General features: G+C 49.9%; 2 protein-coding genes and 1 pseudogene across 4 annotated transcripts; 1 reads left to right on the top strand and 2 right to left on the bottom strand.

Annotated features, from left to right (window-relative positions):
* Nucleotides 1-20,424: 20,424 nt before the first annotated feature.
* On the bottom strand, nt 20,425-26,701 carry LOC100586622 (cytochrome P450 1A2). Its single transcript, XM_003267219.2, has 7 exons — nt 26,673-26,701; nt 25,002-25,841; nt 24,262-24,382; nt 23,728-23,817; nt 23,336-23,459; nt 22,324-22,410; nt 20,425-20,754 (listed from the first exon to the last, which is right to left on the bottom strand). The coding sequence occupies exons 2-7, from the start codon at nt 25,830-25,832 to the stop codon at nt 20,457-20,459; spliced, it is 1,551 nt and encodes a 516-aa protein (XP_003267267.1). The 5' UTR covers nt 25,833-25,841; nt 26,673-26,701; the 3' UTR covers nt 20,425-20,456.
* A 12,315-nt stretch (nt 26,702-39,016) lies between these two features.
* On the bottom strand, nt 39,017-39,749 carry LOC100586274 (annotated as a pseudogene). Its single transcript, XR_004030562.1, has one exon. The product of XR_004030562.1 is annotated as a midkine pseudogene (transcript).
* Nucleotides 39,750-48,933: 9,184 nt separating this feature from the next.
* Nucleotides 48,934-55,955, top strand: LOC100585507 (cytochrome P450 1A1). 2 transcript variants are annotated; one of them, XM_030814766.1, is made up of 7 exons: nt 48,934-50,045; nt 52,376-53,229; nt 53,784-53,910; nt 53,996-54,085; nt 54,175-54,298; nt 54,444-54,530; nt 54,723-55,955. In XM_030814766.1, the coding sequence occupies exons 2-7, from the start codon at nt 52,405-52,407 to the stop codon at nt 55,006-55,008; spliced, it is 1,539 nt and encodes a 512-aa protein (XP_030670626.1). In that variant the 5' UTR covers nt 48,934-50,045; nt 52,376-52,404; the 3' UTR covers nt 55,009-55,955. The 2 variants fall into 2 exon arrangements, with proteins under 2 accessions (XP_030670626.1, XP_030670627.1); XM_030814767.1 differs by lacking the exon at nt 54,444-54,530.
* Nucleotides 55,956-56,209: the final 254 nt, after the last annotated feature.

The following is a 56,209-nucleotide window of genomic DNA, read 5'->3' as shown; positions in this document are numbered from 1 at the left end:
GATTTCCTTTCAACAGTGAATCCTGCCACTGGGAAATTTTAGTAGAATTTGAAAACCACAGTTGTAGCAAGTGTCCAGGAAGCATTTCAGCTTGACATTTCGGGACAGATTCCTGTACCCCCGGGGCAAGGAACACGTGAGAGCATGGCTGCTGGGAGGAAGGGAGCCTCGTGCACAGGAAAAGAAAGCCCCAGGAGGGCGGCTCTGAGCTCACATAGGACAGTTAAGCAGGGGACTTGAGGCAGGGTGGTGAGCTGGAGCTCCTCTGTCATCCCCTGGGTGGGAGGACCCTGGTGCTGGCTTGTGTGTGGTGCGTATCTACCCACTTCAGCCTCCCAAAGTGCTGAGATTACAGGCTCATTGCAGAGCTCCTGCCCTTTTCCCCGGGCAGCCACTTGCAGCAGGCCCAGTGACATCCTGGGTGGATGAGGGCAAGGAATTGAGAGCGGCTGAGGGGAATGAGATAGGATAGGACCATTTCTGGAAAGCATGGGTGGATTGGTCACTCAGAGAACGGCAGAACTCAGCCCTTCCAGGAACCATCTCCAGAAGCCCCTTCTGGCTCTGGACGGGCTTCTCTAGATGGGATGCTGCAGGGGTGAGCCCGATCCGTATGTGGCTGCCAGGACTCCCCACAGTCCCCTGAGTCTGAGCCCCTGTGCATCCGCAGCTTATGCTTGTAGCATTCTCAGCACAGGATGCTCACACTGGCTTAGCACAGTGCACCTGTAGGCACCAGGAAGTTCTGACTCTCCCTTGGAGTGGGGCCTGGAGCCCCTCTCTGGGTAAGGAGATGGCCTCACCTCTCTCTGGGTGAGAAGGCAGCCCTTTCTCAAACTCATCAGGTGCATCCCTGGGGACACAGGGCAGAGAGAACCATGACCCCCTTTGGGCTCCAAGTTGGGGGTGAAGGGCAGAGGCCAGGGAGCTCAGCCAGAGCCTAGCAGACCCCAGACGGGCAAGGAGGAAATCGTGCCCAGTCCCACCCACTGCCTGTTTGCCCAGCTGCAGGGGAGCCTGGCAGGCGCCAGGATAGGATTCTGCAGCCCTGGGGCAGCAGGGACTAGGAGGGGACTGACCTGACAAGATGAAGCCTGGGTTTTCAGCCTTGCCCATACACCACCTTCCTGGGTGCCTATCTAGACCTCAGTTTCCCCATCTGTGCTACGAGGTTCACTCACTCATTTATTCGTTGCACATTTCCCTAGTGTTCAGCTAAGGGTAGGGGCCTTGCCATTTCACACCCCTGGCTTTGATCCCTCTTCTGCCACTTACTTTCTGGGCAGTCTTTGGCACTTTCTTGTAACGTCTCTGAGCCTCAGTTTCCTTACCTGTAAAAAGGTGTGTGCCTCATAAGATTGCTGTGAAGATTAAATTGTTATTATGGAATAAGGAAAATGAGACCTGGTTACTGTCCTCAGGGAACACTCAGTGCACACACACTGAGAACACCAGGCACATAAGCTTGCAGATGCACAAGGACACACGTGTTCAGGTTTTACACCAAGGAAGCAGCATTTTAAGAGAGGTACATTTCTTTTTCTTTTCCTTTTTTTTTTTTGAGACAGTCTTGCTGTGTTGTCCAGGCTGAAGTGCGGTGGCATGATCTGGGCTCACTGCAACCTCTGCCTCCCAGGTTCAAGCAATTCTCCTGCCTCAGCCTCCAGAGTAGTTGGGATTACAGGCACCCACCACCTTACCCAGCTAATTTTTGTATATTTTTTAGTAGAGACGGGGTTTCACCATGTTGGCCAGGCTGGTCTCGAACTCCTGACATCAGGTGATCCACCCACTTCAGCCTCCCAAAGTGCTGGGATTACAGGTGTGAGCCACCATGCCCAGCCAAGAGAGGCACATTTCAATGGCTAGGGTGCAGGTGGGGCAAAGAAGAAGAGGGCCTGGCCGGGAGCAGTGGCTCACACCTGTAATCCCAATGCTTTGGAAGGCTGAGGTGGGTGGATCACTTCAGCTCAGGAGTTCAAGACCAGCCTGGGCAACATGGTGAAACCCTGTCTCTACAAAAAATACAAAAAAGTTAGCTGGGCATTGGTAGCATGCACCTGTAATCCCAGCTACTTGGGAGGCTGAGGCTGGAGAATTGCTTGAGCTGGGAAAGGGAGGTTGTGGTGAGCCAAGATTGTGCCATTGCACTCCAGCCTGGGCAACAGAGTGAGACCCTGTCTCAAAAAAAAAAAAAAAAAAAAAAGAGGAGGGTTCGACTCCAGGTGCAAGGTAACCCAAGGTAAGTTAGGGGCTCAGTTGTCTGTGGCCATGGTTGGTGCTAATGGCATGTGTGTACACATTCAGATATGCATGCAGCTTCTGATGTTTTGCTCTCCCTCAGTCCCTGAGATGGGGGAAACAGAGCCAGGAGTCAACTTTTTCCCCTCTTTTCTTCCCGTCCTGGTCTTTACAATCTTGCAAAAGGTCCCCAAATGCATACCTGGAATACCTCTGAGTTCATAGAGCCAAAAAGGTCTAGGTTTCAGTTCTGGCTCTTCTGCTTTCCTGAAGAAGCCATCTTCCCTCTCTGAGCCTCTGTCTCTCCATCTCCAAATTTGGGTTATTTCACAGGTGAGGCTATGCCTTTCCTGAGGGGTGATAATTTGCCTACAAGCACACAGTAACCCCTTTCCTGCCTCAGGACCTTTGCACAGGTTAGTCCCTCTGCCTAGAACTCTTTTTCCTCTTTTCTTTTCTTCTTTCAGATGGAGTCTCGCTCCGTCAGCTGGGCTGGAGTGCAATGGAGTGATCTTGGCTCACTGCAACCTCCGCCTCCTAGTTTCAAGCAACTCTCCTGTCTCAGCCTCCCGAGTAGCTGGGATTACAGGTGCATGCCATGATGCCCAGCTAATTTTTGTATTTTTAGTAGAGATGGGGTTTTGCCATATTGGTCAGGCTGGTCTTGAACTCCTGACCTCAGGTGATCTGCCTGCCTTGGCCTCCCAAAGTGCTGGGATTACAGGCATGAGCCACACGCCCAGCAATGTGCTCTTCTTTAATTCTAACTCTGAGAAGCCCGTCCTGATTAACCCATCTAAAGTCCTCATCTCGGCCAGGCACTGTGGCTCACACCTATAATCCCAGCACTTTGGGAGGCTGAGGCGGGCAGATCACCTGAGGTCAGGACTTACAGACCAGTCTGGCCAACATGGTGAAACCCCGTTTTTGCTGAAAATACAAAAATTAGCTGGGTGGGGTGGCAGGTGCCTGTAATACTCAGGAGGCTGAGGCAGGAGAATTGCTTGAACCAGGGAGGTGGAGGTTGCAGTGAGCTGAGATTGCACCACTGCATTCCAGCCTGGTTGACAGAGTGAGACTCTGTCTCAAAAAATAAAATAAAATAAATAAAAAATAAAGTCCTCATCTTGTTTATCCCTTCCTGGTAGTCTTGCCACTTTTTCATAGCACTCTTTATAATTTGTAATTGGGTGTGTCTTTGCATGCTTACTGTTTTAGTGTCTGTCTCTTCACTAGACCAGAAGCTTGTGAGAGCAGAAGGTATCCATGCTAATCTTGTTCATTGTCACATCTCCATCAGCTGGCACAGCACAGTGTCTGGTACATAATAGATGTTTAATCAATATAATGTAAATTGCTTTTTTTTTGAAATAGAAAAATCTATGTACATGTTACAAAGCACAGAAGTTACGAAAGGATAAAATCTCCCTCAAACCCACGTCCCCCCTCCCCTACACATCTATTAGCTTCCCTAGAGATGAAACTTACTCTTTATAATACAGCTTTCAGGATAGTCCCTGCATATATATATTTTATATATATAATATATATTTATGCATATATATTAGCACATACTTGTGTTTAAAAACAGAAATGGTAACAAAACTATATAGCTTGTTCTCATTCCTTTAAGGTGCTTTATTTTTAAAAATTTATTATTATTTTCGAGATGGGTCTCACTCTGTTGCCCAGGCTGGAGTGCAGTGGCACGATCTTGGCTCACTGAAACCTCAGTCTCCTGGGCTTCAGTGATCCTCCCACTTCAACCCTTAAGTAGCTGGGATTACAGGTGCATACCAGCACGCCTGGTTAATTTTTGTATTTTTTTTTTGCAGAGATGGGGTTTCACCATGTTGTCCAGGCTGGTCTCCAATTCCTGGACTCAAGCGATCCTCCAGCCTCAGTCTCCCAAAGCATTGGGATTACAGGCATGAGCCACCACACCCAGTTTTTTCTTTTCTTTTTTTTTTTTTTTTTGAGACTAAGTCTTGCTGTATTGCCTAGGCTAGTCTCGAACTCCTGGGCTCAAAGGATCCTCCAGCCTTGGCTTCCCAAAGTGCTGGGATTAGGGGTGTAAGCCACTGCACCTGGACTCTAAGCTGCTTTAAAAAACAACAACTGGCCAGGTGCGGTGGCTCACGCCTGTTAATCCCAGCACTTTGGGAGGCCGAGATGGGCGGATCACGAGGTCAGGAGATCAAGACTATCCCGGCTCACACAGTGAAACCCTGTCTCTACTAAAAATACAAAAAAATTAGCCAGGCATGGTGGCGGGCACCTGTAGTCTCAGCTACTCGGGAGGCTGAGGCAGGAGAATGGCGTGAACTCGGGAGGTGAAGCTTGCAGTGAGCTGAGATTGCGCCACTGCACTCCAGCCTGGGCGACACAGCGAGACTCTGTCTCAAAACAAACAAACAAACAAACAAACAAAACCCAACTATCTCCTTGTTCTGGAGAATCTTCCATATCATGTGTATTATTTTGCACAGATCTAACATAATTTATTTAGTCATTTTTCCTATTATTGAAATTAATGGAATACTGCAGCAAAAATCCTTGAGCATATTTTTATCATTTGTGTAAGCTTAACTGAAGGATAAATTTCTAAAAGTGGAATTCCTGGGTCAAAGGGTATGTACTTTCAATATTTTGACAAATATTATCAAGTTTATTTTTTAGAGCTTTCTATTTTTTTTATTTTGGCAAAATACATAGAAAATTTGCCATCTTAACTTTTTTTTGAGACACAGCCTTGCTACATTGCTCAGGCTGGAGTACAATGGTGCAATCAGGACTCACCGCAGCCTCCACCTCCTGGGCTTAAGCAGCCCTCCCACCTCAGCCTCCTAAGTAGCTGGACTGAATGTATGAGCCACCACGCCTGACTACTTAAAAATTTTTTTTTGGTAGAGACAAAAATAAGGTCTTAAGGTCTTAAGGTCTTAGTATGTTGCCTAGGCTGGTCTCAAACTCCTGAGCTCAGTCAATGCTCCCACCTTGGGCTCCCAAAGTTTTGGGATTACAGGCGTGAGCCACCATGCCTGGTTGGCATCTTAACTTTTTTTTTTTTTTTTTTAGATGGAGCCTTGCTATGATGCCCAGGCTGGAGTGCAGTGGCACCATCTCGGCTCACTGCAATCTCCACCTCCCGGGTTCAAGCAATTCTCCCTGCCTCAGCCTCCTGAGTAGGTGGGATTACAGGTGCCCACCACCATGCCTGGCTATTTTTTTTTTTTTTTTGAGATGGAGTCTCACTCTGTTGCCCAGGCTGGAGTGCACTGGCATGATCTGGGCTCACTGCAACCTCTGCCTCCTGATGCCCAGCTAATTTTTGTAGTTTTAATAGAGACAGAGTTTTACCATGTTGGCCAGGCTGGTCTCGAACTGTTGACCTCAGATGATCCTCCTGCCTCAGCCTCCCAAAGTGCTGAGTTTATAGGTGTGAGCCACTGCGCCCGGCCAACCTTTTTTTTTTTTTTTTAAATGGGCTCTCATTCTGTTGCCCAGGCTGGAGTGCAGGGCAGCCATCTCAACTCACTGCAACCTCTACCTCCCAGGCTCAAGCAATCCTCCCACCTCAGCCTCCTGAGTAGCTGGGGTTACAGGCACCCGCCATCATGCCCGGCTAATTTTTGTATTTTTAGTAGAGATGGGGGTTTCACCATGTTGGCCAGGCTGGTCCTGAACTCCTGACCTCAAGCGATCCACCCACGTCAACCTCCCAAAGTGCTGAAATTACAGAAGTCAGCCAACATGCCCGGCCTCCATCTTAACCATTTTTAAGTACACAGTTTAGTGGTATTAAATGCACTCATAATGTTGTGCAGCCATCACCACTGTCCATCTCCAGAGCCCTTTCCGTCTTGTAAACCTGAACCCTACCCATTAAACAATAACTCCCCATTCCCCCTTCTCCCCAGCCCCAGGCAACCACTGTTCTGTCTATCTGTAGGATTTTGACTATTCTAGGTATTTCACAAAAGTGGAACCATATGGTATTTGTGTTTTTGTAACTGGCTTATTTCACTTGGCATAATGTTTAAAGCTTTACTTTTTAACTAAAATTCACTTTCACCAATGATGAATATGAATGCCTACTTTTCAGCACTCTTGCTAACACCATACATCTTTCCCAATGTAATTGGTAAAAAATTATGTTTGTAGTTTTAAGTTATAGTTCACTGATGCCAGGCATGGTGGCTCACGCCTGTAATCCCAGCACTTTGGGAGGCCAAGGTGGGTGGATCACTTGAGGTCAGGAGTTGGAGACCAGCCTGGCCAACATGATGAAACCCTGTCTCTACTAAAAATACAAATATTAGCCAGGCATGGTGATGCATGCTTGTAATCCCAGCTACTTGGGAGGCTGAGGTGGGAAGATCGCTTGAACCTGGGAGGTGGAGGCTACAGTGGGCTGAGATTGTGCCACTGCTCTCCAGCCTGGGCGACAGAATGAGACTTCGTCTCAAAAAAAAGTTGTAGTTCGCTGATTGTAGGTGCAGCCAAGCATCTCTTTATATTTTAAAATGTATTTGTGTCTGTTAACAGTTCATGTTTTTCATCTATTTTTTATCGGATTTTTTTTTTTTTTTTTTTTGCTTTTTGTTTTTTGAGATGGAGTCTCGCTCTGTCACCCAGCCTGGAGTGCAGTGGCATGATCTCAGCTCACTGCAACCTCCGCCTCCCTGGTTCAAGCAATTCTTCTGCCTCAACCCCCTGAGTAGTTGGGATTACAGGCACATGCCACCCCGCCCAGCTAATTTTTTTTTTCTTTTTTTTTTTTGAGACAGAGTCTCGCTGTCGCCCAGGCTGGAGTGCAGTGGTGCGATCTCAGCTCACTGCAGGCTCTGCCCCCCGGGGTTCACGCCATTCTCCTGCCTCAGCCTCCCGAGTAGCTGGGACTACAGGCGCCCGCCATTTCGCCCGGCTAATTTTTTGTATTTTTAGTAGAGACGGGGTTTCACTGTGTTAGCCAGGATGGTCTCGATCTCCCGACCTCGTGATCCGCCCGCCTCGGCCTCCCAAAGTGCTGGGATTACAGGCGTGAGCCACCGCGCCCGGCCACGCCCAGCCAATTTTTGTACGTTTATTAGAGACGGGGGTTTCACCATATTGGCCAGGCTGGTCTCGAACCCCTGACCTAGTGATCCGCCCGCCTTGGCCTCCCAAAGTGCTGGGATTACAGGCATGAGCCACTGCGCCCGGCCTGGATTTTTTTTTTTTAATAGGAACTCTATATATTAAAGAAATTAACCTTTAATCTGTGCATCATGCAGGGTCCCCAGCAGGAAACAGTTTAATTTGAGGAAGGTTTAATACAGAGATTATTACAAGTGGGTAGGCAGGGAACGGTGGGGGCCCTGACAGGGTAGTGCCTGAAGAATGCTACTGTGGGAAAGAGCTGCCTGGAGAGGATTGCCTCAGAGGACACATCCCCATCTCCTGTGAGAGCCTCCGTTCTATTAACCCATCTAGGAGCCAGAGGGCCAGGGAGCCTATGGATAGAAGCCCCACAGGTCAGCTTCCCCACACGGAGCACGGGATGGAAAGAGACTGAAGGGGAGAACTGGAAGCCAACCGGCTTATGTTCCTTGTGTGTCTTCCAACTTGGTTATGATTCTTTGGAATGCAGAAATGATTGACTTTTATGTAGTGGAATCAGTCTTTTCTTTTACTGCTTCTGGACTTGTGTCAAACTTAGAAAGGCTTTCTCCACTCTCATACTACTTTAAAAAAAATCAATTCCTTGCCGAGCGTAGTGGCTCACGCCTGTAATCCCAGCACTTTGGGAGGCCAAGGCGGGTGGATCACGAGGTCAGGAGATCGAGACCATCCTGGCTAACACAGTGAAACCCCATCTCTACTAAAAATACAAAAAAATTAGCCAGGCGTGGTGGCGGGTGCCTGTAATCCCAGCTACTCAGGAGGCTGAGGCAGGAGAATGGCGTGAACCCGGGGGGCAGAGCTTGCAGTGAGCCGAGTTTGTGGTGGAGGCATTGACCCAGAGCGCAGCCTGTGTGGTGTGCGATGGTTGCTGAAATCTGCCCAGTTGTGCTCAGCTACTTGTTTTATCACTGTGGACCCCCAAAACTCTGGGCAGGGCCTCAGCTTCCCGCCCCCCACTACTGCTGTCCAAGGAGGTAGTGTTACCAGTCCAGGTCTCCCAGCCCTCAGATGTAACCGTGGCCCGCCGGCAGGAGCAGACGCATGCTTCTCAAACCTGCCTGATTACCCAGCCAGCCACCTCCCCACTCCAGCCCCCACCTTGGAGGAAGCACTAATCTGGGGACTTTGAGATTCCATGATTCTCACGGCAAGAAAGACTCTCAGACACGCGAGCCAGCAGCTCCCTTGGCCCTGAGGGCACAGGAGATAGAGGCACACCTGTAAACACACGCCTGGCTACAAACATGCACATACCTGGCTGGCGTGCTGAGCCACCTGAACTGACACCTGGAGAACTCACGCACAGGCATCCACCTGACCACTCCAGGCCACATCTGCCCATGCGCATGCACTGGCTGATAGCTGGCACTCATGTCTGTTGTCGCCTAATCGACACACCCGAGACTAGTGTTCAAAATGCATGCCCACGCCTGCTCCCAGCCCCCGCTGGCCCACTGGCACTTTCAGTTGGGCCACCCCAGGTCAGCAGGGCCCAGGGCAGGGTCAGTTTCAGCCAGGCCCCCCAACTCTTCATATTTTGTAGCTGGGGAAATTGATGTCCAGAGTCTCTGGTCGGCAGCCAGCCTGGTGGGGACCCTCTGAGCTCTCCTGCTAAGTGTGGATAGGCATGGTGGGAGAACAGCTCCTCATCTCCTGGCCTCCTCCCTGACCCCTACCTCTAAGAGCCCCCATCTGATGGTGGAGCTGCTGAGACCCCTGGAATGAGTGTGATTGTGTGTGTGAGAGAGAGAGAGGAATGAGGGGTTGTAAGGGAAGTGTCACTACACAAATGAAACTGAGCTGAGTGTTCCAAAAATTTGGGGGGAGAGCATCCCCCAGCCCTCAACAGCATGCCCTGTGCTCTCCAGAGGCATTTCTGGGACCACACCCCTATCTGAAGCACAGGCATTTTGGCCACTCTGAGCTGGGCCCTTGTCTCTCTCATGTTTTCTGGCTCAGCTGCTGGGTCCCTGATCACCCCTGGTCTGGCTCCTTTCCCTCAGCCTCTCATGCAGTTGGCCAGCATTCCTCAAGACGACTCCAGAACAGGCTACACGCGGGGGACACAGAGATGAATGAGAACAGGGCCCTAGACTCTTGGGGGGAACCCAGCCCAGCCCCAGAGAGAGGGTCAGGGACCATCTTCTCTGAAAGAGGGGGCAGGGGAGGCCAGTCCAGGTGGTGAAAACAGGATGTCCCAAGGGTGACAGGCCTGGAGTGCACACAGGCCCACCCCTTGAGCAGCATGGGGGTCTCCAGGCTTCCCTGGAGCAGACATCAGGGGGGCGGTGGCTTGTCCCACTGGGAGGTGAGTTTCCTTCTGGCAGCTCCTTCTCACGCAATGGGCGGGAAGGGGTTGGGGGCCCATTGTTCCCTGGCACGCTACCACCCGCAGCCCTCCCCAGCTTCTGGGTGGGGGGAGCAGTGGAAGGAAGTAGGCTGAGCCCAGGCCCTGGCAAGACCCCAGTGAGAGAGCGCAGGGTTTGGGGAAATGCTGGCTCATATGTGGGCCTGGTGTGTGCACAGCTGCACATGCCACAGATGTGTTGGGGTCCATCTTGCCCTGAGACCACCTTCTCAGGATTTCTGGTGTGCGTGTGTGTGTGTGTGTGTGTGTATGTTGTACCCTGACCTGTAATTTGGCACTTTACACACATTATCTCATTAAACCTCCCACCCAACCTGTAAGGTAAGATTATCATCCCCAGTTGCGAGATGAGAAAGTCTAGATTCAAAGTTTATGTCACAGGCCCAAGGTTAGTGGGTGAGCTGGGATTTTCTTCTGGATCTGTGAGCCAGCCTCTGGTCTCATTCCCTTTCCCTTTCCCAAGCCCTGTAATTATCTTAATACTGGCCTGGGGTGGAGGGGTAAGTACAGAGGTGAAGGCCTGGGGGAACCTATTGAGTATCACCTACACCACCATGTTATCTTAAACCCAGAAAAACCCGTTGGGCTGCAGGGCCCACAGGGAGAGTGCAGGTCCCTCAATGCAGAGCAGAGTCTGCTTCCCTTATTAGTGCAGGGTGACGGGCATCGGGCAGGCTCCTTGCCCAGAAGTGCCCCCCTCTGCCCCATTGCACTGCCTGAGAGGCTCCATCACAGCTGTACTCCAGAGGACTCTAGTGAACCTGGTGTTATGTCATGGCAGAGGGGTGGACAGAATGCAGGGTCTCAGAACTAATTTTGAGGGGGATCACTAAGGAATGGGGAGCTTGGCTCAGGGTATGGCTACCTCTGGTGGCAGTCCCCTCTCAGGGACAGGAGCCAGTGATAGGGATAAGGTAGAGGGCAAGCTCATGGACTGACGCTGAACTGCATAAACCCTGGTCTAGTCAGCCTCTGCTTGGTTCCCCTACCCAGATGGTGTACTCGCTACCATTCTTTCAGACAGTCTGCACCCTCCTCAGATTCTTTTGTCAACGGGAAAATCCTTCCTTGGGGGGCAAGTTACTTTAAGACTGAGATTTGGCTGGGCGTGGTGGCTCATGCCTATAATCGCAGCACTTGGGGAGACCGAGGTGGGTGGATCACCTGAGGTCAGGAGTTCGAGACCAGCCTGGACAACGTGGTAAAATCCCATACTCTAATAAAAATACAAAAATTGGCTGGACACGGTGGCTCACGCCTGTAATCTCAGCACTTTGGGAGGCCAAGGCAGGCGGATCACGAGGTCAGGAGATCGAGACCATCCTGGCTAACACGGTGAAATGCTGTCTCTACTAAAAATACAAATAATTAGCCAGGTGTGGTGGCGGACGCCTGTAGTCCCAGCTACTCGGGAGGCTGAGGCAGGAGAATGGCATGAACCCAGGAGGCAGAGCTTGCAGTGAGCCGAGATCGCGCCACTGCACTCCAGCCTGGGCGACAGAGCGAGACTCCGTCTCAAAAAAAAAAAAAATTGGCTGGGTATGGTGGCGCATGCCTGTAGTCCCAGCTACTTGGGAGGCTGAGGCAGGAGAATTTCTTGAATCCAGGAGGCGGATGTTTCAGTGAGCTGAGATCGCACCACTGCACTCCAGCCTGGGTGACAGAGCAAGACTCCATCTAAAAAAAAAAAAAAAAAGAGAGAGGCTGAGATTTATCTGGGCAGATCTGGGTGAGGGAGACCCCAGTGACTGAGTTCATTTGCATAGGGACTGAGAGGAATCCTGGGAGGGAGGTCACCCTTAGGGAAAAAAGAGCCAGGCAAGACCATCTGACTCAGTGTTCCAGCCTCCTTCAGAGCAGGGTGAGCTGGTTTCCAATAGGAGTTATGATTAGCGCTTTCTCCATTTTGTTGTTAAGAGGCCAGGCTTGGGAGTCATAGAGAAGGCTGAAAGCAAGGGTGATTTTGTGGGTGTGGGTGGGGCAGACAAGTGGAGGATTTTGTGTGTTCTGCCACTGTCTCTCCATGGACTTTTGTGCAGGGGTTCCCTGCCTAGACGCTATGACCCTGACGCTGTTGCCTGTGGCTATATTTCAGGGTAAACACTGCTCCAAGGGGACCCAAACACTGATTGACTGTGGTCTCTGACCTGTATAGCCTGGCTGAAAAAGATGAGCTGAGCCAATCACACCTCTCTCTCAAGAAGCTGAACTAGCTCGGTGGCAGGAGACTGAGGCAGGAGGATATTGCTTGAACCCCAGGAGTTTGAGGCTGCAGTGAGCTATGATTCTTCACTGTACTCCAGCCTGAGCGACAGAGGGAGACCCTCATCTCTTTAAAACAACAAAAAAACAAACAAAAAAGGCCTGTACTAAGATATAAACGAAAGATCTGGTATCTGGTTGGTGGTAGATGCTTGACATAAAGGGTGTTGGGGATCTGAACTGAACAGGTGGGGAGGCCTAGAGAAGTCTCTTAATTTTCCCTACGAGGCAGAGGTGGGATTCCCAGCTCAAGGTTTTTCCCACCATTCTACCATCTTTCATTCCACCATCTTTGCCAAAAATCACCCCTCCCCGGGTGCACTGCACTTAGAAATTTGCCAGACCCTCACTGGATTTGCCCACAGCCTTATTAAGCAAGAGGCTGGCAGGGCAGGGGTCATTGCTAGTGGCCTGAACTTCAGGCTAATGGTGCTGGAAAAGACCTCACAGAAGGCTGAAGATGGGGTCGAGGCCTGTGAGGGGTGGGACTTGCCCAAGGTCACCCACGCTTGGAACCTGAGTGCAGGTCTCCTAGGCCTCTGGCCAAGAGCTCTTTCTAACTCTCCATGCCATTCCTTGATCATGTTGTGTTTCCAACCTGCCCTGTTCCAGTCCCACAATCCTGACTCAGGGAGAGACACAGGTAGGGAAGAGACCCTGGAGGTGGTATAGGGCAAATGGTGCAGTCCTGAGTCCCTCTGCCACACATGCCCTCCTCGTGCTTCCTGAGCCTCAGGCTTCTCATCTCTAAAGTGGGTGTAACAGTACCCATCTCCTGTGGTTGTTGTGAGAACAGCCTGAGATGATGTGTGTCCAGGGCCTGCCCGGAAAAGATAGAACAGGCTGGTCCCACCTGCCTCCTGCCTGCTATGGGAGGCAGGAATGGCAAGCAGCGGGGCGAAGTCTCCAATTCCTCCTACCTTGGCTCTGGCCAGAGGGGAGCTCTAGGCCAACCAGTTAAAGATTGGCCAGGTGTGCGTGAGAAGCTCAAGCCATCTCCAGACCACAGTGAGCCAGATGGGGCAGTGGCCGTATGGTGACCATGGAGCCACCTCAGATCTGTCCTGAAATTACCTCAGGGAGCTGGGCTCTGCTGAATCTTAGGTTGGCAAAGTATGGCAATGCCTGCTTGTGGCTTGCTGGGAGGTTTTTTTTGTTTGTTTGTTTGTTTTTGGGACAAAGTTTCGCTCTTGTCGCCCAGGCTGGAGTGCAATGGCGCGATCTCGGCTCACTGCAAACTCTGCCTCCGGTGTTCAAGTGATTCTCCTACCTCAGCCTCCAGAATAGCTGGGAATACAGGCACCCGCCACCATGCCTGGCTAATTTTTGTGGTTTTAGTAGAGATGGGGTTTCGCCATGTTGGCCGGGCTAGTCTTGAACTCCTGACCTCAGGTGATCCGCTCACCTCAGGCTCCCAAAGTGCTGGTATTACAGGTGTGAGCCACTGCGCTCGGCCTGCTAGGAGTCTTTATATGTGACACCAGGGTACATCAGTGAGCTTCCCAGCAGTCTGGGGGCTCTGGAGGATAGGCCATGTCCCCCTCAGACTGGAGGTACCAGGGCTGGGCCATGTTTTCTCTCTCAGACCGGGCCAACTTGTCCTTTCCTGAGATTCTCAGGGCTGGGCTGCCCGTGATGGAGCCATGTTCCTTTCAGTTTAGAGATCTCAGAGAAGGGCTCTGCCTCCCTGCTCAGATTGGACCCTCAGGGCAGGGCCATGCCTGTGGGCTCTCCCAGGACAAGGCTGTGTTTCCTCTCTCAGATGAGGGGTCTCAGAACAGGGTTTTTTGCTGAGACTCCAAGGGCTGAGCTGCGTCTCCCTCCTCAGATGGGACTCTCAGAGCAGGGTAATTTTCTCAGACTGCCGCCCTCAGGCAGGGCTTTGTCTACTGTCCCAATCTGTGATGTCTAGGGCAGGGTCATGCCCTGCTCAGCCTTGGGATCCCTGGACAGGACTCTGTCTTCCCCTTCAGACCAGGGCTTCCTAGCTCTCCTGAGGATGCTGTGCCTTCCTGAGTCTGAGAGATGAACTGGGCCTTCTCTCAGATAGAGGTTTCTTGAGGAGTTTGCATTGGGTTTTAGGACAGGTGTGGACACAGACCAAGCTCAAGTGAGGTACTTTCTCCTTCCGGGATTTTAGCATAGACTCCACTTGATTTTACTTCCTTTTTTTTTTTTTTTTTTTTTTTCCCCCAGAGATTGGGTCTTGCTATGTTGCCCAGGATGATCCTAAACTCTCTGGACTCAAGTGATCCTCCCACCTTGGCCTCCCAAAGTACTGGGATTATAGGTGTGAGTCACTGCACCTAATGATTTTACTTCTCAAATATATTATTTTCTTCAAACACACAGACAGTCATTATTATTTGCAGAATGTTGAGGCAAAAATACCACTGGACGAACTCTTTATTTATTTTATTTGTTTTTTGAGGTGGAGTCTCACTCTTGTCACCCAGGCTGGAGTGCAATGGTGTGATCTCTGCTCACTGCAACCTCTGCCTCCCGGGTTCAAGAGACTCTTGTGCCTCAGCCTCCCAAGTAGCTGGGATTACAGTCACCTGTCACCACACCTGGCTAATTTTTGTATTTTTAGTAGAGGCGGGGTTTCGCCACATTGGCCAGGCCGGTCTCAAACTCCTGACCTCAGGTGATCCTCCCACCTTGGCCTCCCAAAGTGCTGGGGTTACAGGTGTGAGCCACCATGCCCAGTCTCAGATCTTCATTTCCAAAGAGTTCATCCAGGCTGGGCACGGGATGAACCCGGGGGGGGTGGAGTTTGCCGTGAGCTGAGATTGCGCCACTGTACTCCAGCCTGGGTGACAGAGCGAGACTCCATCTCAAAAAAAAAAAAGAGAGAGAAAGAAATGAAGATCTGGCTCATTATTATTCCACCTTAGAGAATAATAATTTATAGGACAGATACAGCTGAGCTATGATTAATAATAAAGAGAGCAAAAATGAACTAAAGGAACTTTTTGGAATGTATTAGATAGCAGCTCCTGTTGGTCAAGGATGGCATTGCAGCCAAGCTCTATTAGTCTTTGTGGTAACTACTTAGGCAGAAAAAGTGGTAGCAATTGAGGTCCAGCAGGCATGTGCATGGTGACATAAAGAGGGCTCCTTGGAAAAGTGTGCTAGGAGGGTCAAAGCCCTGTGAACTCACTCTTAGGACTACAACACCTTGGGGTTGGTCACCATTTGAACTACCTTCTTACTAAATTTTCAACTTGAATTACTAGTGGATATTTCTTCTGCAGGGCACATCTCTAATACAGTTATAAAAAAGACAATATGAAAAGAGGGTTTGCTTTGTGGAGATTCATTCCACTGCCCATGTGGCTGGGTGAGTCCATTCCAGACAACAGGGTGTCTAAGTCAATTTTCTGTTGCTATAACTGAATACTACAGAATGGATAATTTTTAAAGTACAGAGGTTTATTTAGCTTATGACTCTGAAGTCTGGGAAATCCAAGGTTGGGGGGCCACATCTGGTGAGGGACTTCTTGCTGCTGGTGACTCTCTTCAGAGTCCCAAGGTGGCTCAAGGCATCACATGGTGAAGGGCTCACAAGAGACCCACTCTCATGATAACTAACCCACTCCCTTGATAACCTGTTAATCCCTTAACCCATGGATGGATTAACTCATTCATAAGGGCAGAGCCCTATGACCCAATCACCTCCTGAAGGTCCCATCTCTCAACACTGCTACATTGGGGACCAAGTTTCCAACATGCAAGCTTTTGGGGGACACATTCAAAACACAGCACAGGGGGTCATGATAGATGGGTGGGCACAGCCATTCTTTTCTGTGTCATTTCCCTTCCACCTCATTCTTGGACTCTGAGTACTCCACCATCATTTTTTTTCCTTTATCCCCCACACCTGGGAGGTACCCTGGAATTGCTCTATAGCCAGATGTCCCCTCCAAGCATACAGCTGTGTCTTCAGAAACTAAGGGGACTGACTGGGCGCGGTGGTTCATGCCTGTAATCCCAGCACTTTGGGAGGCCGAGGTGGGTGGATCACCTGAGGTCAGGAATTCGAGACCAGCCTGGCCAACATGGTGAAACCGCATCTCTACGAAAAATACAAAAGTTAGCTGGGCGTGGTGGTGGGTGCCTGTAATCCCAGGTATTTGGGAGGCTGAGAAAGGAGAATCTCTTGAACCCAGTAGGCAGAGGTTGCAGTGAGCCAAGATTGCGCCATTGCACTCCAGCCTGGGAGAAAAGAGCGAAACCCTGTCTAAAAAAAAAGAAAAAGAAAAAGAAAAGGAAAATAAGGAGACTAAGGAGGAGGAGGCAGGGAGACAGTCAGTTCAGATGTGTGTGGGTGGTGAGGGGAGAGGCCCAAATCTCAGCATCTTCAAGCTCTGTCTTCCTGTCTCTATCTTTCAGTGAAGAGGGGCCTGGCTCACACATAGGAGATAAAACATAATGAACAGACCTCTCATTTTGTAAAGAACACAGCAGATTCATGGTGCACCTATAACCCAGGACTCTTATGAGAGCAACTAATCCAAGTCTGCCTCATTTTGCAGGAGCAAGCACTGGGGGTGAAATTAGGGAGCAGCAGAGTAGAAATAGGGGCTCTGTCTATGGGTGAGCACAATGCACCTGGCCCTGGCTGTGTGGAGTAAGGGGAAGGCCTGCACTTAAAAAAAAAATTAATAGGAGCTTTTTTTTTTTTTTTTTTTTTTTTTGGAGACGGAGTCTTACTCTGTTGCCCAGGCTGGAGTGCAATGGTGCGGTCTTGGCTCACTGCAACCTCTGCCTACTGGATTCAAGCAATTCTCCTGCCTCAGCTTCCCAAGTAGCTGGGACTACCAGGCACCTGCCACCACACCTGGCTAATTTTTGTATTTTTAGTAGAGATGGGGTTTCACTATGTTAGCCAGGCTGGTCTCAAACTCCTGACCTCATGATCTGCCTGCCTCGGCCTCCCAAAGGAGCTTTTTAAAAAGGAGTTTTAGCAGCCAGGTGTGGTGGCTCACACCTGTAATCCCAGCACTTTGGGAGGCCGAGGCGGGTGGATCACCTGAGGCCAGGAGTTCAAGACCAGCCTGGCCAACATGGCAAAATCCCGTCTCTACTAAAAATACAAAAATTAGCTAGGCATGGTGGTGCATGCCTATAATCCCAGCTACTAGGGGGGCTGAGGCAGGAGGATGGCTTACCTGGGAGGCGGAGGTTGCAGTGAGCTGAGATTGTACCACTGTACTCCAACCTGGGCAATAGAGCAAGACTCTGTCTCAAAAAAAAAAAAAAAAAAGTTCTAGGTTACAGAAAAATTAGTGGAAAGTACAGAGAGTTCCCATATACCCAGTTCCTCCTATTATGAACATCTTGCATTAGAGGGTATATATGTTACAACTGACAAACCAATATTGATAGATTTTTATTCACTAAGACCCATAGTTTACATTAGGATTCACTTTTTTTTTTTTTCCTAAGATGGAGTCTCACTCTGTCACCAGGCTAGAGTGCAGTGGTGCGATCTCAGCTCACTGCAACTCCGCCTCCCAGGTTCAAGCAATTCTCTGCCTCAGCTTCCCGAGTAGCTGAGTAGGCGCCTGTCACCACGCCCGGCTAATTTTTTGTATTTTTAGTAGAGATGGGGTTTCACCATATTGGCCAAGCTGGTCTTGAACTCCTGAGCTTGTGATCCACCCACCTTGGTCTCCCAAAGTGCTGGGATTACAGGCGTGAGCCACCGTCCCCGACCTTTTTTTTTTTTTTTTCGAGACAGAGTCTCCCTCTGTTGCCCAGGCTGGAGTGGAGTGGCACAATCTCAGCTCACTGCAACCTCCGTGTCCTGGGTTCATTCGATTCTTCTGCCTTAGCCTCCCGAGTAGCTGGGATTACAGGTGTGTGCCACCACTCCCGAATAATTTTTGTATTTTTAGTAGAGACGAGGTTTCACCATGTTGGCCAGGCTGGTCTAGAACTCCTGACCTCAAGTGATCCACCCACCTTGTCCTCCCAAAGGGCCAGGATTACAGGTGTGAGCCACTGTGCCTGGCCAGGATTTACTCTTAAAAATTTTTTTGGCTTGGCGCAGTGGCTCATGCCTGTAATTCCAGCACTTTGGGAGGCTGAAGCAGGTGGATCACTTGAGATCAGGAGTTCGAGACCAGTCTGGGCAACATGGCAAAACCCCATCTCTACAAAAATTAGAAAAATCAGCCAGGCATGGTGGCCTGCATATGTTGTCCCGAGGTGGGAGGATCAACTGAGCCTGGGAGGTTGAGGCTGCAGTGAGCCAAGGTGGTGCCACTGCACTCCAGCATGGGTGACAGAGCGAGATTGCAAACTCTGCCCCTGGGTTCAAGCGATTTTCCTGCCTCAGCCTCCTGAGTAGCTGGGGTTACAGGCGCCTGCCACCATGCCTGGCTAATTTTTGTATTTTTAGTAGAGACGGGATTTCACCATGTTGGCCAGGCTGGTCTCAAACTCCTGACCTCAGATGATCCGCCTGCCTTGGCCTCCCAAAGTGCTGGAATTACAGGGGTGAGGCATCGTGCCCAGCCAGGAGTTCTTTATATATTCTATATATAAATGCTTCAACAGCTATATATTTTGCAAATATTTTCTCTCATTCTGTGGGTTGTCTTTTCAATTTTTTTTTTTTTTTTTTTTGAGACAGAGTCTCACTCTGTAGCCCAGGCTGGAGTGCAACGGCAGGATCTTGGCTCACTGCAACCCCTGCCTCCTGAGTTCAAGTGATCCTCATGCCTCAGCCTCCTGAGTAGCTGTGATTACAGCTTCCTCATCAGCTGGGATTACAGTCTCCTGAGCCGCTGAGGCTAGCCACTACATTCAGCTAGTTTTTGTACATGGAGTAGAGATGAGGTTTCACTATGTTGTTCAGGCTGGTCTCAAACTCCTGACCTCAAGTGATCCGCCTGCATTGGCGTCCCAAAGTGCTGGGATTACAGGCGTGAACCACTGTGCTTGGCCTCCTTTCAATTTCTTGATAGTGTCCTTTGATGAGACCTGGGCCTTTTTCAAATAACCCAAGCACTTCTGGGAAGCTTATCCCCTCCCGGGCTGTGAACGAAGAAATCAAGGCCTTGTGAGAAGTCATGTGTTCTGACTTTTGAGAATGGGACAGGAGGGATCCCCATCCACCCAACTGGGTTTGGCCCCTGAGACTGGATCCCTTTCTCCTTGTTGCCTTCAATTGTTCAAAAACTTGGGTGAAACAACAGGAAAGGAGAGAAGAGAGAGGAGTGAAGGAGGTGCCTATCAACGACTTAAGAGAGCACAGACCTAGACCTGGTCTCAGGACTCAAGCACCAAGGGCTTACTGACGCACGCCACAACACACATGAGCCTTGAAAACATTGTGCTGAATGAAAGAAGCCAGTCACAAAAGAACACTCATTGTGTAATTCCATTTATATGAAATGTTTAGAGAAGGCAAATCCATAGACACAGAAAGTAGATTAGTAGTTGCCAGGGCTGGTGAGGCAGGGGAGACAGGCTAAGGGGAAATGTGGAGGGACTGCTAATGGGTGCAGGGTTTCTTTTAGGGGTGATGAAAATGTTCTAAAATTAATTGTGGGCCGGGTGCGGTGGCTCACACCTGTAATTCCAGCACTTTGAGAGAGGTTGAGGCAGGCAGATCACTTGAGGTCAGGAGTTTGAGACTAGTCTAGCCAACATGGTGAAACCCGTCTCTACTAAAAATACAAAAATTAGCCAGGCGTGGTGGTGTGTGCCTGCAGTCCCAGCTACTTGGGAGGCTGAGGCTGAGGCTGGAGAATCACTTGAACCAGGGAGGCAGAGGTTGCAGTGAGCTGAGATGATGCCACTGCACTCCAGCCTGGCAACAGAGCAAGACTCTATCTCAAAAATAATAACAATAATAAAATTAATTCTGGTGATGGTTGCACAATTCTACACTAGAAGTCATTCGACACTAAGAATGTGAGTTAGGCTGGATGTAGTGGCTCACACCTGTAATCCCAGGACTTTGGGAAGCCAAGGCAGGTGGATAACTGGGGGTCAGGAGTTCGAGACAAGCCTGGCCAACATGGTGAAATCCTATCTCTACTAAAACTACAAAAATCAGCCAGGCGTAGTGGCTCATGCTTGTAATCCCAGGTGCTTGGGAGGCTGAAGTGGGAGGATTGCTTGAACCTGCGAGGTAGAGGTTGCAGTGAGCTGAGATCACGCCACTGCACTCCAGCCTGGGTGACAGAGTGAGATTCTGTCTCAGACAAAAAAAAAAAAAAAAGAAGGCCAATTATACGGCATAAGAATTATATCTCCATAAAGCTGCTATATATATATACATATATATGTATATATATATATATATATATATTTTTTTTTTTTTAAAGAAAGGAAGAGAAACAAGGGCTGAGTCCCTGTGGCTGGCCCCCACTCGCTCCCTGGCCTCAGCATGGTGGTGTCTTCACTTGATGGAGAAGCGCAGCCGCGCCTGGACGTGTTCACAGCGGGCGTGCTTCATGGTCAGCCCGTAGATGGGGGTCAGGTCGACTTTCACGCCCGGCGGCACGCTGAACTCCAGTTGCTGTAGCAGGATGGCCAGGAAGAGGAAGACCTCCCACTTGGCCAGGACCTCCCCGATACACCGGCGCTTGCCCATGCCAAACAGCATCATCTTCTCACTCAAGGGCTTGTAAATGGCGGTGCCATCTGCGGTGAGGAACCGCTCGGGCCGGAACTCAGACGGGTCCTCCCACAGCTCCCTGCAAGAGGAACAGAGGAGATGGGACCTCAGGGCTAGAGAGGCCTTGGGAGGAGGTGCCTGGAGGAGGGAGACTTCCGTTGAGAACACAAGTGTGAGGACACGTTGAAAGCAATGAAGGGTAAGTGGGAAGGAACCAAACTGAACTTTGATGCTTATTTCTTTTTCTTTTCTTTTCTTTTCTCTTCATTTCTTTTTTTTTTTTTTTTTTTGAATCACCCTCTGGCTCCTATCACCCAGGCTGGAGTACAATGGTGCTATCTCAGCTCACTGCACTCTCTGCCTCCCCAGCTCAAGCCAACCGCCCACCTGAGCCTCCCGTGTAGCTGGGACTACAGGCACCATATCCGGCTAATTTTTTTTTTTTTTTTTTTTTTTTTTGCAGACGGGGTTTCACTGGTCTTAGACTCGTGAGCTCAAGTGATCCACCTTCCTCGGTCTCCCAAAGTGCTGGGGTTACAGGCATGAGTCACCACACCTGGCCTGATGCTTATTTCTTTCACAAAGCTCTCTCTAAAGTGACCAGCCTTAAAGATAGTGCCTTTTAATATTAATTTACTTTAAATAATGCTTTATCTAAAAGAAATTAAAAGAAGAAAAACGGGCTGGGTTTGGTGGCTTACACCTGTAACCCTAGCACTTTGGGAGGCTGAGGCAGGAAGATACCTTGAGCCCAGGAGTTCAAAACCAGCCTGGACCACGTAGGAAGACCTTGTCTCTATTTAAAAATTAAAGTGAAAGAAAGAAAGAAAGAAAGAAAGAAAGAAAGAAAGAAAGAAAGAAAGACAGACAGACATACGTTTCTTCATCCTACTCAAAATATGCCTCCTAAGGGGCCTCAACAGTATGTCTTGGCTTATGTTTATTGTTTTGGAGTAATGATGACTAGCATAAACATTGATAGCATTTTCACACTCAAATGTCCCAGTGTGGATGGTAAATTATGTGGTTCCCCTACCTATACACTAAAGTGGGGCTTTCCAAAGAGAGGTCTCTGAGCCATTCACATCAGAATCGCCTGAGGTACCCCACCTTAGATACCACAGTAGAATCCTGGGGGAACCATCAGCTGAAACAAACGTCTTGGTTGATTTTTTTTTTTTTTTTGAGGCAGAGTCTCACTCTGTCACCCAGGCTGGAGTGCAGTGGTGCGATCTCGGCTCACTGCAGCCTCTGCCTCCAGAGTTCAAGCAATTCTCCTGCCTCGGTCCCTGGAGTGGCTGTGATTATAGGTGCACCACCATGTCTGGCTAATTTTTGTTTTGTATTTTTAGTAGAGATAGGATTTCACCATGTTGCCCAAGCTGGTCTCGAACTCCTGACCTCAAGTGATCTGCCTGCCTCGGCCTCCCACAGTGCTGGGATTATAGGCGTGAGCCACCGCACCTGGCCATCCTGGTTGATTCCTGTGCACTAAAGTTTGCGAAACCTTTGTAAATATCATCACTTAGAGCAGACTATAGCAATTGAGGTCTCCTCCTTTCATTATATAAACACTTCCTAGCAGGGACAAACAGCCTTCCTGACAGCTGAACCTGCACACATTTTTCCGTGAGGGGTATGTACTCACGGGTCATGGTTGACCTGCCACTGGTTTACGAAGACACAGCATTCCTTGGGGATGTAGAAGCCATTCAGCGTTGTGTCCCTTGTTGTGCTGAGGAGGGAAGAGGGCGCTGTGAGGCTCAGGGCTGGAAAGCTGGGGCATGTGTTGCTCCTACCTCCACCCCATCCAGATAGCCTGCCCACCACCATCTCCACCCCTACACTGGGAGGGGAGGGGAGGAACAGGGAAGAGGTAGAATCATCCTCCCTCTTCCTTGCCTCCCGTTCTTTAACTTCAACAAGTATTTACTAAACTTCTCTTTGTGCCTGGCTGCGCACTTGGCTGTTCTCTGGAGCCAAGCAGCAGGCAATTTCAGATAAATGTTTTTCTATTTTCTATTAAAAAATAAAAAGCAGCAGGCAGCCTGGGCCAGCCCCAGGGAGTTTCTAGCCTGGCTGGGGATTCAGGCCTCTTACTGCAGGAATAACTAGAACAACGTTTGGGCAAAAGTAAATGCTCACTAACTCTCTTGACATGGTTAAAATTCCAGGGCATGATCAAGGGCTGATGGCTGTTAAGTCCTATAAGACATCAGGAATGAAGCTGTGCCAGCTGGATGAGTCAAAAGGCTTCTGGGGAGAGGAAGCTCGCATCGGCATTGACTTTGAGCAAGGGTAGGATTCTGGTGGTCAGAGAAGAGGCTAGAAGGCATTCCAGGCAGAAGGTTCAGCGTTAGCAAAATTGGAGGCCAGCAGGGTCATGCTTGTGAGGGTGAGGCTGACCTGGCTGGCACAGAGGGCACTGGGAGGGACAGAATATGAACAGAGGGGAATGAGCGCTGAGATCACAAGTGGAACTTTCTCCTGAGAGCTGGGGGTTAGATTATGTTTGGACTGGATGGGGGCAGACTGACGTCGGGATATGTGGGGAATGAGGTCGGGAAGGAGATGCTGAGCCAGGGCCAGGGCTGAGAAGCCAGGAAGAGAAAACATGGCAAGGACTTCAGAGGTGGGAGGGCAGAACCAGCAGGCCTCACCTGTGGGGGATGGTGAAGGGCAAGAAGGAGGAGTGTCGGAAGGTCTCCAGGATGAAGGCCTCCAAGTAGGGCAGCTGGGGTCTGTCAGAGAGCCGGGGCCGCCGCCCCCTGCCAATCACAGTGTCTGTAGAACACAGAGAAGAAGCAGAGCTCAGGGGCTGCCCTAACTGCCCCATGAATTATCCCCTCTTATACCCCATGTCACTCTATGTAAGACTGTCTATTCATAAGTCTGAGACCCCACTAACCTCCCACATCTTCTAGGCAAGGGCAGGCACTACTGTATGCCCAGGGCTTGCACACAGTAGGCACATAACAGGTGTTTGTAGACTGAACGAACAACCTGGGTCTCCAGGCTTCTCCTGGCCATAGGGTTGGGGGCCCCAATGTACCCAGCTCCTTCTGGATCTTCCTCTGTATCTCAGGCTTGGTCACAAGGTACATGAGGCTCCAGGAGATGGCTGTTGTGACTGTGTCAAATCCTGGACCGTGTAGGGTAAGGTGAGGAAAGAAGGAAGACAGAAACAAGGAAACCATCATTTCCCATGTATCTGCTATGTGTGTATCCCGCATTAGCTTTCTCTGCCCTAGCCTGTGAGTTTCCTGAGGACAGAGGCTGGGTCTCTTCAACATACAGGTTTCAGAATTAGCTGCCGGAATTACAGGGGCCTAGACTTACAGGCCAGAGAAACACCTTATGGTTCAGATGGGGAAACCGAAGCCTAGGGGAGGAGAAGGACTTTGCTGTGTCTCCACTGGGAATTGGTGGCATAGCCCAGGCTCAAACCCTGATCCCAAGCCAGATCTCAGTATGTTGTACCATCTGATGTAGGGTTGGCGGGTTATTTGATGGACCGAGGGGCTGGGCAAGGCTGTGGGTGAACAGCAGGCATTGTTGGATGGAGGGGCAGGGTTCTGGCTCCTACCTGCTCCAAAGATGTCATTGACAAGGTTGACAATCTTCTCCTGGGGGATGAGGTCGCCGCTGGCTCTAGGCCCCTTCTTGCTGTACTTGAACAGGGCACCCGTGATGTCCTGGACACTGTTCTGAGGGGGTATAAGCTTAGGGGCACCTCTGGCACTTCCAAGGTCAAAGGCTGAATGTTGCTCCACTCCCCTGGCCTGTCCCTGGGGGCTGGATACCCCCCTATCCCCCCAAATTGGTCTCTAGGCAGGGGGCTGCAGCTCGCAGCAGGAGCTGGTGGCAGCCCTGGGTATGGCTTAAAGTGTCATTTTATGCCCCACTGACCCTTCTTCCCAATAACGCCAGGGGTCCAATTTCAAAGGAGGAAAAGGTTAGTGTGAACACAGGGAAGCAACGCGACACCAGAGCTGGGGATTAGCCTCTATTGGGGTTCAGGTTTCTGCAGAATGAAATCTTTCTCACTCATAGGCCCCCCACATTGCAGGACTCTGCTAGGGCCCCATTTCCAGGGCTTTTTTCTTGGGGGCTTTGAGGAGCCCTGAGAGGGGGGCTTCAAAGGTGAGGAAACTGAGGCCCAGAGAAGGGGAAGAGTCGGCTCCAGGTCACACAGCTGGTCTGAGGTGTCCAGAGCCTTCCTAGGCCTTGGCAACACAGCAGCTGTGTAGTCCTGCTGGAGCTGGGAGGGAGGGGCTGCACCCAGGTCCTGCAAGGTGCCCCTTGCCACCTGCACCCCGGGCTTACCTTGTCAAAGTCCTGATAGTGCTCCTGGACTGTTTTCTGCAGGAACCGCAGGAACCTCTGGTTGAAGGCCTTGAACCTCTGCAGGGCAGGGTTAGGCAGGTAGCGAAGGATGGGGAAGAAGTCCACGGGGTTCCCGGAGGAGGCAACCTCCACGAACTCATGAGTGTTCTTCACGAGGCTGAGCATCTCGTCGCTGCTCTCGGGGAAGTGCTGTCCGAAGCACATGGCACCGATGACGTTGGCCACTGACACCACCACCTGATTGTAAGGGTCGAAGTGCCCAGGCCCTGCCATCAGCTCCTGCAACCTGCTGATCAGGGCCTCAGCCTCCTTGCTCACATGCTCTTCCAGGTAGCAGGAGGATGAGGAGGCTGGGTCAGAGGCAATGGAGAAGGCGTTGAGGGCGTTCTGGGCCAGGCGCCGGCGGGCAGCCCACACCGGTCCAGAGTCTGGGCTGAAGGACATGCTGTGGCCATCAGTGATGAAGGTGGAGCTGTAGAGGTCAGGCCGGCCCTTAAAATCGTCGCCCTGCCGCACCAGGGCCTGCCGGATGGTGTCCAGGCCGCTCAGCACCAGCACAGGCGTGGAGCCAATGCGGATCTGCAGCACGTCCCCGTAGCGCTGGCTCATCTTTGACAGTGCCAGGTGTGGGTTCTTCCTCAGGGTCAGCACATGCCCGAGCAAGGGCCAGCCCCATGGCTCTGGTGGACTTTTCAGGCCTTTGGGGACCCGAGGCCTCGAACCCTTGAGCACCCAGAATACCAGGCAGAAGATGGCAGAGGCCAGGAGAAGCTCTGTGGCCGAGAAGGGAACAGACTGGGACAATGCCATCTGTACCAACTACAGGGAAAAAAGGAGGGATCAGGCTGAGGGTTGAGATGGAGACATTCATTCATTCATTTCCTCAGTCATTTGATAAACAATGATGTGTGTTCTGTGCTTGGCTCCCAGCTGGATACCAGAAAGACTAAGATCCATCTACCATGTGTCCTGTGCCCCCAGAGCTCACCCTTTGAGCATCACAGAATCTGAGAGCTGGAAAGGAGCCTCAAGATTCCCAACATGAACCTTGGCTCTCTCCTCCACACATCTTCTCAGTTTCCACTTCTGGGGCTGGAGTAGAGGCAAGTGACCACTCCAAAACGGGGAAGCCAAGGACAGCACCCTTGTCAGCCCCTGGCACAGCATGCATGCTGGGCATTGTACCAAAGAGTCCCTGCCAGTGCTGGCTTTCTGCTGATACCTTCTATATACTCAGGGGACCAGGAGCTCCCCCTACCCAGTGACACTGAGGTGGCCAAGGTCCCAGGGCTGGTTCAAATAGCCTGTGATGCCCCTTCCCCAGGGCACTCTTTATCAATACAGGAAGGGCACCTCCTCCAGGGATGAGTCCCCATCCCCTCACAGTCTTGGAGGTTGAGGTTGGGCTGCAGCCAGGGCCAGGGCTGCCCTTGTGCTAAGGGGGAAGCCCTCCCCATCTCTCTCCTTAAAAATGGCTTAGTCCAAACTGCTCATTTAAAATGGGGAAACAGAAGTCAAGAGCTGGGTAGCAAAGCCCGGAACTCAGGCGCCCTACACCTAGCCCAGGCTCCCCATCTTTCTGTCCCCACTAGCTTCCAGGTTCTATAGTTGGGGATCCGAGAGATTGTAAATTGGTTCCAAGAAAGGTACCTGTAGAGGCAGGTGCTCGAGATTAGCAGGGTTGTAGTGGCTGGTCTGGAGCTTCTGGCTGTAGGTGAGTGGCCTTTTTATAAACACCACCCCCTATCAGATTGGCCTGGTTGTCCTGATCACCTGATATGAAAGCTGGATCACTGAACAGAGTTGGAAGGATCAACTCTTGGCCTTGGGCCATGAACCCTCAGCTCCACCTACTACCTAAGGCCCAGGGTGACTCTTTGGGGATAGGCCAGAAGGGGTGCTGGGTCCCTGGGGATGAAGGTACAGCTTTCTTCAGGGTTCAGTGTAGGGAGCCTATTTCTCTGAAGAGTAGGGTAGGGCCTGGGAGTGGGGGTTAGGCCTTTGGACTGATCTGGGCTTCTTTCCCACTGCACACATGAGGAAGAGCTCTGCCAGGGCACTCAGTGTAGGCCAACCAGGCTCACGGCCCCTCTCCAGAAGGATGTTCTTCTGTAGTACCCTCCAACAACCTGCAAAACCAAACAGTAAATGGGCATGTTCCAGCCACTCCTGATTTTCAGCCCAAGTCCCCAAGTGGAAAAGAAGAGATGGTAAAGATTTTGCATTCTAAAGAGAGGCCCCCCTTATGCAAAAAGACTAAGAGACATAACCAAATGCAATATGGATTTGCATTTGATTGTCATATCGATTAGATATGGCATTTAAATAAAATTTTTTAAAGACATCTACAGGCCGGGCGCAGTGGCTCACGCTTGTAATCCCAGCACTTTGGGAGGCCGAGGCGGGCGGATCACGAGGTCAGGAGATCGAGACCACGGTGAAACCCCGTCTCTACTAAAAATACAAAAAAATTAGCCGGGCGTGGTGGCGGGTGCCTGTAGTCCCAGCTACTCGGAGAGGCTGAGGCAGGAGAATGGCGTGAACCCGAGAGGCGGAGCTTGCAGTGAGCCGAGATCGCGCCACTGCACTCCAGCCTGGGTGACAGAGCAAGACTCTGTCTCAAAACAAAAACAAAAACAAAAACTACAAAAGGCATTTTGGGGACAACTGGGGACATGTGAGGAGCCTGGATTGGAGATTAGATAATATTCTGGAATAAATGTAAATTTTTTCAGGTGTGAACAGAGCGTCATGGTATGTGGGAGTGTATCCTTATTCTTAGGAGATTAATGCTGTAGCATGGAAGTATCATGATCCCTGCAACCTCCTTTTGAATGGTCCTGTTAAAAAATGTACACCTGTAGGCCAGGCGTGATGGCTCACACCTGTAATCCCAGCACTTTGAGAGGCCGAGGTGGGCGGATCACCTGAGATCAGGTGTTCAAGACCAGCCTGGCCAACCTGGTGAAACTCCGTCTCTACTAAAAATACAAAAATTAGCCAGGCATGGTGGCGCATGCCTGTGATCCCAGCTACTCGGGAGGCTGAGGCAGAAGAATTGCTTGAACTCGGGAGGTGGAGGCTACAGTGAGCCGAGATTGTGCCACTCCACTCCAGCCTGGGTGACAGACTGAGACTCCGTCTCAAAAAAAAAAAAAAAAAGTACACCTTTAAAGAGTATAATTGGATTGTTTGTAACTCAAAGGTTTATCTTTGCTTGAGGGGATGGATACCCCATTCTCCATGAATGCTTATTTCACATTGTATGCCTGTATCAAAACATTTCATATATCCCATAAATATATACACTTACTATGTACCCATAAAATTAAAACAATGTATACCTATCTATCAATAAATTGAGAGAAAGTAGATACGAGAAATGTCAGATATTCATGGACTTATATGAGGATATATGGTGTTTGTTGTACTAAAGGATTCTTTAATATGGACCCAGATCTCAGTCAGATCTAAGAGGAGGATGAGGGCAAGCCTTAAATTGGATGTGAAAAGGAAGTTTGCTATCTTTTTTTTTTTTTTTTTAGATACAGAGTCTTGCTCTGTCACCCAGGTTGGGGTTCTGTGCCACAATCATGGCTCACTGCAGCCTTGACCTCCTGAGCTCAAACAATCCTTTTGCCTCAGCCTCCCGAGTAGCTGGGACCACAACCACAGGTGTGTGCACCATGCCTAGCTAATTTTTTTATTTTAAAACTTTTTTTTTTTTTTTTTGTAGAGAGGAGGTCTTGCCATGTTGCCCAGGTTGGTCTTGAACTTCTGGGCCCAAGCAATCCTTCTGCCTTGGCCTCCCAAAGTGCTGGGATTACAGGTGTGAGCCACTGTGCCCGGCATGGATTTGAGAGGGAAGTTTTGATTTAGACTGGAGTGGACTTTTATTCCTGAAAATGAGAAAACTGTGGGATCAACCTGTGAAGATGCCAAGGCACATGGATGGGGAATCCAATAGAGGAACAGAGCATGTTTGAAGGCCATGAATGGGAGAAGAGGAAAGTTGTTTCCTGTCTCTATCTCCATTTCAGATGACTCAATGAAAAAGGTTGAGGTTTGAGGTTAGGCTCAAGTTTTATAGAAAATAGACTCTTTCTTTCTCTCTGTCTGTCTCTCTAATTAACTAAAGTTCATGGTTTAGATTTCCGTGCATTTTACCTAATGTCCTTTTCCTGTTCCAGGACCCATTGGATATCACGTGACATTTAGTCATCATGTCTCTTTGGACTCCTCTTGGCTGTGACAGTTTCTCAGGATATCCTTGTTTTTGATGACCTTGACAATTTTCAGGAGTACTGGTCGGATATTTTGTAGGATGCCCACTATTGGAATGTGCCTGATGTTTTTCTCATGGTAAGCCTGGGGTTATGGTTTGTTGAAGGGAAGACCTTGGAGGTTAGGTGCCATTCTTGTCACATCATATCAAGGTTACATCCTATCAATGTGACTTACAGGTGTGGATGTTGACCTCGATCACCTGGCTAAGGTAGTGCGTGTCAAGTCTCTTCACTGTAAAGTTACTCCTTTCCCCCCTTTCCATACTGTACCCTTTGGAAGGAAGTCACTATGCACAGCCCACACCGAAGGAGTCGGGGGTTACGCTCCTTCTCCTTGAGGAGGGATTATCTCCAGAAACTATTTGAAATTCTCCTGTATGAGAGACTATTTATCTTTTTATTTTTAATGTTTTCTTAAAACTTAAAACAATTAAATTACAGGATACAATATAGAAAAGTGCATATGTCAGCTGGGCCTGGTGACTCACACCTGTAATTCTAGCACTTTGGGAGGCAGAGGTGGGAGGATCACTTGAGTGAGGCCAGGAGTTCAAGACCAGCCTGGCCAACATAGTGAAACATCATCTCTACTAAAAATACAAAAAAAATTAGCTGGGCGTGATGGCGCACACCTGTAATTCCAGCTACTCGGGAAGCTGGGGCATGACAATTGCTTGAATCTGGGAGGCGGAGGTTGCAGTGAGCCAAGATCGCGCCACTGCACTCCAGCCTGGGTGACAGAGCAAGATTCTGTCTCAAAAATAAATAAATAAATAGAAAAGTGCATATGTCTTATATAGCTCGATCATGTGTAGCTTGATGAATTTTTGCAAACTTAACAAACACACATATAACCAGCTCTAATCAAGAGACAACGGGCTGGGCGTGGTGGCTCATGCCTGTAATCCCAGCACTTTGGGAGGCCGAGGCAGGTGGATCACAAGGTCAGGAGTTCAAGACCAGCCTGGCCAAGATGGTGAAACCCTGTCTCTAATAAAAATGCAAAAAAATTAGCCGGGCGTGGTGGTGGGTGCCTGTAATCCCAGCCACTCAGAAGGCTGAGGCAGAGAATTGCTTGAACCCGGGAGGCGGAGGTTGCAGTGAGCCGAGATCGCGCCACTACATTCTAGCCCGGGCGACAGAGCGAGACTCGTCTCAAAAAAAAAAAAAAGAGACATCATAAGCACCCAAGAAGTCCCGGTGTGTTCCTTTCTCAAGGGTACCCATGACCCCAACATCTATTGCATGGATTTGTTTTGCTTGTTGTATTTTACATAAATAAGATCATATGTACACTTTTTGGAGGGGGACCAAGGAATTTTAAAAAGCTAATAGATTTTTTTAGAGCAGTCTTTGGTTTACAGAAAAATTGAGTGGAAAATATGATGAGGGAGGTAAAAGTGGCCATTTACCACCCCCACTTGGCAGTTTCCCCTATTATTATCATCTTGCAGTGGTGTAATATATTTGTTACAATTGACGGATGAATATTGATACATTCTGGTTGTTGTTGTTGTTTTGAGACAGAGTCTCAGGCCTGGTGTGGTGGCTCACATCTGTAATCTCAGCACTTCGGGAGGCTGAGGTGGGCGGACCACTTGAGGTCAGGAGTTCTAGACTAGCCTGGCCAACATGATAAAACCCCATCTCTACTAAAAATACAAAAAAATTAGCCGACCGTGGTGGCGCATGCCTGTAGTCCCAGCTACTCAGGAGGCTGAGGCAGGAGAATCCTTTGAACCCCGGAGGCGGAGGTTGCAGTGAGCCAAGATCGCGCCACTGCACTCCAGCCTGCGCCACAGAGTAAGACTCGTCTCAAAAAATAATAATAAAATAAAATAAAGAGAGACAAAGTCTTGTTCTGTCACCCAGGCTGAAGTGTGGTGGCACAATCTCAGCTCACTGCAACCTCTTCCTCCCAGATTCAAGCGATTCTGGTGCCTCAGCCTCCCGAGTAGCTGGGATTACAGGCACACACCACCATGCTTGGCTAATTTTTGTATTTTTAGTATAGATGGGGTTTCACCGTGTTGGCCAGGTTGGTCTCAAACTCCTGACATCAGGTGATCTGCCCACCTCGGCCTCCCAAAGTGTTGAGGTTACAGGTGTGAGCCACCGTGCCCAGCCTCGATACATTATTATTAACTGAAGACCATAGTTTAAATTAAGATGCACTTTGTGTTGTACAGTTCTGTGGTCCCCCGCCTACACTTTTTTGGCTGTGGTGAAATAATATACATAACATAACATTTAACACTGTAGGGCCAGGCATGGTGGCTCACACCTGTAGCTCTAGCACTTGGGAGGCTGAGGTGGGAGGATCGCTTGAGCCCAGGAGTTCAAGACCAGCCTGGGCAACATAGTGAGACCCCATCTCTATTTAAAAAAATGTTTTAATTTACCATTTTAACCATTTTAAGTATACATTTCAGTGGGCAGTGTGTACTCTTGTGTCTGGTTTCTGGTTTCTGTTACTTAACATTCTTTTTTTATGAGACTCATTCATGGTGTTGGGCGTAGTTATAGCTCATTCTCATTGCTGCATGGTATTCCATTATAACATGAATACTCAACATCTTATTCATTCATTCGACTGTTGATTGATACTTCGTTGCTTTCTCTGTTGGGCTAAGATGAGCCCTGCTGTCAGGAGAATCTTTTTTTTTTTTTTTTTTTTTTGAGATAGAGTTTAGCTCTCGTTGCCCAGGCTGGAGTGCGATGGTGTGATCTTGGCTCACCACGACATCTGCCTTCCGGGTTCAAGCGATTCTCTTGACTAAGCCTCCTGAGTAGCTGAGATTCAGGCTACCATGCCCAGCTAATTTTGTATTTTTAGTAGAGACGGGGTTTCTCCATGTTGGTCAGGCTGGTCTCAAACTCCCAACTCAGGTGATCTGTCCTCCTTGGCCTCCCAAAGTGCTGGGATTACCGGTGTGAGCCACCGTGCCTGTCCAGGAGCATTCTTGAACATGCTTTTGAATGCATGTTTGCTGCTCAGGCTGGAATTGCTAGTTCATAAGACAGGTGAATGTCCAGCAGTAATAGATTCTACCAAACAACTTTCCTGGCTGGGCGCAATGGTTCACACCTGTAATCCCAGCACTTTGGGAGGCCAAGGCAGGCAGATTGCTTGAGCTCAGGAGTTTGAGACCAGCCAGGCGAACATGGCAAAACCCTGTCTCTACTAAAAATACAAAAATTAGCTGGGTGTGATGGTGTGCACCTGTAGTCCCAGCTACTCAAGAGGCTGACACACGAGAATCGTTTGAATCCGGGAGGCGGAGGAGGTTGCAGTGAGCCGAGATAGTGCCACTGCACTCCAACCTGGGTGACAGAGTGAGACCCTGTCTCACAAACAAACAAACAAACCAAAAAAAACTCCAACTTTCCTAAGCAGTTGAACCAGTTTATACCCCCACCCGCAGTGTATGAGGCTCCAGCTGCTTCTCATCCTCACCACCACTGCATATTTTCCCTTTCTTTCCTTTCTTTCTGTCTGTCTGTCTGTCTGTCTTTCTGTCTTTCTTTCTGTCTTTCTTTCTCTGTTTTTCTTTCTCTCTCTCTCTTTCTTTCAGATGGAGTCTCGCTCTGTCACCCAGGCTGGAGTGCAGTGGCACAATCCCTGCTCACTGCAGCCTCCGCCTCCCAAGTTCAAATGATTCTCCTGCCTCAGCCTTCTGAGTAGCTGGGATTACAGGCGCCCACCACCATGCCCAGCTAATTTTTGTATCTTTAGTAGGGACAGAGTTTTACCATGTTGGCCAGGCTGGTCTTGAACTCCTGACCTCAGATGATCCACCTACTTCAGCCTCCCAAAGTGCTGGGATTATAGGCATGAGCCACCGTGCCCGGCCACCACTGGATATTTTCAATCTTTTTCATTTGAGCCACTCTGGAGTTATGTTGACTACTTCCCTTTTAAAAGTGCTTCAATATTCCCCAGAGATTTCAGGATAAAACCAACTCCTTTGCTTAGCACCAGAAGGCTTCAGCAGCAGTTCCTGTTCACTCTCTGGCTCTGTTGCCCCCCATGTCACCCTTGCCCCCACCTTTACTGTCTTTCTCCAAAGCTGATTCCTTTGCTTGAAACCTTCTCCCCACCCTGCATTCCCCGGCCACTTTGGCTCATCGTTTTATATCCTGCTCAGCTGTCACCACACTGTCTGGGTCTCAGCTCCCCCGCAGTTAAGTTCCCACAGCCTCCATACTGCCCTCCTTAGCAGCATCCGTAACACTGTCACCCCTCTGGACTTTGAGCTCCTTGAAGGCCAAGGCAGCTTCTACCTTTCTTCCTATCTCTAGCTCCAACGCAGGGGCTGGCACACAGCCACATAGTTGGCCCTCGTATCTGTAGGTTCCATGGATTCAACCAACCGCAGATCGAAAATATTCGGAAAAATAGATGGATGGTCGCATCGGTACTGAACATGTACAAACTTGCTTTTCTTGCCATTATTCCCTAAATAATACAGTATAATTAACAACTTTTTTTTTTCTTTTGAGATGGAGTTTCGCTCTTGTTTCCAAGGCTGGAGTGCAATGGCACAGTTTTGGCTCACCGCAACCTCTGCCTCCCAGGTTCAAGCAATTCTCCTACCTCATCCTCCCTAGTAGCTGGGATTACAGGCATGCGCCACCATGCCAGGCTAATTTTGTATTTTTAGTAGAGATGGGGTTTCTCCATGTTGCTCAGGCTGGTCTCGAACTCCCGACCTGAGGTGATCTGCCTGCCTTGGCGTCCCAAAGTGCTGGGATTACAAGCGTGAGCCACTGCACCCGGCCAACAACTCTGTATATAGCACTTACGTTGTATTAGATACTACAAGTAATCTAGAGATGATTTAAAGTATAAATTATATGCAAATACTATGCAAAGATTATATGCAAATTTTATGCCATTGTATATTAGGGACTTTGGCATCCACAGATTTTGGTATCCATGGCTGGGGGGAGGTTCTGGAACCAATTCCCCATAGTTACTGAGGAACACCTATTCAGAAAAACATTTTTTGAATCAATTAGTGTTCATAAGTAAAGATGCTCACCTGCACAAGAGCTTTAGGAAGACTCTGCTTGGGGGCATTTCCTGCATTGGTTTTATGGAAATTGCAAGGAATAATACATTAAGATTTATTGAGCACCTACTATGCCCCGAGCTCTGTGCTACATGGTTAACATGAACCATCTCTGTTATAGCTTTATAGCCACCCTATGAGGTGAATGCTAGTTTTTTTGTTTTGTTTTCAAAAAAGGGTCTCACTCTGTTGCCCAGGCTGGAGTACAGTGGGCACGACCTTGGCTCACTGCAGCCTTGACCTTCTGGGCTCAGGTGATTCTCCCATCTCAGCCTCCCAAATAGCTGGGACTACAGATGCATGCCAGCACACCCAGCTAATTTTTTGTATTTTTTTGTAGAGATGGAGTTTCACCATGTTGCCCAGGCTGGTCTCGAACTCTTGGGCTCAAGCAACAAGCCCACGTTGGCCTTCCAAAGTGTTGGGATTACAGGTGTGAGCCACTGCACCTGGCCTAATTTTAAGTTTAAGTAGCCACACAAAGCTCTAAGGCTTTCTGCTCCCTCATCCTTCCAATCCACACTCCACGCTGCCACTCAAGTGAAGTCTCTGAAGTGCAGATCTGAGCATGTCAGATCCCTAATCAAAATCCCTTAGCAATTTCTTCAGGCATTCGGAACAAAGCTTGAACTCCTCAGCTCAACGTGTGAGCCAGTTCCTACTCTCTTCTTTCACCTCATTTCCCATCCCTTTCTCCTCACACAATTTTCCCACCAGCCAGTGGGGACAGTTTCTCTAGTTTTCTGTCTTTCTGCATGCACACATGATGTTCCCTCTGTTTGGAACACCCAGCCTTCCTTCCAACCACTTCTTCCCCATTCAACAAACACCCTCAAGGAAATGCATTGCTTTTGGGTTAGAGATACTTACTCACACTGCAATATTATGATGCATTAATGACAAAGCATCCTCACCTCTCCATTAAAACAAGTCCTTCAACACTTGGTACCAGGCCCACCTCCTCCAGGCCCTACTCTGGTCAGAGCCTCCTTCCTTGGGCATGTCTCTCTCCTGGTATGACACCAAGATGCCATATTGCTTTGGTTTTACTCTCCCTCTCCAGCTTGTGAACAACTGAGGCATGCTATGTTTTATTCATTTGATTTTTTTTTTGAGAGTCTTGCTCTGTTGCCCAGGCTGGCATATAGTGGCACCATCATGGCTCACTGCAGCCTCGACCTCCCAGGCTCAAGCGATCCTCCCCTTCAGTCTCCTGCATAGCTGGGACCGCAGGCACACACCACCATGCCTGGCTAATTTAAAAAAATTCTTGTAGAGCCACGGTCTCATCATGTTGCCGAGGCTAGTCTTAAACTCCTGGGCTCAAGCAATCCTCCTGCCTAAGCCTCCCAAAGTGCTGGGATAATAGTTGTGAGCCACCACACCTGGCTTCATTTGATTTCTAGTACAATGCCTGCTGCATAGTGGGTGCTCAACCATATTCTTTGAGCATAAGTTGTGCAGTCATCCACTGTTCTAGGAGGAAACTTACAGCAGTAAGACAGTTCCTGCCTTCAGGGAGGAGACTGCCAATATGCAGGCAAACAGATGAAAAAGATAATTGCAGGCCCAGGTAGTGCTGAAAATCCTTTGTCCTCTAGATCACTCTGCGAGGCTCTGTGTTCTGGGAGGATGACCTCTGCATATTGTCCATGGGCTCCCCACTCACTGGCTTCTTGTCGGGTTCAGCCAATGGAAGGCACTGGCATAAGATGGGCGGGTAGGAGGAGAATGAGTTTGGGGTTGTTCCCCTCCAGACCCTCTCTGTGAAGACACCTGCTAGGCAGCTCTCCTCTCCTTATAGTGTCTCTCTGGGTTCCTGCCCCTTGCTCCTTCAGGCCCAAGGTGGTGAGGGCTCCCCTCTGTTACTAGTCCAATGGTACTACCCTATCCTGGGTTAGTTTCTCTATGCTCTGCCTGCACTTTTGTAAATAGCCCCCTTATTAAATTCTCCTAATAATCCAGTTTGAGTGGATCCTCTATTTATTACCAGGATCCTGAAAAATGCAGGATCTTTCTGCATTTTTGCACTGCTAATCTTTGAATGTAGCTTCCCCCCATGCTGGCTCCCTTGTGGTCACAAGATGGCTGCAGTAGCTCTGGCCATCACATCACCCACACCTGACAAAGGCCAGAGAGACTAGAGTGTATCTCTTGCCACATATCCCCCTTTCAGAAAAACTCCCCACACCTTGCAATTTTAATTTAATTTATTATTATTATTATTATTGAGATGGAGTCTTGCTCTGTCGCCCAGGCTGGAGTGCAGTGGCACGATCTCGGCTTGCTGCAAGCTCTGCCTCCTGGGTTCATGCCACTCTCCTGCCTCAGCCTCCCGAGTAGCTGGGATTACAGTTGCCTGCCACCATGCCCAGCTAATTTTTTGTATTTTTAGTAGAGATAGGGTTTCACTGTGTTAGCCAGGATGGGCTTGATCTCCTGACCTTGTGATCTGCCCGCCTCAGCCTCCCAAAGTGCTGGGATTACAGGTGTGAGCAACAGCACCCAGCCTATTATTATTATTATTTTTTGAAGACAAAGTTTTGCTGTCACCTAGGCTGGAGTGCAGTAGTACGATCTTGGCTCACTGCAACCTCTGCCTCCTGGGTTCAAGTGACTCTCGTGTCTCAGCTTCCCAAGTAGCTGGGATTACAGGTGCATGCCACCACTCCTGTTAACTTTTATCTTTTTAGTAGAGACAAGGTTTCACTATGTTGGCCAGGCTGGTCTTGACCTCCTGACCTCAAGTGATAACCCCACCTTGGCCTCCCAAAGTGCTGGGATTACAGGTGTGAGCCACCGTGTCCAGCCTAATTTTAATTTTTAATTTTTGTGGGTACATAGTAGGTGTATATGTTTATGGGGCACATTAAATATTTTGATACAGGCATACAATGTGTAATAACCACATCAGGTTAAATGAGGTATCCACCATCTCAAACATTTATCCTTCCTTTGTGTTACAGACATCTATTCTTTTAGTTATTTAATAATGTACAATAAATTTTCATTGACTGATATGGTTTGGCTGTGTCCCCACCCAAATCTCATCTTGAATTCCCACATGCTTTGGGAGGGACCCAGTGGGAGGTAATTGAATCATGGGGGCAGGTGTTTCCTGTGCTGTTCTCGTGATAGTGAATAAGTCTCATGAGATCTGGTGGTTTTAAAAAGGGGAGTTTCCCTGCACAAGCTCTCTTCTCTTGTCTCCCACCATGTGAGATGTGCCTTTCATCTTCTGCCATGATTGTGAGGCCTCCCCACCCACGCAGAACTGTAAGTCCATTAAACCTCTTTCTTTTGTAAATTGCCCAGTCTTGGCTATGTCTTGTATCAACAGTGAAAACAGACTAATACATTGACTGTAGCCACCTTGTTGTGCCATCAAATACTAGATCTTATTCATTTTTTCTAACTATATTTTGTACCCATTAATCATTCCTACTCCCTCCCTGCTCCCACTACCCTTCCCAGCCTCTAGTAACCATCATTCTCCATGAGTTCAATTGTTTTAATTTTTAGCTCTCAAATAAGTGAGAATATGTGAAGTTTGTCTTCCTGTGCCTGGCTTATTTAACTCAACATAATGACCTCCAGTTCCATCCGTGTTGCTGCAAATGACAGGATCTTATTCGTTTTTTATTTTTTTTTTTGAGGCAGAGTCTCACTCTGTTGCCCAGGCTGGAGTGCAGTGGTGTGGTCTCGGCTCACTGCAAGCTCCGCCTCCCGGGTTCACGCCATTCTTCCGCCTCAGCCTCCCGAGTAGCTGGGACTACCGGTGCCCGCCACCACGCCCGGCTGATTTTCTGTATTTTTAGTAGAGACGGGGTTTTACCGTGTTAGCCAGGATGGTCTCTATATCCTGACCTCATGATCCACCCGCCTCGGCCTGCCAAAGTGCTGGGATTACAGGCGTGAGCCGCCGCGCCCGGCCGGATCTCATTCTTTTTACAGCTGAATAGCACTCCATTGTGTATATGCACCATATTTTCTTTACCTATTCGTCTGTTGGTGGACACTTAGGTCGCTTCCAAATCTTAACTTTTGTGAACAGTGCTGCAGTCAACATGAGAGTGCACATATCTCTTTGACATACTGATTTCCTTTCTTTGGGTGTATACCTAACAGTGAGATTGCTGGATCGTATGGTAGCTCTATTTTTAGTTTATTGAGGAACCTCCAAACTGTTCTTCATAGTGTTTACACTGATTTACATTTTCAACAGTGTACGAAGGTCCCCTTTCCTCCATATCCTCTCCAGCATTTGTCATTGCCAGTCTTTTGGACAAAAGCCATCTTAACTGGTGAGAGGATATCTCATTGTAGTTTTGATTTGCATTTCTCTGGTCAATGATGTCAAGCACCTTTTCATATACTTGCTTGCCATTTATATTTCTTTCTTTCTTTCTTTTTTTTTTGAGACAGTGTCTCGCTCTGTCACCCAGGCTGGAGTGCAGTGGCGCGATCTCGGCTCACTGCAAACTCCGCCTCCCGGGTTCACGCCATTCTCCTGCCTCAGCCTCTCCGAGTAGCTGGGACTACAGGCACCTGCCACCACGCCCGGCTATTTTTTTTTTTTGGGGGGGGGGAGGAAAAGTTTATTTGATGTATTTCTTAGTAATGGAATTGTGGGGAAGAACAAAAGCGGGCTCTGGGACTCACATTGCTTTGGGGGAGGCTCAAGCTTCCCAGAGTCCCTTGTCCCTCCCCACTTTGGGCACTTAGGGGTGGGGCTAGGGAGTGAGAGGAACAAGGCAGGGCATGATTGATTACAGCTAACGAGCAGACAGAAGGCACTGGTGGGTCATATCTCGGGCCTGGGAGAGGGAGGGTGTGGGCCAGGCCCCATGTGACACCAGGGGCTCCTTGGCATCCAGGCTTGGCATCTAGTCCTTTCCCTTCTCTTTCTTGGCTTTGGCCTTTGCTTTGGTCTTGGGGGTGCAGGGCTTGGTGACGCGGATGGTCTCCTGTCACTGAGCATTGTAGCGCGCCTTCTTCAGGGTGCCTTGGCGGACTTTGGTGCCTGTGCCCCCATCACACGCACCCCAGTTCTCAAACTTGTACTTGCAGTCGGCTCCAAACTCCTTCTTCCAGTTGCAGGGCACCCTGCACCGGATGCGCTGGGTCTGGGCCCCGCAGGTGCCCTCGCGGAAACCCACGCCGCAATCCTTGCTGCTGGGGATGCAGGGCCCCCAGGCCCACTCAGCGCACTCGCTCCCCGGGCCGCCCTTCTTCACCTTATCTTTCTTTTTGGCCACCGCGGAGGTGAGCGCCAGCAGGGCGAGGAGGGTGAATGAGGAGGAAGCCTCGGTGCTGCATCTCGCTCGCTGCCCGCGCTGTTTCGCTCCCTCCCGCGCCGGGCCCGTCCGGCTATTTTTTTTTGTATTTTTAGTAGAGACGGGGTTTCACCGTGTTATCCAGGATGGTCTCAATCTCCTGACCTTGTGATCCGCCCGCCTCGGCCTCCCAGAGTGCTGGCATTACAGGCGTGAGCCACCGCACCCGGCCGCCATTTGTATTTCTTCTTTTGAGAAATGTCTATTCAGATCTTTTGCCAGATTAAATTTAAAAGCCGGATTATTAGACTTTTTTCTATTGAGTTGTTTGAGCTCCTTATATATTCCAGTTATTAATCCCATGTCATATGGGTAGTTTGCAAATATTTTCTCCCATTCTGTGGATTGTCTCTTCACTTTGTTGATTGTTTCCTTTGCTGTGCAGAAGGCTTTTAACTTGATGAGATCTCATTTGTCCATTTTTGCTTCGGCCTGTGCTTGTAAGATATCACTCAAGACATCTTTGTCCGGGCCAGGCGAGGTGGCTCATGCCTATGATTCCAGCACTTTGTGAGACCCAGGCAGGAGGATACCTTGAGCCCAGAAGTTCGAGACCAGCCTGGGTAGCATAGTTGAGACTGTGCCTCTACAAAAAAAAGAAAAATAGAAAAGAGGAATTTTTGTCCAGTTCTGGAGAGTTTCCCCAATGTTTCCTTTTAGTGATTTCATAGTTTGGGGTCTTAGATTGAAGTCTTTAATCCATTTTGATTTGATTTGTGTATATGGTGAGAGACAGGGGTCTAGTTTCATTCTCATATGTCCCTTTGAAGAGTGAAGAAACCTTCTCCTAAAAGTTGTCCCAGCAGATTTTTTCCCACTTATCATTGGCCAGAATCATGTCACAGATCTATGTTTAATTAAATCAGCAGCAAGATAGCCAGGGCAACAATGACTGGTTCAGATCAGCCAAGACCCACTCTCTGAGGCTGGGCCTGGGGTCAGCTTCCCCTGAAGCACATAGTTCTAGAAAGGAAGATGGAGGGTTCCTAGACAAAACAAGAGTGGTGAGTGCCAAGAAGGAGGAAAAATCAAGATTGGGGGGAAGGGCTATTGGGTGTCTACAAGTGACGGAGCAGTTGAGTTGGAAAAGGATTCGTAAGTTGGCTGAGTGGCCCTCACTGGCTGGACACCCCAGTGGATCTGAATAGGCTACCTCCTTGGCAAAGACCGTAGGAGCATGTCCGCCTCAGTCTGTTCTCGGTTGCTATAACAGGATACCACTGACTAGGTCAGGCGTCGTGGCTCACACCTGTAATCTCAGCAGTTTGGGAGGCTGAGATGGGTGGATCACTTGAGGTCAGGAGTTCGAGACCAGCCTGGCCAATATGGTGAAATCCCCGTCTCTACTAAATAAATGCAAAAATTAGCCGGGTGTGGTGGTGCATGCCTGTAATCCCAGCCATTTGGGAGGCTGAGGCAGGAGAATCACTTGAACCTGGGAGGTGGAGGTTGTAGTGAGCCGAGATCACACCATTGCACTCCAGCCTGAGTGACAGAGTGAGGCTCAATCTCAAAAACAAACAAACAAACAAACAAACAAACAAACAAACAAAACAAGCCAAAACACCAAAACACAGAGGGGGACATTACATGGTAAGAGGCAAGAGTGTGGTGTCAGCTCAGGTCTCTCTTTTCTTATAAAGCCTCCAGTCTCATTATGGGAGCACCACGTTGATGACCTTATCTAATCCTAATTACTTCCCAAAGCCCTCACTACCTTCAATCAACATATGAATTTTGGGATTATGTTTCCAACACATGAAAATTGGGGCGCACATTCCAACCAGGGCAGAACACTTCTAGGAGCACTTGGCTGATAGAGAAGTGTCCCCAGAGGCTCTGCTTTGATTAGAGGACATGAATGTTCATTATCAACGAACATCAGTGTTTATATGTAAAGAGGCATTACTAACTTGGAAACAGAGTGTTCCTCTGATCATGCCGAACATGCCCTTCAGTAGGTCAAACATTCCCCTGCAAGGCTGTTTTCACAATTCATTGGCTTGGGAAACATTTGTGCAATAATAAACTGCTAACCTGAGAAGGATTAGTCAAATTCTCGTCTATAACATGGACCTAAATTAACCATATTTGATGTTATTAAAGGCAGAAGAGAAAGGAAAAAGAAGATCTCCTTTCATCTCCACTACCTTCCATCTAGGGTCAGTCCAGAAGCTCTGAGCCACCTGCTCCCCAGCTTTCTCTGAGCAGCATCCCGGAGGCTGGATCTTCATAGCCCTTCCCCACCCACCAAAACGTGGAGGATTTTTGTCCCAATCCTGCTGAGAGCAGCTGCAGAGCCTGATCTCCCCTGATTACTGTGTTGTATCTGGAGTGTGGAGAGAGAAGCCATCCTGTTGGGAGGAACCTGGAGACTTTAAAATTGGAGGAGGTTGGGAAAGTCTGAGGATCATGGCCATGTGGTTGGCAGTGAGACCCAGCCCAGATGTTGGCCTTGGATAGAGTGAAGCTGGCACAAGGCAGGGTGCTAAGCTAGGCCAGACCAAGATGAACTTCTTAAGGCAGGAGTGTACCTGATCACCTATCTCCTGGGAGCAAAATGATTAATGCCCATCTAGCAGGCATTAAAAAAGCATCTGAGCTGAGGAGATCCATTCAGCTGACTGTCTTGGACTTGGTGCCCTGCCTACCAGGAACCAGACTCTCACACAAGGCCTCTGCCACTTCAAATCTTGTGTATTTTCCCACTTGGGGGCCTGCCACGCTTATATTCAATTATTTAACAACTGTCTATTTAGCATCTACCATGTGCTAGGTGCTATTGATGAAGCATTGATCACAACAGATCAAAGTGCCTGCTCTGTTGGAGCTTACATTTTAGTTGAGGGATATAGCCTATCTGCAACATAAATACGCAAAATATACAGTATGTTTGGAGTCTCTAAGTGCTATAAAATTAAGGAGAGAGAAGGATAGAAACTATGAGTCAGGGTAACAGTTTTAGGTGGGATGGCCAAGGAAGGTAAGGAATACCTGAGACTGGGTAATTGATAAAGAAAGGAGGTGTAATTGGCTCATGGTTCTGGAGGCAGTACCAGCATGGATGCAGCATCTGCTTCTGGTGCGGGCCTCAGGAACCTTATAATCATCCCAGAAGGTGAAGCGGGTGCAAGAGAAAGCAGGAACAAGGGTGGGGGCAGGTGCCACATACTTTTAAATAATCGGATCTCACATGAACTTAGGGCGAGAACTCAATTAACACCAATGGGATGGTGCTAAACCATTCATGAGGATCCGACCCCATGATCCAGTCACCTCCCACCAGGCCCCACCTCCAACACTGGGGATTACATTTCAACATGAGATTTGGAGGAGACAAACATCCAAACTATATGAGAGTCTGGGCGTGGTGACTCACGCCTGTAATCCCAGCACTTTGGGAGGCCGAGGAGGGTGGATCACCTGAGGTCAGGAGTTTGAGACAAGGCTGGCCAACATGGTGAAACCCCATCTCTATTAAAAATACAAAAATTAGCTGAGTGTGGTGGTGGGCACCTGTAATCCCAGCTACTCGGGAGGCTGAGGCAAGAGAATTGCTTGAACCCAGGAGGCAGAGGTTGCAGTGAGCTGAGATCATGCCACTGCAAACACAGCGAGACTGTCTCAAAAAAACAAAAACAAAACTATAGGAGAAGGCATACTGAGAAAGTGATATTTGAGGAAGTAAGACATGAGGATTTTGGGAAAGAAGAGTTTTCTGGTAAAGGGGGTGGATGATGAGAAATTACTTAATGGGTAATTGTACAGTGCTTTTGGGTACCTTAAAAGTCCTGACCCTACCACTTCGCAATCTACGCATGTAACAAAATTGCACTTGTACCCCATATATTTGTATGAAAAATAAATAAATAAAAATTGGAGAAGGGGGAAAGGCAAATGCAAGCAAGCTTTAAAAAAAAGTTTGCTGGTGAAGGGAGGAGCAAGTGCAAAGGCCCTGGGGTAGAGCGCTAGATGCTTTCCACTTGTCTCTCCAGACTCACTTTCCACCCTTCTCTACCCACCGTCCTAGAGGGCTAACTTATGCAGGCTGCATTCATGGACTATTTGCATCCTGGCTTCCAGTTAGGTTCCATTCATGGAAGGCACCAGTAGGACAGAGAGCACGAATAGAGTGAGGTTGGAACATGTAGGCTGCTTCCCTGCAGGGTCTTTGAGCACTAGCTGCGACCCTCTATTGAAGGCCACAACTCCTGTCTATAGCCTTTCCATAGCAACCCTCTCTGGGTTCCGTTTTCTCCTCCTTTCCCTTGTTGGCTGTTTGCTTGGAGCCAAGAAGCCTCCAGCCTCCATGGTGGTGAGCTCTGCTCCCAGACTGCTGGGAGTGCAGGAGGAACTGCACAGTGACACAGCACAGACTCAACTGATCAACAATGTCACGCGCATGGCTTCTCTCGCAGGAACTGGCCAGCCAACAACTTGACAGCATCACGGGGTCTTCTGGAGATACAATTTGCCTCCCAAAGTGGTTCGGATGGTGGCCATTTAGGTACAGAAGCAGACCAGTGGGAAGCTGCTAGATAGAAGTAACCTCTTAGGACTCTGTTCAACCTGGGTAGGTCTTCTTGGGGCCTGCAAGTACCAGGCTTTAGTCACTCAGAGAGCTCTGCTGGGTAAGCCTTCCTGGATGGCAGGTTTGGGTTCTTGCAGCTGTAAGTCCCCCAAACCCACCTCATACTAGAAAAGAAAGAGGAGGAGGAGGAGAGGGAAGAGAAGGAAGAGAATGAGGCAGGGGTGAAGAAGAAGGAAAAAGAGGCAGACAGGAAGAGAAGGGGGAGGTGATGGTGATATTGGTTTTTTAACAGGGACCTTCTATGGGTGAACTTCACTGACTTCAGGAATAACCAGATCTAGAGGCTTAATGTCTTCAATTTTTCCCCCTCTTCCTCCCTCATCTCCCAGATCTGCTTTTCCTTGAGTAGGTATCATTCTAAGGCCGGCTTCCTTAAAAAATGACTACTGGCAGTTTCAGACTTACTTTCTAGCCAGTGTAGCCACCCCTGACAGGAGAACCTCTCTTTTCCATTGATTTCATCAAAACTCCCATAGGGGGCTGGACATGGTGGCTCACGCCTATAATCCCAGGGAGGCCGAGGCAGGGGGATCACCTGAAGTCAGGAGTTCAAGACCAGCCTGGCCAACTTGGTGAAACCCTGTCTCTACTAAAAATACCAAAAAAAAAAAAAAATTAGCTGGATGTGGTGGCAGGTGCCTGTAATCCCAGCTACTTGGGAGGCTGAGTCAGGAGAATTGCTTGAACCCAGGAGGTGGAGTTTGCAGTGAGCCAAGATCGCACCACTGCACTCTGGCGAGCGACAGAAGGCAGGGGGTGTTGGGAAACTCCCATAGCGTTCTCATTGGCTTGGCCTGGGGTGGGTCAGCTACAGTAACCCTATTAGCTGAGAGTGGGGTGAGGTGATCTCGAAATGACAATTGATGTGGTGTTGCCAAAAGAAGGGAGAACAGATGCTGGGCCCCCAAAACCCACCCATGCCCACCATCACTGGGGTGACTATATAACTTATTATCATCCAAGCCAGGATCTTTTGAGAGTGAAAGAGGGCACTTTTAACAATTCTTCCAGGGCGACAGGCTTAGACTGCCCTGGGAAAGTACTGTCATCCTAACTATAGCAGCCAAGAGCCAGGGAGCCAAGAGCTGCCCCATCTGAGCCCTGTATCCTGCAAACTCAATCTCTCTGGCTCTCTGGGCACAGGCAGGAGAGGAAGGGAAGATGCTCAGGCTCAGATCTCAGTAGGAGAAGAGGGTGACTTGGTGGGGTGAGAACACATTGGGAGACAAGTCCCAGTTCTCCACATCCACCCAAACTGCCTTCACCCTGACCTCCCACTACCATCTGTTGTTCACATTGTGTCTCTTCCCCATGCTAGGAATGCCCTTCCTATGCTCCTTAGACTCCAGGGCCCTTCTCTAGTTCTCCACTCTCTAGGGGGCATCTCTTTAACACCCCTCCTGCCCCCGCCTCCTCACAGCTCCTGCAGCATCTCCAGACTCATCACAGGACTTGTCTAGGGTATGTCTCCCATCTCTACCATGGGGCAGGGGTTTGCTGTGGGTCTTGCTTGTCTCCCAGTCCCCTTTGCTCACAGCCTTCAGCAGGGCTCACTGAAAGCCCTAGGCTGATGATTTTGCTGGGCTAAGCCCTCTCAGCTGTCTCCATCTCTCCAGCCCAGAGCCCTTTCCCCTCCCCAGCACTTCTGCCCCTGCTCCTGGTATTGATCACTAGGGAATCCTAGCCAAAGAGCTTCTCACGCAAAGGCATGCAAACTTTGACCCAGGATTGAGTGCTGAGCTCCAGGCCAAGGTCCTCTAACCTCCTGCCTGACTCCCTCCTCTGCCCAGTGCTCAGTGTGGGCCCCCTTCCTGTTATTGTGAACTGTTAGCCAAGACACGGCTTGGTGATGAGAAGTGCAACATCTTTTGTAACCCCAGTGCACCAGTCCAGGGGTGTGGAGAGGTGGGGGGCCCTGGCCCAGGGACTGAGTCTGTCTATCTTTGGCCCCCTGGGGCTTCACTTATAGTCTGGGATGATAAGTTATGGTGAGAAGGGCCCTGGCCTAGAAGCAAGAAGCTGGAGTTCTAGGCTCTGCTTTGATTTGCCATGCATACTTGGGCCTTTTCTTTTCTGGCACCCATCTCTCCACCTAAGAAGTGAGAGAGGAATTGGCTTTATTAGCTAATGAATTTTTGAGGAGTCAAGAGCCTCTTAGATAATGCAAGCAAAGCAATGCACTTTCTATCAAGAGAAGGGTCCCTGGTTGGGAGCCCCAGCACTAGATGGTCTTCCAGCCCTGGTGACCAGGCTGCCATGATTTTCCAGAGCTGGGGCATTGGTGGGGGGGCCCTGGGAAGCTGAAGAAGAGGTTATGCTGCAGAGCATGTTGGAGGATCTGAGTGCCTTGCTCTCTACTTCCTTGCCATGGCTTCCACAGAGGCTCATTCTCTGGCTCTAGCTCCAACTAGGATTGAAGGACAGACCTCTCTTGGGTACCATGAAGCTCCTCAGACTGAATCAAAGATGCAGAGGGTAGAATAATTGGAAGGACGCTGAGAAAGCCCAGCAATACCTCCCTTGTCTCCTGCCTGTTCTGTTGCCTAAATTCCACCATTATAGAATCAGCACTTTGGATTCAACATCTCTCTTGCCATTTGGCCTGCGTATAGTATAGCTGTGTCTAATTCCTTTACCAGTTATTAATATCTTGCCTGGACTTGGCTTATCAGATCAATTTCCTGCAGGTTGGTTTTCCTTGTTAGAGCATACGGAAAGAAGTGGCAGGTTGGGTCAAGGCTATAGCAAGTATCCAGTGTCCTAAGAATTACCATGGAGAAGTGCTGGAAACAGCGACCAGGAGAAACCTAATTTTCTGGGGGGAGAATCCAGAAAGGCATCCCAGAGGAAGTGATGTTTTATCTGAGACTCAAGGTAGGGGACACTAGAACTAGAAGCAGGCAGGCCTGGTAGGTTCTGCTAAAGATTCTCATTCTTGTCTTCAGAGTGGTGGGAGCTACCAAAGAAGTTTAAGCAAGGTGGTGATGGAATGAGATTTTGCATTTTTGACAGGACCACTCTGGGTACCACAGGATGGAGAAGTAATTGGAAGGAGCAAAAGGCAAATGGGAACCTAGGTGGAGGCTAAGTGCTCCAGGGAGCAATGATGGGCCCTGGATGAGTTGTGGCAGTGGAGCTGGACAGATGCCAAAGCACATGCCAAGCAGAGAAATGTGCCTCCTATTCTTAGCACAGTAGCCCAAGTGACCTTGCTTCTCTTACACCCCAGCCATGTCTCTATCTCGCACAGAGGAAGTCTCATGTTTCTCAATGGGGTGCTCCCTGCACATGGGGCAGGGCGCTGTCCCTCATCGGCATCCCATCCCCTGGGACTACATGCCAGGAGAACTCCCCAGTCACATGACCTCTGCACATCCCTGGTACTGCTCAGTCCTTCAAGAACCACTGTGGTGGGGGGTGGCGGGAGGCTTTGATTTTGCTTGTTCCCTCTGCCAGCTGCAGTCTTTTTTTTTGAGATGGAGTCTCACTCTGTCACCCAGGTTGGAGTGCAGTGGCGCGATCTCAGCTCACTGCAACATCCGCCTCCCAGGTTCAAGCAATTCTCCTGCCTGACTCCACTCTCCGCAACCACCCCTCACCGCCTCAGCATCTGGGATTACAGGCGAGCGACACCACGCCCGGCTAATTTTTGTATTTTTGGTAGAGACGGGGTTTTGCCATATTGGCCAGGCTGGTCTTGAACTCCTGACCTCAGGCGATCCTCCCGACTCGGCCTTCCAAAGTCCTGGGATTACAGGCGTGAGCCACCGCACCTGCCCAGGTACACTCTTTATCCAGATATCTATGCGCATTGATTCTTGACTCCACACTCCTGCCTCTCTCCGCAAGGCCTTCTCTGACCACCTTGTTTTGAATTGCAATCTGCCCTCACGTAATCCCTACGCCTTTTCTGTTTAATTTTTTTCAACCGCACTTTTTACCCTCTGACATTCTCTAGATTTGGGGCATATAACTTGTCTCCTTCCATCAGAATGTAAACTCCACGAGATTAGGAGTGCTGTCAGCTGTGTTCCCTTCTCTATCAATCGCCAGCGCCTCTGAACAGCTCCTGGCACATAGTAGTTGCTTGGTACATATTTGTGCAATGCACGAGGCCGCATATAACCGGAGTGGGAGGTGAGGGGATTATTTTCTGGCCTGGACCAGCGACGGATGGTGGTGCCACCGGGTTGGGGAGCACGCTGGGGATGGCGGGTAACGATGTTAGTTGGGGCCAGGTTGAGCTAGGCACGCAAATAACAACTTTTTTTTTTTTTCCTGGAAACCCTGTAACAGGAAGGCTCCGGAGGGCGGGATAGCGTCGGAGGCAGGCAGCTAGGCCATGCCAGGTGGCACTGGGGCTTCGTGTCGTGCCACAGGCGTGGACCGAAAATGCGGACACATGCAGGCTGCCTCTCCTTGCAGGCAGAAGCCGCACGCAGACCTAGACCCTTTGCACCGCACCCCCTTATTCAATCGCGCACCCGCCACCCTTCGACAGTTCCTCTCCCTCCACCCCAACCCCACGCCGCGCGCGAGGCTGGCCCTTTAAGAGCCCCGCCCCGACTCCCTCCCCCCTCGCGTGACTGCTAGACCCGCGCCGGGCCGGGGAATGGGGCGGCCGGGTGGCTGCGCGGGCCTCCGGTCCTTCTCACGCAACGCCTGGGCACCGCGCCCCCGGGCCAGGTGGGGCGGGGACGGGCCGCCTGACCTCTGCCCCCTAGAGGGATGTCGCCGGCTCACGCAAGCTAGCCGGGGGTGGGGTGGGGGCTCCGCGCCAGGTGCCCCCTCCGTGGTCCCTGGGCCCCAGAGTCTTTCCTTGGCCCCCCGCCGCCGGATTTCTGTGCTCCGCCAATCAAAGCACTAGCAACCCCGGGAGCCAAGAAGAACCCTCAAGGGCCGGTGGGTCCTGGCTGGAGGGACCGCGGGTTGCAATCAGGACTAAGGCGATCCTAGAGGCGGCGAGGAGCCGCTAGTGAGCGCTCAGCGCGCCTGCGCCTTCGCCATCCATTCCGATCCTTCAATCAAGAGGCGCGAACCTCAGCTAGTCGCCCGGGCTCTGGGGGACAAGGCCAGCCCCGCGGCGCCTGTGGCCTTCCGGCCCCCGTGACCTCAGGGCTGGGGTCGCAGCGCTTCTCACGCGAGCTGGGACTCAGTAACCCCGGGAAGAAGGTCACCACGGGGCAGCCCCGCCCCCGCCTGCCGAGTCTGGATAGGCTGTAGCGCTGGGGAGGCATCTGCACGCCCAGCGTTCCAGTGGGTGCAAAAATGACGAAGAGGAGTCCCCGCGCCCCAGGATGGAGCTTCCTGTACCCTCTCTTCGGGCTGTCCTGGGACTTCTCCCTCAAACCCCCTCCTCGGCTGGGTTCTGCACTGCCCTTGGGACGCCTTGGAATTGGGGCTTCCAGGTGTCCCCAGCCCTCACCCCTCTATGTACAGGCACCGAGATGAGGTGTCCCATAGTGCCATAGTGGGTTCTTGCTCCCCTCCCCCCTCCGCCACCTTTCTCTCCTTTCCCAGACAGACCAGCCTGGTTCAGGCTGCTCCTCCCTCCATCTCAGCTCGCTCCAGGGAAGGAGGCGTGGCCACACGTACAAGCCCGCCTATAAAGGTGGCAGTGCCTTCACCCTCACCCTGAAGGTGACAGTTCCTTGGAACCTTCCCTGATCCTTGTGATCCCAGGCTCCAAGAGTCCACCCTTCCCAGCTCAGCTCAGTACCTCCTTACAGCCACAGGTGAGTTGCTGGGGGGCTTCTGGCTTGCCCCTTCTCTCCCAATAAAAGGAGCATTTTGGTGCCTTCAGGACTTCTTAGGTAGCTACCTGTCCAGCACCTCCAAAAAGGGAGGCTCAGAGTGTTTTTAGTGACCAGGCAGTCTAGCCCCCTAGTGGGGAAACTGAGGCCAGGGGAAGAGGAGGACTTGCCCATGGTCCCACAGCTGGTACCAGACCTCTAGATACAGATGGCATCTCATTCAGGACTTAAGGACCCAGACTCCAGCTCCATCCTCTAGTGAGTGACTCTCTGCCCACCTTGGGGCTTCCCCATCAAGGCCACCTGGCAGGCTGGAATATGTGCAGCCCCTCCCTCAGGCTTTCTGATGACAGGGGCTTCTCCTTGGGTGGGCAGGGTGGATGGAGGGGGTGGGGTGGATGAAGGGGGTGGGCTGGATTCTTACCGGCTGTACCCTGCCCTAGCCTAAGAAGCTACCCCTGGCAGATTTTACCCTCCCAAGGGTGGCTTGTCAGTGCTGAGATGTCCTAGACAGCTGGAACAATAGAGGCAGATCTGTGCAGGAGTCCCAGGCCTTTCCTATTTCATTGACCATCTTCTTTGTCTTTTGCTGGGAGACAATCAGGGTGACAGATTGCCAACTGCAGGGAGCTGGAAATACCAGTCCCTAAAAACTCATCAGTCACATCTCCCTTGGCCTCCTACCATCTTACAAAGGCTGCAGGTCCTTGGGATACCCATTGTGCAGAAGAGGACACCATAGCACACCAAAGCCTGGCACTGTCCCCTGTTGACTCGGGGATCTAGTGTGCTTTGATATTTAGTCCCTCCAGGAAGCCTCCCTCCACTATAATACTTGTGGTAGGAACCATCCATCTCCCTGTCTTGTGAGTTTCTCCTGTGGGGAGCCTCACTGGTAAGACTGTCAGGTTCCCCACAGCAGATCTGTGTTTTCTCTTCCCTCTGGATCCAGCTGGGTACTCTGAACTGAGAGATCTTGTCTTACCCTCTCTCAGGTGTTGAAATTGGACCCCAGAAAAGTAAAATGTGCAATCCAAGATCACTTTGACTAGAATGTTGGGTCTACTGACCTCCAGTCCAGGGTAGCAGGCAGAGATGCCTGACATGTTGGAGAGAGTGGTTTATGAATTTACACACCCTTTTTAGGTCAAGCTTACAGCGAAAGTATTGCCTCAGTTTCCTTTCAGTTTAGATCCATTCCTGATTTCCCTGATTCCAGTCTGGGGTTTTCTTACAGCCTAGTGGGAACCTTCCATTTATTCTCTGCTCTCTGGTAACCTGCAAAAGGGGGAGGTCCAAACTGTTCATTCATTGAGAATTGAGCAAAAAAAAAACCCTGGCCTGGATTTCTCTGACTAAAGAGCTCAATCTAGCTGGTCTCCAGCTGCCTTTAAACTGTGGATCAGTTGAACTCAGAGAGCTGGGGCTGAGAGCAATGTGGTTTGGGAAGTGGCCATCCTGTCCCCTATCTCTTCCTCACTCTGTCCTGGGGTCTGGTGGGATTTCCTGCATGCTGGGATTGAGCAGCAGAGAACTGAGGGTTCTGGGAAAATTCCTTCATTGATCTGACCACTCTTCAAAGGGAGGTACATGTGACAGCAGCTGGGAATTTCCAGGGAAGTGTCCCTAAGGAGTCTGAGTCCTGGCTCTGTCACTGATTGCTGGGGGACTTTGGGCAAGTCAGCGCTGCTTCCCCCAAATGTTAAATGAGGCTAAAGGATCAGATGATCCCTAATTCCCCTGAGAACATGATTTTCCTAAGTGTGGTGGGTAGGACTCGGGGTGATACACATTGATTATGTGTTTATTTTAATGTGTAAGGGGAAAAATCAAACTTGTACTTTCACACAGATATTGTTTATGATGATATGTAGATAGATTTAAAGTTGATTTTAGGAAAATGTGAAGTAAATAACAGTACTGGTACTATGTGGAAATCACCAATTGACATTGGAAGATGTCACTTTAGATTGGTACAGCAGTTAAGAGAAAGCATTCTGCAATTAGGCAACTTGGCTTGGGAGTCTGCACCCAACATTTTGGCTGTGTGACCTTGGGCAAGTTACTTACCTTCTCTGAGCCTCACTGCAGGCTACTTCATAGATTTGTGGCCAGGGCTGAATGAAGAATGACTGTGAAATTCTTAGCCCACAGTGGTAGGTCAACAACTTCTCCCCACCTCATCCTCTTCTTCATGCCCAGTAAGCAGTTCTGGTGGAAAGGTTTCCCCTTTCCCTGACACTCTAGATATTGGCTGTACTCATCCCCCAATCTGATGGCTTGATTTTTTTTCTTTCTTCACCTTCTCTCAGCAGCCACCTCCAAGATCCCTACACTGATCATGCTTTTCCCAATCTCCATGTCGGCCACAGAGTTTCTTCTGGCCTCTGTCATCTTCTGCCTGGTATTCTGGGTAATCAGGGCCTTAAGACCTCGGGTCCCCAAAGGCCTGAAGAATCCACCAGGGCCATGGGGCTGGCCTCTGATCGGGCACATGCTGACCCTGGGGAAGAACCCTCACCTGGCACTGTCAAGGATGAGCCAGCAGTATGGGGACGTGCTGCAGATCCGCATTGGCTCCACACCCGTGCTGGTGCTGAGCGGCCTGGACACCATCCAGCAGGCCCTGGTGCGGCAGGGCGATGATTTCAAGGGCCGGCCTGACCTCTACACCTTCACCCTCATCAGTAATGGCCAGAGCATGTCCTTCAGCCCAGACTCTGGACCAGTGTGGGCTGCCCGCCGGCGCCTGGCCCAGAATGGCCTGAAAAGTTTCTCCATTGCCTCTGACCCAGCCTCTTCATCCTCCTGCTACCTGGAGGAGCATGTGAGCAAGGAGGCTGAGGTCCTGATCAGCACGTTGCAGGAGCTGATGGCAGGGCCTGGGCACTTTAACCCCTACAGGTATGTGGTGGTATCAGTGACCAATGTCATCTGTGCCATTTGCTTTGGCCAGCGCTATGACCACAACCACCAAGAACTGCTTAGCCTAGTCAACCTGAGTAATAATTTCGCGGAGGTGGTTGGCTCTGGAAATCCAGCTGACTTCATCCCTATTCTTCGCTACCTGCCCAACCCTTCCCTGAATGCCTTCAAGGACCTGAATGAGAAGTTCTACAGCTTCATGCAGAAGATGATCAAGGAGCACTACAAAACCTTTGAGAAGGTACAGTCTGGGGAAAGGCAGGTGGGTGGTGGGAAGCAGACGGCATCAGGGCCTGGGAGGTCAAAGGTAAGAGGAACTGCATGGGGCTTGGCAAGTTCTCAGGAAGGCTTCAACCTGGGATCTTGAAGCCAGTTGTGGAATAGTCTTCTTCCTTGGCAGGGAAATAGAACTTTTTCTTGACTAACCCTTCCATGCTTCTACAGACAGCAATAGCCACTGAACAGCCATTACATGCAGGACCCTGGGCAGTTGTTGAGGGAGCCAGGAAGAGTTAAAGAGTTCATCTCCTGGCCTCATAATAGGAAGAAGATAAAGAGCACATCCAGGTGATAACAGTACAAGATGCTGTGTATCAGATGTCCCTTGAGTTGGGGCTAGCAGCATTCTAAGGTAGTAGGAGAGAGCCTTGCAGAGGCAGACAGAAGCTGGGACAACAGCCTCAGGGGGCATCACCTCCAGAAAAAATGTGCTAGGAATAGTGAAGGACCAGACCTGGATGGAGAGGTAGCTCTGGGTTTGAGATCTTGCTCACCTGTGGACTTTCCCTACCTAAGGGCCACATCCGGGACATCACAGACAGCCTGATTGAGCACTGTCAGGAGAAGCAGCTGGATGAGAACGCCAATATCCAGCTGTCAGATGAGAAGATCATTAACATTGTCTTGGACCTCTTTGGAGCTGGTATAAGTTACCCCATTGTGTGCTTGCTGTGCTCAAGTGCCCTGACCTGCTGCCTGCCTAACTTCTTCTGTTCTACCCTGTCCAGGGTTTGACACAGTCACAACTGCTATCTCTTGGAGCCTCTCGTATTTGGTGATGAACCCCAGGGTACAGAGAAAGATCCAAGAGGAGCTAGGTAGGTAGTGGCTCCTTCAAATGGGTCAATGCCAGGGGCCTGGCCAGGTCTAGGCAGCCCCTGCATCCATCTTGTCCCGTGTTCTGCAGACACAGTGATTGGCAGGTCGCGGCGGCCCTGGCTCTCTGACAGATCCCATCTGCCCTATATGGAGGCCTTCATCCTGGAGACCTTCCGACACTCTTCCTTCGTCCCCTTCACCATCCCCCACAGGTAAGGCCCCATGGAGCCACTGCTGTCTATTACTTGTCTTACTCTGGACCACATACCTGATTAGGGTTAGTGGGAGGGACACGGCATGGGAGACAGGGAGATTTGCCTGTTGCCCTGAGCCTGACAGAGCTTCCTTTCTCCCTAGCACCACAAGAGACACAAGTCTGAAAGGCTTTTACATCCCCAAGGGGCGTTGTGTCTTTGTAAACCAGTGGCAGATCAACCATGACCAGTAAGTTCAGAGATGCAGAGGAAAGGCTGGGTCCACCCTCTTAAGCTCTTATATATGATTAATACAATCATTGCATTGATCCTCCTGTCCATGGGCTGCTTGCCTGTCCTCTATCCTTTGGGGCTGGAGCTCCATTCACTTGATGCTTCTGAGCCCTGAGCTGCCACTTCAACTGTCTCCCTCTGGTTACAGGAAGCTATGGGTCAACCCATCTGAGTTCCTACCTGAACGGTTTCTCACCCCTGATGGTGCTATCGACAAGGTGTTAAGTGAGAAGGTGATTATCTTTGGCATGGGCAAGCGGAAGTGCATCGGTGAGACCATTGCCCGCTGGGAAGTCTTTCTCTTCCTGGCCATCCTGCTGCAGCGGGTGGAATTCAGTGTGCCACTGGGTGTGAAGGTGGACATGACCCCCATCTATGGGCTAACCATGAAGCATGCCTGCTGTGAGCACTTCCAAATGCAGCTGCGCTCTTAGGTGCTTGAGAGCCCTGAGGCCTAGACTCTGTCTACCTGGTCTGGTTGGGCAGCCAGACCAGCGGGCTGGCCTACGTGGTCTAAGGTTCAGCCTGAAACTCACAGACACTGATATGGCTGCAGTTTTGCTATCTGGGCTGTGGGGAAGCCTAAGGGATCCTGCCTGCCCCTACCGTGGACATGCCTCTGCACACCCTCCAGAGACAACAGGTAAAACAGGGCCACATAGATGCTGATGGAGACTTCCCAAGTTGTGCTTGAGCCAGGTGGCCTGCTAGGGTTAGGAGGTCCTTAGGCCTCAGAGAAGCTCTGAAGAACTCTCTGGAAGCCCCTGGGCCCAGTAGCTAGGTGGCTCTGTGGGGGTGCTGACTGGCTTGAGCAAATTAGAACTGGCCAAACCAGGACCTTGTCCAATCTTTGACAATTGGGAGCTGCCAAGAGTGAAGGGAAGAGACAGCCCAGGATACTGGCACAGAGGTAGTCTCACTGCTTGAACTAGGTTGAGCAATCTGACCCTATGGCTCTAGGACACAGTTCCTGGGAACATCACATTCCTCTGCCCTTCCTGCAGGCAGGAACAAACAGGGCTGCCTTCTGGCCTTGTAAGACCCTTATTGCTGTCCAGGAGGGGCTGGGGACTTGTGTCTATGGGGAGCACAGCGCACAGGGAGTGCACATATCCAGGCACAAGGACTAGGGCTGGAGTGAGGGGGTGGTATTTCAATTACTTTCTATTGGTCTCCCTTCTCTACACTCTTGTAATAAAATGTCTATTTTTAATGTTTGTACACAACAATCTTTCTATTCTAGCCTGCATTGTGCTTGCATGCTTGCATAAGAGCTTAAGAACCATTGATTTAATGTAATAGGGAAAATTCTAACCCAAGTATCTAAAAATGTGTAAGAACAGCTACCTGAGCTAAATAAAGATATTGTTCAGAAATCCTATAGGTGGAGACTTTTTGAATCTTAAATGATTTATCACTCAACTAAATACTCACCCTGAACCCCATTCTGTGTTGGGTTTTGCTGTAGAGAGGAAGAAGAGGAGGTAGGAGTGAAGAGGTGAAGCTGCTGCACTTAGGCAGTCTGTTTGAGGGACAAGACTATTTTTTGAGACAGGTGCCCCAGGTTGTCCAGGCTGGAGTGCAGTGGCACCATTTTGTTTCACCGTAACCTCCACCTCCTGGGCTCATGCGATC

Source organism: Nomascus leucogenys, chromosome 6, assembly GCF_006542625.1.
Source record: "Nomascus leucogenys isolate Asia chromosome 6, Asia_NLE_v1, whole genome shotgun sequence".
NCBI lineage: Eukaryota > Metazoa > Chordata > Mammalia > Primates > Hylobatidae > Nomascus > Nomascus leucogenys.
Note: the sequence above shows the minus strand (reverse complement) of the source record. Positions and strands in the feature narration are given on the sequence as shown.

Bases quoted from the DNA above. Each gene is read 5' to 3' on its own strand.
- LOC100585507 (XM_030814766.1), top strand. From the start codon at position 52,405: ATGCTTTTCCCAATCTCCATGTCGGCCACAGAGTTTCTTCTGGCCTCT. The intron at 53,230-53,783 runs GTACAGTCTGGG...TCCCTACCTAAG, and splicing joins ACTACAAAACCTTTGAGAAG to GGCCACATCCGGGACATCAC. The intron at 54,299-54,443 runs GTAAGGCCCCAT...CTTTCTCCCTAG, and splicing joins CCCTTCACCATCCCCCACAG to CACCACAAGAGACACAAGTC.
- LOC100586622 (XM_003267219.2), bottom strand. From the start codon at position 25,832: ATGGCATTGTCCCAGTCTGTTCCCTTCTCGGCCACAGAGCTTCTCCTG. The intron at 23,818-24,261 runs GTAGGAGCCAGA...TACACGGTCCAG, and splicing joins CAATGACATCTTTGGAGCAG to GATTTGACACAGTCACAACA. The intron at 23,460-23,727 runs GTACATTGGGGC...TGTGTTCTACAG, and splicing joins GAAGATCCAGAAGGAGCTGG to ACACTGTGATTGGCAGGGGG.